This window comes from Urocitellus parryii, chromosome 2 (assembly GCF_045843805.1).
Source record: "Urocitellus parryii isolate mUroPar1 chromosome 2, mUroPar1.hap1, whole genome shotgun sequence".
NCBI lineage: Eukaryota > Metazoa > Chordata > Mammalia > Rodentia > Sciuridae > Urocitellus > Urocitellus parryii.
The window spans coordinates 15467597-15539685 of NC_135532.1; the positions used below are offsets into that span (position 1 = coordinate 15467597).

General features: G+C 36.1%; 2 protein-coding genes across 3 annotated transcripts; one reads left to right on the top strand and one right to left on the bottom strand.

Annotated features, from left to right (window-relative positions):
• Positions 1-4999: 4999 nt before the first annotated feature.
• On the bottom strand, positions 5000-33146 carry Gpr180 (G protein-coupled receptor 180). Of its 2 annotated transcripts, XM_026399555.2 has the most exons (9): positions 32925-33146; positions 30460-30618; positions 23948-24148; positions 16157-16337; positions 15965-16014; positions 12807-12964; positions 10199-10390; positions 8119-8196; positions 5000-7059 (listed from the first exon to the last, which is right to left on the bottom strand). In XM_026399555.2, exons 1-9 carry the CDS (start codon positions 33067-33069, stop codon positions 6901-6903), a joined length of 1323 nt encoding a protein of 440 aa, XP_026255340.1. In that variant the 5' UTR covers positions 33070-33146; the 3' UTR covers positions 5000-6900. The 2 variants fall into 2 exon arrangements, with proteins under 2 accessions (XP_026255340.1, XP_026255348.1); XM_026399563.2 differs by lacking the exon at positions 10199-10390.
• Positions 33147-37380: 4234 nt separating this feature from the next.
• Tgds (TDP-glucose 4,6-dehydratase) lies at positions 37381-58397 on the top strand. Its single transcript, XM_026399682.2, has 12 exons — positions 37381-37466; positions 39567-39633; positions 40882-40950; positions 42160-42250; positions 47552-47694; positions 49592-49690; positions 50744-50803; positions 52226-52269; positions 52990-53155; positions 53764-53822; positions 54418-54515; positions 56077-58397. Exons 1-12 carry the CDS (start codon positions 37381-37383, stop codon positions 56145-56147), a joined length of 1053 nt encoding a protein of 350 aa, XP_026255467.1. The 3' UTR covers positions 56148-58397.
• Positions 58398-72089: the final 13692 nt, after the last annotated feature.

The window sequence follows — 72089 nt, forward strand, 5'->3', positions numbered from 1 at the left end:
AGTGGTAAAGTGCTTTCCTACCATGAGTGAGGTCCTGGGTCCAATTCTCAGCACCACATAAAAACAAATAAAAAATAATAATAATGCCAAGAACTATAATGAAATATTATTATTTGTCATACTGGCATCTAATATTGCACAAGGATACTTGCAATGGTTTCTATCTAACACCAACTATCTGAAGTTAAAGCAAATATCAGTTTAATCCTCCATAGGACTGTCCTCACTTCAGAAACTGGGCATTCTAGGGCCATCCTCACTTCTGACCAATTGGCCACATGTTTGAAATTCCCATAACCCCCTCAAGTTCGAATATTCACTAGAATAAAAGGCAGTGTTATAATGCAAGAGTATCTATGGCCCTTAAGTGACCACGGATGTCCTCTCATTAGTTCTTGTGATCATACCAGGACGTTTTTAGACCATCATATGTGGTAACAGATGTGAGTTTTTTAGAAGGCATAGGAAAAAGGGGAAAAGGAGCTGGCACTAAGAGAGGGGTGGTATACCTGCCCTCCAGTTGTATTAGGGGTCCCCGGGAAGTTTCCAGAGAGTCCCAGCCAAGTCCACCTCTTGAATTTTGGCTGAGAGCAAACTTGCATCAGACTTCCAAGTCCCCACTACACCTAGTCTTTCCAGATGGAGAAGAAATTTTACTATTATAATGATATGCTAAAGATCTGAAGGCAACTCTGGGTCACTTCGGCCCACATTGATGTGTTCCTATAGATTAGAATTTGTTCCTATAGATTTTATCCTTACAGGGCTTTGCTGCTACTTCCCAGAGTTCTGGAATCTAGTCTTTCCAAGGGTCACAAAAGTCCCCCACTTCAGGGTAATTTGTGTTCTTATTACATGACAGGAACTTTTGGGCCTGCATTTCTCTTGCAGAAAACAGGTTGTTTGCTAAGGAATGAATGTAAAATATCCTATTGACTTAAATCAGGCTGCAGGTAAATTGCTTTTAAAAAGAAAGTATGTGGGGGTCCGCACAGGAGGCCCAGTTTATGGAATTATCCCCTTGACCCCATGTTCCCATTGCTTACCTCTGTTACCTATCAACAGAACTCAGGAAAAGGCTATATGTGCAATTATAGTTTATCATAGCAAAAGAATACAAATCAAAATAACTGAAAGAAGATGTGCATAGGGTGAGGTCTGGAGGATCCAAACACAAAGTTTTTGTGTCTTCAGAGGCATGTTACCTTCCTAGAACATTGATGTATGACTACGCAAGTATTGCCAACCAACCTGAGAAACTCACCTGAGTTGAACTGTTGTCTATATTGGGATTCCATTATGTGCTGAGAGCCATAGCCGAGTCGGAATGACGCAAGGCATTTTTGCCAGAACCCAGTGGTTGAGAGGTGACCAGCAAGCCATTGAGATGATAATGGTTATGTTAAGCTGTGTATTCAATTGTATATTAGACCCCTGCTGTCCGCCTCAGCCTGCTACTTTGGAGTTCTCACAGGATTCCCGGACAGTTCCCATTGGTTGGGGAAGTGCCGGAGGAGGGATTTCTGGAGGAGGGATTTCCGGTTGGTGTGGGTGTGTCCTGGGAGAAGGCTGCCTGTGTGGCATCCTGTTTTGAACCTACAAGGCTGTGTGGCGGCTCCGTTATTTTGTGCCCAGCCAGACTGCGGCAATTATGTAGGCAGGATTCATTGAATCACTGACCATAAGGTTCAATTCAATCTCCAGTCTCTCCCTGCTTCCTAGAGGTTGGGTTGTAATCATGTGACTCAATGCCCCAAACCTCTAATCAGATGGTTAGTATTTCTGGTGTGGGTAACCCTCATCCTGTGTCATCTTACTAGTAAAAACTGTCAGGACCCACCGTGAATCACAAAGACATTCAATAACTCAGAAAATTCCAAGAAATTAGACCTGGGAACTAGATTGGAGGAAGGCTAGGAAAATTCTTGATTACATAGTCTTAAATTCAGCCTTATTGATAATAGAAGACTAAAAACACCAAAGTCCAGTAAGAGAGAACTGATACAAATGTATAATATATACAATTTAATGGAGTTCTGTGTAAATGGTCTAAGAGTCTATTGGGATACACAGGGCTGTTTTCACTCAAACTAAATGACCCCAGGTTGCTGTGATGGTATTGTCATTTTTAGTTTTCTGTCTTCTTCCAGCGACCTCCAACTTCTGTCAACATTCTTTCCTCTAGATGACTCAAAAACTTTCTTTTAAATTAGTGCTTCTAGTTGTGATGGGCAAAAAAAACAGCCATAATGGTCCATGGAGTATTACAGAAAAATGGAAACTCCCTCGTGACAACCTGTGTCATCCTCTTATAACTGGAGAGTTTTACAGTTGAGTCTTTATTAACTACTTGACTATTCCAGACTTACACACTTCCAAGTTCCATGATTTAATGGAGAACAGGTAGAATATTACTAAAGTCACTATGGACATTCTTATTATTTAACTAATGCCACATTATAAGTACATCTAGAACTTCAGGATTGTTTTCATTCATTCATTCAAATGAGTACCTGGTGTGTACCAGGGGATGTTCTAGGTGTTAGGCATACAGAGATGGACAAAACAATGGGCAAACTCCCTTAGAATTTATATTCTAATTGGAAAGAGACAACAAAGAAAAAAAAAAGGATAATATGAGAATAATTAGGATGGGAGAGCAGCATTAGATAGGATGGTGTTTTCAGGATCTGATTAGGAGAACCGTTAGAATGTAACACATACCTTTAATATTTAAAACAAAGCAATTACATGGATTTTAGGAAAGCTGTTTCTCTTTTTCTGGCACTTGGGTATGAAAGATGATATAAAATGGAAGAATCCAGGAACTTTCTAGGAAGAATAAAACCCATGGGGACTAAACGGAACTTATAAGAATGGACTGGAACTCACACCAATCTCACTTCCTTCAGTTGTCCAAAGTTAAGCACGGTGTTGTTTTGCAAAAACTAATACTGTCTGTCACAGAGTAATATACACACTTGGCCCAGGAATCACAGGCTTAAGGGGATGATCCAGCAGGAAGCTGTGTTCCTTGCTATTGTCCCATAGGCCAAGAAGATGAGTCAACAATGTGGGGTAAGCTGCAACAGTCTCTAGTGCCTTGCTTGGACCTTCTAATTACAGAGAGTCTGGACCTGACTGCTGCTTTACTTCCACCTTCTAAATCTCCTCTATCAATTGTTTTTTGTGGGCTGTATTGTCTTAGAGTTACATAGGGACAAAAACTCTGGGGAACTTAATTGGCACCATCAAATCTACCACAGATGGTTGAGGTGTCTGAAAAGGCATTTGTACAGAGAATTTGAAGGATGAGGATTTGGTCATGCAACCACGATTTGGAAGAGAATATTCTAGGCAGAAGAAATGGCTAGTGCCAATTTAGGGACATAAGCGGGGTACTTTTAGATGAAGAACAATGAGGTTGAGGTATGGTGGAAGGGAGAGTGATACAAATTAATAAAATCACATATAGAGGTAGGGATTAACTAGACCCTATGGGGACTTGCAGAAAACATGGTAATACATGGGGACTTCTTTTTTCTAAGTACAATGAGAGGCAAATCGAGTTATCAGGGCTGTAGTAGTTGGATCTGATTTAAATATTTTTTCAATGTTTTATTTTGAAATAATTTCAAATTTAAAAAAAGTCGTAAGATTAGCACAAAGAATTCCTGGATGCCCGTTGTATGGCTGATTTGTCTTTAAGAGGGTATTTTGGCTGCACAGTGGAGAATGCCCACAGTGGCAGGGCCGTCTTCCCACACCTCCAGGCCTCACTGCATTCCTGCAGCCCAGTGTGCACAAAGCTTTTGGAGCTAGCAGAAGGCTGCCCAGGTGTGGAGGCAGGAATGTTACTCACAAGCCACTACAAAAGTTCAAGCTATAGGGCTTCCACACTGGTGTCCAGACCTCATAGGAAAATCAATCCTTTCTTGTCTCAATTCAGAAATCCATGCTGGAAGACAAAATGGTACTAACCCTTCCGATCTGACCTCTAACCAACTGGATGTTTCTAATGAGCATGACAATTCTCAAAACAAAAACAAAATCCTCAATGATTTGACACCACAGAAGCTATGTAAAAGAGTGGGTTTTACAAGTAATTTCAGGTTTCTAAAAAATTTCCAGAGAATGTGCAGTCTCCCAAGGGAGAGAAGGGGTTCATGTTCATGCTGATATACAGATTCTAGTCTTATTGGAGGTGACCTTAGACTTGTATCACTTCTACCTTCATGAGAATTGGCTTAACTTTACTTGAGATTATGAAAAATTTCCCTCAAGCTCTTCTGCCTGGATTAATTCTCCCTGCTAGCAATACAGTCTGGCTGAAAGCCAGGTTCAAATTCTGAAGTACTGAGTTCTTTTCATTTCAGATTTCAGCATAATTCTGGATTTAATGTTCAAACCAAGAGTAAAATTAATATGGATAACCATTCATTCTCACTAAAACCATACACACTGAATACATGCTCATTAAATCGTGAGGGTAGAGTAGAAAAACTCAATGGGTGGATGACCTTAGAGGAAACAGTCTCCTACTCAGTTCATTGGGAGCTTGGGTATTGCAATAGGGCTTAGTGATAATGAGGGTTAAGTGCCTGATGCAGGCATTCTTACTATTATGCATGTCAATAAGGAAAGAATTTTTTCTTCCCAAAGAAAAAAAATTTTGCTTCCCAAAAGGGGCAGGAGTGGCAGAACATTTATCCCAAGAAAAATTGTAAAAGTGGATAAAAAAGAATTATCTGACAGAGGAAGAGAAGTTTTTATATTTCATTAGAGATTGCACTATATGCTTATCTTCCTGTAATCTGTAGTGAAGAATCTCCATGTAAACATTCAGAAAGAAAAAGAGATGCTGTGTCATGACTTACAAACTATAAATTTTGTCCCTGATTACTAACCAAGGACAGTTTTATATATTTATTAAAAACTGTTTTCCTTCTTTTAACAATGGTTTTTGAATAACAAAATAAATTATCTGCAATTTCAGCTACACTTAAAAAAAATAAACAAAAACTTTTGAAGTTAAATAAATGCAAGTATAGTAATACATTTCACATATGTTGATTATAGTTACTGTGTTCTTTATATAAAATAATACAAATAATTATTCCTTTCCCATTGTTGCAATTTCACAAATTGTATGAAAAAATTTCTCTCACTCTTTTAGATTAATTAACTGTGACTCAGTTGAACATAGCAGACATTAACTGGTTGTTATTAGTGATATGATAAAAGAAAAAGTTATGACCACTCAGCAGATCCTGTAAACCTAAAACATTCTTCAGACTTTCTAGTCTTAACCTGCAGCACTCATTTATTAAATGATAGACACAGAACTATTAGGGAGATGATTTAATAGGTGGGTTGAGCTTTGTTACTGTGCCATTTTGCTAGTCACACACAAAAATATTTTGCTTTTAGAATAAAGTAGAATACTATTCATTTCCAGTGAGACTATGTGCCAGGGAAAAACACAGACAAAGCCATAGATATTCTTAAGTTGAGCTACATCATTTTAACTAATTTATAAGTTTAATTATCAGATCATTGCACCATTTCTTGTTTAAAAATGTAATAAGCAGATAAAAATATTTTTAAATAACCAGAAATAAAAATAAAAAGGCCTGAACAACTTGACAAACAGCAACAGAATTATTTCCAGTCAGTTACTATGAATGGGAATATTCACTTTATACAGCAGGCAGTGACAACCATCTAGCAATTCTTTAATCAGGCACTTGATGGAGTATTTTTAAACTAGTGTACTCAACAGAAGGGCATCTTTCTTTCACACACACACACACACACACACACACACACACACACACACCAAAACACAAATATGGCTTTATTACAAAGGATTCAAGATGGCAACTACTTAGAATCCAGTGCCAACACGGATTATAACAAACCCAGTGAGTATTTTGTTTTTCAATTATTCATAGAAAATTTAATCCTGATTAAGTATCCTTGGGCAGGAATTCATGGGTAGTTGATGACTGAAACCAACATTTATGTGAAATGCTTCTGTTAATTTAATCTGGGTATATGGCTTAATTATGATTGAGGATTCAATGTAAGAGAAATGAATTATATCAGGATTAAAATTTTAGTACCATATCACATAGTACCTTTTCCTTTTTTCTTTTCAGACACATAAACCTTTTTGTCCCTTTACCTAAGTGCTCAAATTTTAAAATCCTTTGTCCTTAAAACCCATGTAAAGTGTCTAGGTTTTATTTTTCATAAATTTGTCAAAAATCCTTTGCTAATCAAGCTAAACCTGAACTAGAGCCAAAAATGAAAAAAATTGGCAAATAAACCCACCCACAAGTAAACAAAATCTTATTTAGGTAGCTGAATATATTTTATATTCATTTCCTGAAGTAATCTCATTTTCAAATTCTTTAAACTCTAACATGAAATACATTTTCTTTAAAGCATTAAAACAAAGCAGTTTTTTCAATCAATGTATTACACTGATTTCATAACTGGACTAGTTTAGATATGTATATGCAAGTAATCATTTAACTGATTACTTTTTAAAATACTATCAAACCTGAGTTACCTATTGATATGAGGCATTATAAGTGGTGAATATCTTACCAAACTATCATATAGTTCTTTTTCACATTTATTCCATATGGAAATTGCTTCAATCACCTTATAACAACACTCTTTCTTGAAAGTTTATTGTTTAAGTTTCTTTCAAAACATTTGACTTATTACCTTTTTGATTTTGGTACTGCTTAAATGCAGTTATATAAATAACATGCTTTGGTTTCAAAGTTCAATTTTTCATACCAAATGTATGAAAAAAGAGTCACTGTATTTGGATCCTTATTGCACTCCTTTAACCAATTCACTTTTTCTTTCAACAAAAATCAAGTATCAGAAATGAGGGCGACTTTTGTGTCCAGATGATATGGTCAGTGGTAGTGTTACTGAGGAAAGAGAAGAGACTTCCCAGTATAGACTGTGGGATAGGAAAAGTCTGTAGAGAATAACCATGGAAACAGACTGGCAAAGGATAACACCTATTGTAATAACCTGAAAAGAAAGGAAAGAATGCTTTTACTGCAAGCAGAAACAGAAAATATATTCTATTTATCATGAACACGTATATGCTTTTTATATATAGTACTCTATCCTTCATTTTTACCACATGTACATTTTATCAAAGAAATCTTCAACAGGAAAATATGACTTGTGTTATGAACTGTAATTGTTCAAGGGAAAAATCCCTCCAACAGTTTACAGATGCTAAGTAAGACACAAAAGAATAACTTGCTAAAACATTCTCTCCTAAGGGTGTGCACATAAGAGTATAGACAAGAGTAGTAACTCACAGGAAAAACCAGGTTCCTGGCTAATAGGAATTAAATATGCCACTACCAAATGCCAGAGTGCTCTAAAGCCCTTTCAGAGATTTTCAAGTCACTTCCCTATTTCTATATACTACCTTCCTACTTATTTACCCTAGTGAATACCTCAGGCTCAATAAACATTTGTGCATTCAAGCACATAGTGCACTGCTTTGTAAGGGGCTCCTGGCAGAACTCCACCATCAAGTGATGGAGCAGTTCGCCCAGGAGGGGAGGAATCAACACAATCAAGACTCGGCATACTTGAGCATGGCACTCCAGACTGTAGTCTGTTACAGAAACTAGACTGATTTTTATGAATCTATCATGATTTTTACCATTATGGAGCAAAAAATTTTATCTTTTTTTTAACAAAGATGTATCATAAATTCTATACTATGTGGCTGGGTATGTAGTTCAAAGTAAAACACTTGCCCAGCATACACAAGGCCCTGGGTTCGATGCCTAGCACTGGGGGTGGGAGGAGATATATATATTACATATTTAATATATAAAACATTATTCTGAAGAAGGCTGAATTAAGAACAAAAGATATTTCCATCATTTTGCTTATAAACTAAATTTCTAAAAATAATTTTATATTTTAAACAATCACAAGTTCAATATTTTGTCAGTTGTAAAAAACTCAAGAAACTTCTGAATCAACAGGCCTCTCCTACCTCAATATTTTTCAAAAAAAGACTACATTTTCATTTAAAACGACTAGTTTGATTATATTACTTACCTTATCTCTTTGGTAGTCACTGAAAAGGATAGAAATGCACGTAAGAACAGGATGGCATAAAAACCACAGGATACAACCCTGAAACAAATGAATAATAAGTCAATAAGTACAGCTTTGTCTTTATTTACAGAATGTACCAGATAAAAACATTGTTACTAGCACTGAATTCCTGATTGGCCTCAACTGGCCTTTAGGATAAAGCTTGCAATAAAATGTAGAAAAAATTTACTGTTGCTGTCATATTAATACTGTTTCTAACCAAATGTGTTTTTAAAGAGTATTTATAACCTTCTATTTGTAAATCTGTTATATATACAAATTTTGATAATACTTATAAATACATTAATATAAGCAACAATAAGTGAGAAAAAGCAAGGTACAAATGTAGAATATTTCTGTAAAAAAACATAAAAATGCACATTCGTATGTGAATGTAGATACACAAAGAAACTTTGTAAAAATACACACCAAAAACTAATTAATAGTGGTTACCTATTTGGAGGTAATATGGAGGAGGGGGATCTGGGCAGGTAAGAATGGAAAACTGTTTATATTATACTTTCCAAATATCTTTTTCTGGTTTTCCTTGAACTATTTCAGCATATTCGCTTTTCCAAAAATTAAATTTGAAACAAGTAAGTTAATATATAGCTGTTGTGGGGTACACTGAAGATTCAAGGATTAAAAAGATGTAGAAAAAGTTTTTGGTACGCTTTTACATGAATGAAAATGGAGGAAACTATATGTAGAAATAAATAAAATTCTCTGGGAGGAAAATTAGGAACTCCTATCAGTGATGATATGAGGAGATGGTGGTAACTGCATAGAAGGAAGCAAGGTAAGAAGTACTTTTTGCTACTCTTTGAATACTTTTAGATTTTTGACCCTATTCAAAAAGTTATATTAAAAACTAAAAATAATTTTTATTTAAGTTCAAATAAAAACATTTAATACTGTTTTGAACAAAAAAAGGGCCCAACATCTCAAATATATATGAACTTATCAAACAATATCCACTCCTTCCCCCGTGAAAAATCCAAAAGCAAAATGGCAATTTCTTGCCCTTTTGGTACTCTGCAGTGGCCCTAGAACCCAGTCTGAAGCTGGGTTCTAGGGCCACTGCAGCAGCTTTGCAAAGTTCAACACCAGAAATAGGGAGCAATTTGGCTCTTCTGCCATTCATGCCTCAGAATGCTGGTGGATCAGGCTGGATCTACTGCACACAGGAATAAAGGGACACAGATTTTTGCAACCCGTCAGAAAAACAGAACCTCTATGGAAGGAAGGTTTCTGTGATTTACTGCTCCAACACTTCTCTTGACAATCTTTCCTTTGACTAACTAGGTATAGGGAGAATAAAACACACAAATAAACAAACAAAAAATATATATTTTTAAAGATCTCTCAGGCCTAAGAGTGATATACAAAGGGGGACTAAAGGGCTGGGGATATAGCTCAGTTGGTAGAGTGATTGCCTAGCATGCATAAAGCCCCTAAGTCAATACTCAGCACAACAAAAAACAAATAAACAACCAAAAAAATACAACAATAAAGAAAGGGGGAATAAAATGGACATGATTTTATATGGGTGAAATAGCTGAAACACAATAGGTACTCAGCCACCTGGCTTCATCTGCTTATGCTACAGGATAGCTCCTCAAGTGTTATAAAACACTGCATAACTCTGAGACAAACAGTTCAGCTAATTAATAAACTGTTGAAAAATTGCAAACCGTATTCTAATTAGAATGATAAATTAGAATATCATTAAAAAATTAAAAAATATTCTGTTACCACAGAGAAAATGCAAAATCCCTATTGATATAAGAAACTATAATACAGGCAAAATTGACAAAGATTACATGGAAAATACTACTCCATAGGTTCTCTAAAATTGGGAAGATAATGCCCACAGCATTATGGTTGTGAAGATTAAATGAGTAATGCAAATAAAGGGCTTACAGTAGGTTCCTAACACATAATAAGTAAACAGAAGTTAGCATGTGGATTTTATTAACTTCCCACAGAAATCAGAACAACATTCATAATCAGAATAATCACTTTTTACCCCAGCTCATACTTTGGCAAATGTGATGTAGAACTCTCTTTTGAGTGTGCTTCTCTCCACTGTGATGATCTGATAGAGTCCACATCCTAAAGACAATGCTAGGCAAATTCTTAAAATGATTAGGAGAATCCCTGCTAAGTTGTGGTGCGAATGGTAGCTGTGATGACTAGTATCTTCAAACTGTTCCCAAAGTAGTAAAATACTCTGCAAAAAATTTTTAAAAATTTAAACATTACATTTAGAGAAGAAAAAAAATGATACCTCCCTAAAATATTTTTTTTCAACTTTTGCAAACTTTCCCTTTAACATTATATAAACATTCCTAAGGGATGTAAAGATGTAATAGATTATAAAGCCTGTTAAATAATAAAGTACAGGCATAGTTTTTTCCTTGCTCTGATAACAACTAAGTCAGAGAAAATGAATTTTTATCAAGTGAGACCCAGTTTTAAAAACAAAACAAAACAAAAAAACAAACTAGTGCTATCCTGATTCAGATATGACATCTCTAAGGATAGAAATATATTGAAAAGGCTAAGTGAATAAATGTAAACTTTCTTCTAAATCCATCCTCTTCTTACTTCAGTATTGTCAATAAAAATCAAACTGTTCTGCATTACAGTCTATTATCTCAAGGTAACTTTCAAATGTCTCAAGATCTTTTGTAATCCAGAATTAACAAGTCAGAGTTGTTGATTTCAGACTTCACTTTTTCATGGTAACCTCATAGCTAAAAGAAAACACATCTTTCATGCTCACTGTAAGTGCCCAGGGCACTGTTACACACCCTTATGTTGTCTGTTGACCTTTTCTCCCATATTGTTATTTCAACAGTGAAAAGCGCAGCAAGTTCTCATTATGCTGTTCTGTTCACTGCCATTCAGTAGAAATCAGTGTCCATCTTTCCTCCATCCTTACCAAACATCAACTGCTTAAATTACTGTAATATTTTTAGCATCAAACATACCTTTGGGCTTCATTTATTTGTCAACTCAGCCCACAGAACCGAGTCTTCAGTTACTTCCAAAGAGTTTAGATAAATCTCACTATGAAATTCAATTCTTAGATTTTATGGGTTTACCAGCAACCTCTTCCTTTCCTCATTCTCACAGTTCTACCCTAATTTTATTACTGCTAGTACTCTTAGTAAGTGACTTTGTCATCCTGCACATGTAAAATTTTCTTTAGGAGCTTAAATTTTGTTATTACTGAAAGTGTTATTCCTTCCATAAAATTATGCCTATCTGATTTCTTAACCACATTTCTAAACTTACATTTTACACCACAAGTATTATTATAGAATTACTATTTTTCATGTTTCACATTTTTACAATTTGAACTCCCTATTTTCATACACATATGCCAATATGTGATCTGTATGATATATGTATTTATGTAGTCTTTGGTTGCCTGTCTCATCAACCTTGTCTGGCTGCTGAGGATCAGGGCTTTGTCTAATGCATTCTTCCTAAATGCCCATTTAAACCCTAGGGTAGGGTCAAAATCTTAATTTTCAGTTTGTATTTGTCTATGATAATGAATTAAAATTATAACAAAATGATTAATGAAAATTGAGTTTTTAAAAGAGCTATGAATTTAGAAATGAGAATTTAAAAAGAAATTAATAATATTCTCCATATATCCTGGATCAAAAACATTAAGTTGGGTCTTACTTTATTTTAATCACTTCTAATTGAATTCACAGGCCCTTTCCTGGCACTCTCTACTTTCAAAATATCACCCACTAGGAAATAATCTTTCTCAAATCAATCATGTAAATTCAATACTCCTACGTCACTCAGCACCTACTATACTTTACTAATACTATGGGAAAAGATGAATACAGCACTGGCTCCACCATTGATTAGTGAATTTTCAATTTATCCAATGCATTAAAACCTACATCATAATGCCCTTTACAGAGCCCACATGCATATTTCATTATTATCTGTAGTTAATGCTGGCCACAGACTCAGTATAAATTTTTGTTCACACCTTTCTTTCTTCCTAATTTTTATAAATCCATTGCACATAGGCATAGAGATATCTTAGAATACAGTCAATGCTACTAATATAGAGGAAAAGGAAAAAATTAAAGGACCTATGTTTTGCTATTACTGAAAATCCTCAAAACTTATGTCCTCTATATAAGACCAGATTTGTTTTTGTATTTGTTTCCAAAAAAAAAAAATAGACCCCATTCTATCTTATTCCATGTTGTGCCTTTTAATTAATCTCCTATAGTTACTCAAATATTTTTATGTATAAAGTAACCAACTGTAAAGATCCTTGTCAATGGAATAAAATCTCAAATTCATTGAATCACTCATTAAATGGTCAGTACTTACCATGTAATAAAGAAATATGAAAGAAAGCTATTATTAAGTAGGAAACATTACACTTAGAAAAGCTGGTAGGATGCTCAAATCCAGGTAAGTTACAATTAAATTCCACAAACTATATATATTAGCACCTGGAAGGTTAACAGATTATTTGATCTTTAAATCCATACTTCAAAATGATACAAATTCCTCATGGGTCCCAAATTTCAATTCTGAAATACATTGGCATTTCCAAATATTGTTAAGCATAAAACTGGGTCTCAGCACTCAGCACTCACCTGTGTTACGACAATGAACACGGCAATGCCAGTGGATGCAGGAGTAGAATCCCACTGGAGAGGTCTGCTTTGAGACTTCTTCATTCTGACTATAGTCCAACCCATGCATAGACTCAGAAGTAGGTATAACATGTGAATTTGAGAAGCAATGTCAAAAACTAAAGGGAAATAAAAATTGAAGTTAACCAAGTTTTCATAATACACAGAATTTGGTACTTTTTGCATTGAGATAAAATTACCTTTTGTTTTATTTTGTAAGCCACAAAGGTACAGGCATTTTTTAAAGAGACGCTAAGGAAATTCAATAAGAGATATTCATGTATGATAATTCTAAAGGATTACAAAAATTTCCGAAAAATGTGTAATGTTTATAAAAACAGTTAAAACAGTGGTAATACTACTTTAAAATGTATACATATATATATATATACACACACATACCCATATATATATGTATACATATATATATACGCACATACATATACATGTATATATATACACACACACACATACCCATATCATATCTCTATTAAGTTTAACCTTAAAGACATACATGTTTTCCATTTTTCTAAGCTTTCATAACCATAGATAATCCTGATCAAAAGAATCAAATTTTAAATATAATTTGTGCAGTGTACAAAAATAATTAATACCTTTAATTCTGGGTTGTTAATTTTTTTTGATGACTAAACTATATTGTAAATAGCATTTTCTAAAATTATTAATAAGAAACACTATGACAATAAAGTACATAGCCACTGTGACATCCAATTATGTCAGTATTAGTTTCAAAGTGCTGAAGACAAATGGAAAGCTTGGTGAATTAGTGCAATGTGCCACCAGGTGGCTATCACTTGAACTGCAGGGGAAGCCTGCTACTTTTAAAAAACAGTAACAAAATCACCTGTATCCAGTTCAGCAGTATAGGGAAACAAAATCTATAAATACTTCAAGTTCAACCCATATTTATATAAACTAGTAGTGATTGATTTTTTTAAGGGCTACAATTTTTCATAGTGGTGTGTTCTGATGTGCATTTTGGAATAAATTTATGACAATTTAACAAAGTGCCACACAGAAACTCTGATATTCATAAATTTTACCTCTTTTATGTAAGGATATTATAAAAACAGAGAAAACTAGCTCTAGTATATATAAAGGCTCATGTTTAAAAACTGCAAGCTAAAAATCTATTTCTAATACACCTTTTCAAATATATTTTTACAGATTTTCCCCTTTCATCTAAATTAAAACTGGCTATTCTACATTTATACTAATGTATCTGTGGTAGTGAATTCTGATAATTGCCACTACATTTGAATAATATAAAATGTTATGGCAAATCACATCAAGAACACTTTCTTTTCATCATAGATTTTTGAATCACTGTGATATCAATTAATTTTATTAAACATTTCACAAATACACATTCATTTAATTACATAAAGAAGCTAAAGGAATATTCCTACATAAGCTGCTAAGTAGCTTATGTAGAAATTGATTCACTCATTCAGTGTACTTACCGTGCAATAGAAAATATGAAAGAAAGCTATTATTAAGCAGGAAATAATACATAAGCTGCTAAGTAGCAAAAACAAATACCTGGAAAACCCCCCTAATATTCTGGCTCATTTCTTTATGTACTAAGTAATACACAGATGGATATGAGACTATAACTGGATAGGTAGAGGACAGCTCATTTGTTGCTGGAAAGTAATTAATTTCATATAAAATACACAGATCACACAAAAACTCCATTCTGTCTTGAATTTTAATTACTTTAACTAACTAAACCTTTTGCTGTAGGAAGCATCAAAAATCAGCAACATCAATTTATTGCCATTCTAAACACAAACACACACACACACACACACACACACACAAATTTTTGTTTCTCAGCCTTCCATAAAAATGCAAGACTAACACTGTACTATATATAGCAGACACTCACAAATATTCATCAGTCCTTCATTTTAGTAATAGCTTTGCCACTAATTGGCTCTGTGTGCTTTGCCCCTTTGAATGTCAATTTCTTCATCTAAAATGCATAAGCTGAATTATTTCTAAGGTTCTGTCCAGCTTAACAATCTACAATTCCATTAAATATTTGAAAGACTTCCAAAAGGGAGAAGCAGAGCTCTAGACAATGTTCAGAAAGGATAAGCCCCTCCTGCTTGTGTACAGGAGGTGCACTGAACATATCCCCTTCACAAGGAGAATGAAAGGGTTTTCAAGTTTCAAAATCTTGAAACAGGTGGCAAGGTCTGGATGAGTGGGTCCAAAGATGATTAGTGGTAATACCCTAAAAGAGCAATGAGACTAGAAGAGAAATGTGGAAATATAAAGAAAAGTAAATCCTAGTAGTAAATCCAAAGATAAAATGAGTTTTCATATTAAAAATCTGTTTTGTAGAGCAAATCTTAAATAGTTTTCCAATATTAAGAGTGGCATAAAACTTAATGTCCCTTTGCAGTTCTCTAAAATGTCATGATTACAGGACCTTTTAATATTTTTTTCTATCATGCTTAATTGAAAAATTACTTCATAAAAGTTTCTCTTATAAATAAAAGAACAAAGATGTGCGATCAGCTCAATTATAGATGTACATATGGCCTAGTGTCAGAAACAGAAAAAAAGTTGGTACAACAGAAAATGGAATTACAATAGGGAAAAAATATTCAGCATTGGGGTCAGACCTCTATTGCTCAATAGCTGACTGACATATGAAAACATGCTTCATGACACTGAGTCCAGATTCTTTATCTGCAAAATAGGGATAAGCATATCTACTTTTTGGTGAGGATAAAATCAGAGACTATATATGTAAATATGCTCTCAAAATAATGAAGAGTTACACATATTATTAAGAAGAAACTAGGGAGGATAAATGAGAACTAAATCTGTAACCTTGTTTTCAGTCAATATGAGTTCTAACCAACCTTGGGCATAAAAACTGTACTATGTTAAAAAATTACATATATTTATGTGGTTTTTGCAATGCTGGGGATTAAACCCAAGGCCTCACACCTGATAGGCATGTGCTCTTCCACTGAGCTTTTTTCCCCAATACAAAATAATTTTTAAAAAGGGAAAATGAACAAGTAGATAGCAAGTTTATCTTAAAAAAAAAATTAAACAGTGCTCAGAACAATACTCACATTCTGCCAAACTTCCCATAAAAGGTACCCCTATTCCATCCTTGGAATACCTAAGGAATTGAAAAGGAACATATTAGTGTAAATTACAAATGTGAAAAAAAGTGTTCATAATCAAAGCAAGCATAATTGTGGTGCACTAATTAGGATTAATTAGACGTAATGATGAACACAGTTTTAGTGGTTTTGAGTTACCTGGAGAAATGAATGTAATTAGCTAAAGCTGAACCAGCTTGTAACAGCAATGCAGTTGTCAGAACCTTTAAAATCATGTGCATGGGTCCTCCTTTCTTAATAGCCTGCCACAATGATTGAGCATAAATGCAAGCAATCACAAAGTACACTAGGACTAGGAGGAAAAAGAACTCATGTAACCCTGCGAAGAGAAGAAAGGGAGTTTGCTTCAGTAAAACAAAGCCAGTGCAGTGTTGGGCTGCTTTCAAGTCTTCCTGTCAATATATATCTAGACTTTTAAAACTGAAGTCACAGCACTTATTTTTGTGAGAAAATAAAGAGGGAAATTATTTAAAAACCAATTTTTTACTTTAGGCCAAAGTTTTAACTATAAAACAGTAGATTAAACCAACTACTTAAAGTCAATCTATTAAAAAAAATACAGTTAAGGAAGCCCAAAGATTCACCATAAAATTACACTTTAGTTTGAAAACAGCAAATGAAAACAAAGATTTCAATATTCAGTTAGATATACTTTTTACACTAAAAGTGGATTCTTTTGTGAGAAGTTTAGAAATAGATCTATTTAGTCATTAATAGTTTGCTATACCTGGATGATACTCCTCCAAGTGTCGTCCCTGGGCCAGCAGCATCACCAGAGAACTTGTTGAAAATGAAATACCTTAGGCCCCACTTCAGATCTACTGAATCAGAATCCCTGAAGGTGGAACTCATTAATTTGTGTTTTAGTAAGTCTTAGGGTGATTCTGATACCACTAACATGTTCTGGAGTGCTCCATTACTTTAAATTTCCATTTGGATAAAACTTTAAAACACCTGTTATAGCCAAAGTCACTTTCTGAGGTAAACTTTGTGTAGCTCTTGCTAAAGAGGAAATCCTATGGAGATCAAATGACTGCTCTACGATTAACTGGAATTGTGATACTAAATAACTGGCCACCAATTCAAGTTGCCAACAACATAACTTTGTTCTCAAAGGCAAGATAGGTCAGTCATATTTTTTGGGAATTCAAACAACAAAATATGAAAAGGGAAGTAGTCCATAAAAGACTTGATGCTAGGACAGGCCAGAAGAGTCAAACTAGGCTACAATGAAATAAAATTTTGAGTGAGCAGAAATTATGAGCAAAGACCGCTGACTGGCAAAGATGAGAACAAAGTGCAGATGCTATATTTAAAAGGATGCCAGTCATTATAGCGACCTCTAGTTCCAAAAAGCAGCTCTTCTCCATAGTCTTCACGTAACTTCATGATCAACACCACCTTTTCTGGGTTACTTGGAATCTTTTTCTGAGTGTTCCTCTTCCAGAAATTTTAGAATTGTTGTTTTTTTTTTTAATAATAAGCCAGAAGATGTACTGAGGTTTATTGCTTATATTTACAGGCATTCCTCAGTAACCAAAGAGGACTGGTTCCAGGATACCACTGGGATACCAAAATATATGGAGTCCTTCATATAAAATGGTATTTTATTTGAATAAAAGCTAGGCACATGCTCCTATATACTCCAAATCATCTCTAGATTACTTATTATACCAATACAATGTAAATCCATGTTAACTAGATGTTATGCTGTATTGTTTAGTGAATACTGACAAGAAAAAAGTCTGCATATGTTCAGTACAATTTTTTCCACAATATATTTGATCTGGTACCCATGAAAATAGAACCTGTGGATATAAAGGGCCAATAGTACTTGGTTACACTCAAGACAGTCCCTAATATAGAGCTTTTAAATTCTAACTAATATTAGAATGTCATGATAGCAGCTGAGATTAGAGCCATCTCCACAGAATCTGTGGATGAAGAATGTAAATTACACTCATTCCCCTTCCAATTGTGAACACTGGGCCTGCTCCAATTTCCCTCGAGGAAAACTCCAGTTAATGAGCAGAAAAGGAACCTTTACATTATGTGGAAAATAATTTTGGAAAAGATATAGAAGACACAAATAAAAGGGAAAAAGTCAAATGGTTCAATCTCAATCACTTTAGGGGCATGGTTAGGAGGAAAAAAAAAAAAAGGCAGCAAGAAGTTTTTCTCCACTGGGTGTCTCCCCTGCTCTACCTATATAAATATAAAGACAGTCACTTTCTAGAGCAGGTGAAAAAGTATGTTTAGACTTCAGGAAGAGAAGATCAAATAACAGAAGGGGCATACTTCCTTTTAAAATTCCTTACATAGAAAAGCACTGCAGCTTTAGAAATAATGGGACCATAATCCTCAGATTACTGTAGGACTGGAACAATACAAAACACAAATGCTAACCATATTATAACAGCTGTGGGTCAGTAAAATTCCTTATACTGTTCTGTGTATTAGATCTTAGTTTTTACCTTTCCTTCTTTGTATTAAGGAATAAAGCATTCTATTTAAAGTTTTATTTATAATACTTTATAGAATATCTATTACAGGATAAAGTTGCAGGCTCCATTAGGGTACAAATCTACCATGAAAAGAAAATCCTCAGACTAAGAAATCAGAATAATGTGGGAGGAGGGTACTTTTAAAAATAAGACACCTATCACCAGCAAAAAAAAAAAAAAAAAAAAAAAAAAAACCACAAAAAAAGCCTGAGGATTATTCAATGTTAAATGTATCTCTCATAAAGGACCAATTTTATAGCCAACAAAGCAAACTGTTTCACTGAAATAATATATTAAATGAACCAAACTAAGATACTTTGTTCACTAAATTTTAGATAAATGATTCTTTCCTTGAGGCCATCCGTGAGCTACTTTAAAGATAAAAGGGTATGTTGTGTCTACACTGTTTTTAAAATTTTTAATGTTTTTAATGAGTATGTTATAGTTCTATATAATATATATAGAATCACACACACATGGGATATAATTTGCTTCATTTCAGTCCCCATCACTTCCTCTTTTCTCTTCCTCCTTCCTGCTGTTCCCCTTCCTCTACCTACTGGGCTTCCCTCCATTTTATTGTTTTTAAAATTGATACTTTACAGAAGCTAGAGCAAAATAAGGGGAAAAAAACCCAAAAACAACAACAAAGGTGCGGGGGGGGGGGGGTCCCACAAAAAAGGAAGGGAGATCAGTGGAGTGGAGGAAGGAGATAAAGGAGGTGAAGGAGGGCAGGAAGAGAGGAACTCTGGAATGAAACAGACCAAAATATGCTATGTACATACATAAATGTCCACAGTGTATATCTACAAAGCACTGTTTTTTTTAAAAAACAAATCACTCCCCCAAAAGTCGGATTTTTTTCCTCTTCAGTTACCAATTATACTTTTTTTATGCCACCAAGCTTCACAAGACCAAAACAATCTGTGTTTGTTCACACTGAAATTAAAATCTAAAAACAGATGAATACAAAGTGTTACTTGTCCTACTTAAAACAACATTCACTAAGGAAGAAACACATTCTTAAATGAACATGTAACTGTGGTGACACAGGTTATAAGGAAATGTATAGGTTGTAAGGCAAGTTCAAATGAAGAACTGGCAAAATCAAGTAGGAAGAAAACTTAGAGAAGAGCTTCTATAACTTCAGCCCCACCTAAATGATGGGAGAGCAGAGGTTAAGAAAAGCAGAAAGAATCCTTGAGCCATGGGGCATCACTTGCAGCAGATCTGCCTGCCTGTCCACCATCCTTCCTGTCTTGGTCCCAATATGTACCCTCCCTCCTATGCCCCAACAGCAATCAGAAATTCCAATACCCTTGCCAGCAGGAGGTAAACCTAGCCCCTTCAACAGATTTTTTTACCTTTATCATCTTTCTGGTATGGAAACTAACATTTCTCTTATAATGCAAAGATATTTGACCTAGTTCTAGCCAATGAAATGTGATGGGAGCTTCTGGGAAAGATTCCCTTGCTATTAAGAAGAGATACCAAAATTTGCCAATACCTAGATGGGATGTCCAGAACAACTATAGCTAAACCTATGGGGAGCCAACCTAAAGACAAAGGTGACAGAGGATACCAGGGCAGAGAGACACTAAATAATCCACTCTGGAAAAGCCTTAGATCCTTTTCTTGTTTAAGATAATTAAGTATACCACTTGCCTTAGGGTTTTCTATTACTTTAAGCTTAAAACATTTACTAATAAAACATGTTACCAGTGCAACATTAAGATCTAACCCATTATCTTTTGGAACAGAGAGGAAAAAAAGGGAAAACAGAAAAGCATGAACATGTATGCTAAAATTAAATACAGTGAGATGGCAGATGTGAGAGCCTGTGATATTCCAATGAAAACCAGTCTATCTGCCTTAGGTAATAACGCTCTTGGCATCCTAGGTGCTTCTTTTCGTCTCTAACAAGAGCACGAATACAGTTAACAAGGATTTTAATATTTTTACAAAGCAGTTTCATTTGATTCTACCTTAAAGCATTATGCTCCTATTTACACTGTCCAGTGGCATCAAACTTGCCTCAGTTCATTTTGTAAAATTAGACTATACAGAATAGAGGATTGACCAAAGTCTGTTAGATATAAAAACACTAATTGTTTTGAAAGAAAACAAATTATAAAATTTAACCAGATTAACATGTAACATTAATTGCAGCAATTATCAGCAGGTTATTCTAATTCAAACCTCCCAGACATACGGAAATAGTCAATTCTTAATAAATAAAGCCATAGCAAATCAATTCTCCTTACTTGGAGCAGATAACGAGATAAGTGACCAAGTTTCTGAAATGAACTAATTGGAGATTATTCCCTGAAAACAAATACCTGAGAATAAAAGAATCCCTCTTAAGCCTTTACTTTAAAAAAACTAACACATCACCAAAACAATGTGGAGTAGAGACTTTTAGGTCAGTGGTCCTGACAACAAACAGAATCAACTTCAGAGCTCTGAACCAATCTGGATTTTTAAAAATAGCTTCTCTAGCTATAAACACAGTAATAGGCTGCAAACCATCAATTTGGACTAGAATGACAAAAAATTGCAGGCATTTTAATCAATACAATGATATGATCTTTAGGAATTAAACTAGTCAAAAATTAAGGTTGAGTACTTTTGGGTACTTTTGGCACTTTTTAATAATCAATCCCTGAAGGTTAGTCCTGCACAGAATCATGCTTAATGAAAATACACATTACAGTGAGGTTTTGCTCCTTGTTTAAACATTGTCAGCTACATAACCAATGTAACTACACATTTTAGAATAAGAAAGAACTTTAAGATATCAGAGTGAGCATCAAACCAACATCAGTGACAACATTAAGAAAAGTTAGAATGAGTCAGAACTAAGAAGCAAAGCAGAATGTAAATCCTAAAAAGCTAGCCATAACTCCAGATGTTAAGGAAAACACTAGAGGATATGGGCAAGGTTCAGGACAAGGCAGGTGGGTGTGGGTGGCATTCATTGGCCCAAGCACACAGCACAGGGCAGAAGAGATGTAATTGCATAAAGGTGTGGGTTCAAAGTTCAGATGTGAAATTGGAATGAGGGAAGAGAGCAGAAATGGAAGCCTGGAAAAGGAGGCAAGAAAAAAGCATATCTGGAGTCTCAAGTCCCAGAGAGCCACACAATAAATAAGACAACCTCTTGAGCCAAAGGTCTACTGCCTAGAAGGCAGGAGGGGAAAGGACAGCGCATCTGGACTCCACTAGAGGCAGTGGGGCTGGCATATAAAGGATTACTTCCTAGTAAGCCCTTTCCTGGCCCTAAAAATTGGTGTTAAATGAAATAATGAAATCATACAGTAAAGTGATCTATCTTTCCCATATCTTTTTAAAACAGCTTTACTAAGGAGGCATAACTGATGTATATCATAAAACGCACTCAAGGTTAGTATACGATAATTTTTGGTATAGTTATACAGTTGTGCAACAACCACAATTCAGTTTTTTTCTTTTGGTAGTACTGGGGATTGAACTCAGGGCCTTGAATATGCTAGGCAAGTGTTCCCCACTGAGCTATAGTCCCAGCCCACAATTCAGTTCTAAAACATTTCCACTTCTTCCAAAAGCCCTTGGTTCCTGTTTGCAGTAATTCTCATACCTACTCTCAACTCCAAGCAACTATCAACTTTTTAAAAGTGTCTTTATTAGTGGATTATAGCTATACATAATAGTGAGGTTCATTTTGACATAACACATGCATGGAATATAATTTATTCCATTTCAGTGTCCATCTCCTCCTCTACTCCGTTGTTCTCCCCCATCTCTATTATTGCTCTTATAAATTGGTACTTCATAGATATACATAAAGGTGGAATTTACCATGGTACATTCACACATGCACACAGCATAATTTGGTCAACATCATTCTGCTATTCCTTTCCCTTCCCTTCCCTCCCCTGTCCCTTTCAAACCACACCCCCACCCCACTGATCTCCCTTCCATTTTCATGGTGCTGTTGAAATGGATCTTAAAAGTAATTTAGTCCAGGGCTGGGGATGTGGCTCAAGCGGTAACATACATGCGCGGGGTGCTGGGTTCGATCCTCAGCATCACATAAAATAAAATAAAGATGTTGTGTCCACCGAAAACTGAAAAATAAATATTAAAAAATTCCCTCTCTAAAAAAAAAAGTAATTTAGTCCAAATCAGTCAACCAATGCTATCAGATTTGGATTTCACCAATGCCTTTTCAAAATATGGAAAATAAATGTCAACATCTTTTATAAAGATAAAACAAATGACAAGACTAGCTTTCAATAATGATCCACACTGTTCTAAGGTTATCATTAGTAAAATCTGACCTTTAAGTTCATCTGCATTCAAAAACAACCTGAGTGGCTTAGACTCTCATTTCCCTCACAGAAAGAACTTTTAAAACTATCTATTTTAAAACATTAGCATCCCACTGACTCTATAAACTTTTTCAAACCAATGGATATTATAATATACTCATTCTTTATACATTCATTTGTGACCTATTACCAATGCTCTTTGACTTGCTTTTCTAGCTGTGGCAAACTTACACTTTGAACTAAACATTGGTTAAGTCTAACACGGCCTCATTTTTGTCCCACCCTCTACCCATCCTCTTTATGGCCGATGAGATGCAATGGAATTAAATTCTTCTCTAAGTAGACTGACTTTTTCAAATGGGCAAATAACTCATGAAGTCATCACTTTTCTTTGACAGATGGCCTACATAAATCCTTTTATAACTCTGACATGTTACTCCAACAAGTCTATTCTACTTCATACTGGGTTTATCGAAATCACAAGAATCCCTTAATTTTTGTTGAAGCTAGGAATCTCACTTCAATAGGGCCGGGCACAGTCACCTAAAATTTGGTAAAAATGTGTCTTTATGGAAGTAAATTTGACTCCAGAAAGCATTATAGATTCTGATCATTCCTATGTACCAATAAAGGCAGTCCCTATATCTGTTCAAACAACCTAGCGAAAGGATAGCCTTGGAAAATAATTCAGTTTCTAAGCTAAAATGCTGAAATATCAATTTAAATTGCTTTATTAACATTTTTGTTTATAAATATAATTCTAAGATGTCATAAAACAATAAAAAGAGGTAGACCACACACAGCAGACTAAACACTATACATCTCTACCATTCAGAATAAGAAACCTATTATTTTTGTGATTTTTAAAAATTCATTCTCTGCATTTTCAAATACACTTGAAGTCATGCAATATAAAATTCAGTGTTCTGCCTTTTAAACTTAATATTATAGCTATCAAAATGTTATCAAAAGATTCATTCAGCCATATCCCAAATGCTAAACACATAGATGACTTTAAATTTTTAATATTCTAAAAACACAACATGAAGGTGTTTTTTATGTCTTTTTTTTTTTTTTTTTTTGTATTTAGGATATATTTAAATAGGTATTCTTACCAGATTCTCTAGCACTAAAATGGTCAAATGGATTTCCTTCAGCGTCTGGGTTTAGTAACACCATTTCAAAGGGGATATCTTCTACCTGAGAATTCTCCTTGTCATCTCTGCATGTATACTTGTCTGCATAAAACACGTGCCATGTTTGTGGAGATGGAATCTGGGACACTGTCAGATTATGTTCAGTCTGGTTCATTGTCACTTTAAAGAGAAAGAAAACAACACCTTTCAAAGCAAAACTCTTTTTTAATTATTTATATGTGACAATGGAATGCATTACAATTCTTATTACACATATACAGCACAATTTTTCATATCTCTGGATGTATATAAATTATATTCACTCCATTTTGTGTCTTCATACATGTACTTTGGATAATAATGATCATCACATTCCATCATCATTAATAACCCCATGCCCCTTCCTGTCCTCTCCAACCCCTCTGTCCTGTCTAGAGATCCTCTATTCCTCCCATGCTCCCTTTCCATATCCCACTATGAAAAGCCTCCTTATATCAAAGGAAACATTTGGCATTTGGTTTTTTGGGATTGGCTAACTTTACTTAGTATCATCTTCTCTAACTCCATCCATTTACCTGCAAATGCCATGATTTTATTCTCTTTTATTGCTGAGTAATATTCCAGTGTGTGTGTGTGTGTGTGTGTGTGTGTGTGTGTGTATGCCACATTTTTTTTATCCATTCATCTACTGAAGGACATCTAGGTTGGTTCCATAGTTTAGCTATTGTGAATTGTGCTGCTATAAACATTGATGTGGCTGTGTCCCTGTAGCATGCTGTTTTTAAGACCTTTGGGTATGGAGTGAGGAGAGGGATAGCTGCGTCAAATGGTGGTTCCATTCCCAATTTTCCAAGAAATTGGTGAGGATGTGGGGAAAAGGTACACTCATACGCTGCTGGTAGGACTGCAAATTGGTGTAGCCAAATCAAAACTTTTAAATATGCTCACTGTTTTAGTTGTATAATCAATCTAGGGATTAGAATCCTTTTTTTTTGCCTCAAAAACTCAGGCCTGGGTGTAGTACTGGAATAAAGTATGTAAAGTATAAAGCAGATTAAAATGATGCATTTTATACCAAGAAATCACTATTAAAATACTGAAATACCACAAATGAAAATGGTTTCACTGAAACTTTGAATTTACTGTGATAAGAAAAAAAGATACACAATTTTATCATTTTAACCACTTTTAAGAGAACAGTCCACGTCACTAAGCACATTCACAATGCTGTGCAGTAACTGCTGTGACATTTGACATTTTTAAGTTACTTGAGTTAAATTTTAAATGGAGCATTCAACTAATTAAGAAAATCATTATTATATCTAAAAATTATGACTGACAAATAGTTTTTCAAAAAATTTTTCCAAAACATTTTTCTGACTGGTCATTCTTAAAAGCAGTACTGGGCTAAAGGTACAGCTCCATGAGATAGTGCTTGCTTGGGCCCTGGGACTGATTCCTAGCACCCATATCAAAACAAAACAAACAAACAAAAACATCAAAAGGCACTTAAAAGTAAAAAAAAAAAAAAAAAAAAGAAAAAAAGAAATACAGAAGATGTGGAGCCAACCTAGATGCCCTTCTGTAGATGAATGGATAAAAAAAAGTGTGGCATATATACACAATGGAATATTACTCAGCAATAAAAGAGAATAAAATCATGGCATTTACAGGTAAATGGATGGCATTGGAGATATAATGCTAAGTGAAGTTAGACAATTCCAAAAAAACAAATGCCGAATGTTTTCTCTGATATAAGGAAGCTGATTCATAGTGGGGTAGGGAGGGGGAATATGGGAAAAATAGACAATCTCTAGATAGGGCAGAGGGGTTGGAGAGGAATGGAGGGGGAAGGGGGTTAGCAAGGATGGTGGAATGTAATAGACATCATCATCCAAAGTACATATATGAAGATATGAATTGGTGTCAACATACTTTGTATACAACCAGAGATATGAAATATTGTGCTGTATATGTGTAATAAGAATTGTAATGCATTCTGCTGTCATTTATTTTTAAAAAAAAAATCAATAAAAAAAGGAATACAGAAGATGAAAGTTACACTGGTTCAGGTCCATATAAGGTAATATGACATAGTGGGGGAAAACTCATGAAAGTTGGCATCAAACGGATCTGTATATATACAATAACACTCACTTTCTTCATTTGTAAAATGAAGATAATACCTATAGCAAAGAACTGATGCAAGGACTAACTTATATGAGTCACCCGGCATGGTATTTGTCAAAGTAGTTGCTCAACAAATTAATTTTCCTTCTCCTTTCTTTAATACAAGGTTTTATACTAATCACAGTTCTCAAATCAGGGTAATCCTGCTTCCCTTTAGGGCATTTTGGAAATGTGTGGGGACAATTTTGTTGTCATAGTAGCTGTGAAAAACTTGGAGGGAAGCTGTGCTAAATCTCATGTAAGCTAGGTAAAGTCACATAGCAAAAAACTGTTCCTCCCTAAAATGCCACAGTACCCTCTTTTGAGAAGTACAAAATAATGTCTATGATCTTTTCCAGATCTAAGACCGTGATTCTGCCCTAAGAGGCATTAAATAATGCTACTTGAAGCTGTGGGGAAGCTGTGGGAAAATGGTGTCTCAGACTCCAGACACCATTCCAAACAGTGGAGTTAGCAGAGCAAGCCTTGGCTTTGTGTAATTCAGCAAATAAATTACATTTTATAAATTTGCTTCTTCAACAGTATAATGGAAGATACCTGCCCTATCTAGCTCAGAATTCTTCAGAGGACAAATGAGACACATGAAAAATCCTATATTAAGATATATGATTTTATACAAAGTAGAGTATTCTTAACACATAAAATTACATTGTTGGTCACACTTTACTTTGAACTTTTCTGTACACTGGAAATTTTTCCTAATAGAAAATTGAGGAAATGTTATGTATAGGATGGCTTGATAAATGAGATACAGATGTACCTAGTCAAGATTCAAATTTTAAGGACCTTGAATTTACAACTGGAAATTCTACCTATTATGAATTAAAATGAACAAGAGGATTTGATTCACAACAACACAGCATTGCTTTTTTGGCTATTGTAGATTAGCAGACTTTATATTACTTCTTTTTTTAAATTATACAGTCGCTAAAAAAATGCAGCTAAGATTTTAGTTTCTGTTAAATTTTTGAAGACCTTTAGTAAAAATATAGTCAATCAATAGTTCAGGAATGAGACTGTTTAAATGTGAGGCTTGCAATTATATAATCTGGACCTCATTATATAAAGGTTCTGCTGTGTCTCTATCACTTGCACTTTTTCTCTTAGATAAGACAATACAAAAACTCATTATTATATTTTCATCAATATACTTTTTGGTGTTTCATTTTAAATTACATGGATCTACAGAGACAAAAATGTGCTTCATAAAGTGATACTGGCCTTTAGTTTTTGTCTGTCTCTTTTCAGCAAGCCTGGTAAGTGAGCCTCTTGACAAAACTGTATGTTTATTGTTTGTGAGACAAAAGACTAAAGCACAGCATGCATATTCTATGCTGGTATAATTAGTACCTCAAATATTAACAAAAACTGAATTGCAGTGAATGGTGCTGAATGGCTAATTGCCTAGTCATATTATAAAAGAAAATGAATATTATTAACCAAAATACACAGAATAAAATACTAATATATTTAAATGATTTTAATACACCAAATACGCACAAAAAATAAAATATCAAAATGTTTTACATACAATATATGTAGCTCTTATAATCTAACAGCAAATTATCCTGAATCTCACTAGATTTCTTTTAGATAGAAAGGAAAACTCACCATTTTCTGTGCTTGTAGGTGTTCAGTTTGCTTGCTTTAAAACCAAAATAGTTCTTGTCATTAAAAAAAAAAAAAAAAAATCTGGCCTGGAGACACAACTCAGTGTAGGGCACTTGCCTTGTATGCACAAGGCCCTGGATTTGATCCCTACCACCATTCACACATACGCACAAAAGAAAAAAAAAGAAAGAAAGAAAGAAATCTGATGTGCTATGAAATTCAAGAACAAAGAAGACTGAAAAAATAATTTCTCAAACATTAATCTGAGTGAATCAAGCAACATTCAGTACCTAGAGATTTTTCAAATCTACTAGTCTCTTCACAATGAGTAGCAGCAGAAAGGTTTTACATAGGAGTTGGACATCATTAATGAGTTCATTCCAAATAGGTGAAAGGCTATTAATTCCTAAAAGTCTTATTGATAGGAAATCCACTTCCTAAAAGATTATTTTTAAGTATGTGGTACTATTACAGTGTCATAAATTTAAGAATATGCTTTGGTTTCAATGTACCCAAGCACCTATATAATAATATACTACAAATATGACAAGTAGTATATAAAAGTTCAAGACAGATTTTCTTAATATTTGGATTTTGTTACTGGGAAAAGAATTAATAAAATCTATAAATCTGTTATCTATTTATATCAATATATATTAAGTACTTAATTTATTTCAGGCACAAATATTAACAAAAACAATTTTCATTGTTCTAAAATTCCTGTTTCCCGATATCTTCCGTTCCATAATTACAAAGAATACTTTTGTACTTCACAGAATAGAGAAAAAGAAAATAGGAAAAGACACAGCAGCAAAAGGCTTCCTTAAGTTATACTCCTACATATAACTGTATCCTGGAGTAACCTTTAGAGTTGCAGCATCTTAGGATGGTCAGGACCCTAGAAACAGTCCAACTTATTTGTAGAACACATAAGTGAGGCTCAAAACAAGCCCTTTTATAAGTTACTAGCAGGGATTCCCAGTGTCGTGGATTTCCTATTGCATTATACTTTCTCCCTGTGTATAGAAGGTCTGGGAATGCAGGAATATGAATCACGAAAATGATGTTTTTTAAGAGTATATCATACATGGCATAATACTGACCATGTGATAACAAGAAAATAAATTGGTATTCTTATAGCCCAAAGCTTTAAACTGCCTAACAAAGTTTGTTTTGTTTTTAAGGAAAAAAATTGTAGAAAAACGTCTTTAATAGCTAGTTTATATTTTTAGGTTAAAAAAAAAACTTAAAACAGATATAAAAAGCTTTTAAATAATTAAATTTAACCATATTTTAAACTAACCAATTTAAAATTATGTATAGACAGACAATAAATAAATACCATAAACAACATTAAAAGAGAAACCAGAGACTGGGGAAAAAAATCTATTCAGATTTGTGTCCAAAATACATGAAGAATTCTTACTAATCAATAATAAAAAGCAAAATAATTCCAAATGGACAAGGTAATAAATAAACTATTAGCATAAGGGAAACCCAAATGGTTAATAACATAATTCAACTAAACTCCAAGATAATATGTTCCTCAACTTTAAATACAGGGTATTACATGGTTCATAACTGGCTCCTTGTCCTCTTCCTGGAAGCCTGATAAATTTTTACTAGAGAGAGAAAGAAGTCTTTGCGGTGCCCAAAACAAAAAGTGGTTCAAATCTGCTATTTAGAAAGAGCACTCTGGTTACAGAAGGGGGACCATCATGGCTACAGAGTGGCCAGGTGGGAGGCAATTTCAACAGTACAGGCAAAGGACTACGGCACTGCCGCAATGGATGGCAGTCTGGGGACCTTTACTTTTATCCCTATCCTGACTGGCTGCCTTATGAGGGAACCAGATGGCTAATAGGAATGGATGTTTAGAAAGGGGAGTGTTTTACTTGCCTAGACAAAAAGAAGAATCTACCACATCCCTACATATGGATGAGTCTCTGAATAATAGGTGGATAAAGAGGGAAGAAGGTAATTCCTACTTTTTCTCAGGGATGATTCACATTTCTCATCTCCTACAGTCGGTTAACTTCCAAGGGGAGGCACATGTGCTTCATTTCTAAATTATAAAAGCTTTCACTTGCTCTGGATGGCTATCACCACAACCACGACACAATCTTGAGGAAAATGGATGAGAGCAAGGATTCAAGCCACTAGATAAGGATAAGGGAAATCAAGCCTCACTAGAGGCAAACCCTGGGTTTTACAATGACTTGGTGCTGGTACCTCCCAAAGTTAAGTATTTTGTCACCATTTGACTAAGTCAATGACATGAAATGGCATTACTTGGGCTAAGTTTTATAATTAACTAACATACATGTTAGTGTGTTATCTCAGTGCTGGCAGAAATATGCATTCAAAAAATACTATCATTGGTTCCATGCTGACACTGGGTAAAAATATATCTGTCATATTAACATAAATTATATGAATAGTAAAGAGTCTGAATGAAAGGACTCCTTTATAAATTATCTGGATTTTTAAAAAAAATTTGAATGATAAAGGCAGGGAGAGGCATTACATATTTTAAACAAGGAAAAGGTTATTTTCCTTAAAATTCAGCTTAAAATGTACCAAAGTGTTATCACAGTGTGATATAGGCAAACATGAAATATCTTATATACTTCAAACATAAGGAAAAAAAACACAATATCTAATGGTCAAAGAAAAAAGGATATACTCACTTGTCAACTGAGCTCTGGATAATTTTTCACTACAGCTATAACCATGACTGCTTTCCTGCAGTTTTAGCCATTCCTGGGCTTGGAACAGGTAGAGTTTAGCTTCTTTTCCAATAGCTACTGCTATGTTGTTGATTCTGACACACAGAAGAGCATGGTCACCTTAATATTAAAACAAAAATGATCAACTCATTTGGGCTTATATGAAACTGAGATAATAGGACAATTGAATACTTTCACTTAAAAAAAACACAATTTTTTATATTTAAAAACATATTTCAAAAACAATTTTTAACATTTTTTTGCCTCACTTTACAATCACTATACATCTTTTATATTGTTCATAATCAATAGAAATTTCCTGCCAAAATTTCTTTTGTTTTTTAACATGGGTTTAATATTTCAATTTATTCTTAATGTAAAAAAATAAGCCTAGGAAATAGCAAGAAAGATTAAAGAAATGTGTTTTGAAGTATATATTTTACATCTAAGACAAAATTTTACATATCAGACTTTTACAAAAAAAAAACTTTCATAACAATATATGTTAAGTCATTAATAATCGAATGAGCCTGGTTGCACACAATAACAACAGTGAAGACCTGGAACAGAAATGGCAAAAAGTAGTTGATTCTAAGAATGGGGACACTAGGTGACGAGAGGTACAGCAGGAGACTATTTTTCACCTTAAAATCTTCTTTAAAAAATTGTGATTAGAATTATCATTTTGACAATATATCATTTTGATTATAATATATATTTGTGTGTAGTATACATAATGAATGTCTAAGTCTCTTGCATAAATTGGTTACCTTATAAATTGTCAAATCATAAAACTGACTATAAAGCCCTGCTAACACCTTAAATTGCATTCTGAGTTATAGGCTGTTTTTTCAATATATTTTTATTATCATTTTACTGAAGTGTAATTCAATGAAAAATTGGTAATAACAAAATATATTTGAGAATATAATTACATATTTTTATATGTGTATATGTATACACACACACACACACATTTAGAAGGAGAAAATGTATTTGGAACACCCTATATCCAATCTGTCTTAAGAAATTTAGACTGTTTTAAGTATGTTTCTCTCCCATGTTTACCAGGTAAAAACCAGGTTGTTCTAAGTCTGCAAGTCTGCTGGTACAGCATCCATGCACTCTAGATTTTTCAGCACTGTTCAGTTGTGCCATTTATTATAGTGATATTACTATCACTATTAATACTCAAAGTATTGTTACAGTGAGTTAAAAAATGAAAATCTGACAAAATAATAATAAAACTATTTAATTAAAAACTATTTAATTAAACTGTTTCTCCTTTATTCACCAAAGGTATATATTCATATTGGATTTTTTCCTTTCTCAGCTAGGTTCAAAAACTATAGATTTTTTAAAATCAGGTTTCCCTGCCTTTATATCACCAATTCTTTAATCTCTCAAGACTTTAAATTCCTTTCCCACACCAAAACCACTTTTCATTTCTATTATCTTCTTCCTAAGAATCCTTTTTAGGCCAATATTCTGATCTCCATAGTTGTATCTTTTAATGCAACTAAAAGTTATTTAGACCAAAGATCATAAGTTCACCAAGGACAGATTATTTGAAATAACAATACTAGAGAAATAAAGAGTTTCAAGAAAATATCTGAAATTTTGAGGGTACAAGTAAATGCAACAAAAATTAGAGTCAACTCATTATAGGGATGATTACTGATTTTTGAGGGAGACCAGACTGTACAAATCAAAGGCAACTCTGATTTCAGATGGGCCAAAGAGAATATCAATAATGAAATTTCCGGGACACTATACACTATGAAGTTTCCATTGAATTAACTCTAGGCCTTAAGATCCATAGTAAATCACCCAAGTAACCAAACTGTTCTGGCAGTAATGGTAATTAGATTACAACCCCTCTGCTCCAAGAGGCTTTACCACACTGGTCTTTAAAAATCAAAGAATAAAGGAAAAAAAAAAAAAAAAGAAAGAAATCTAAGTTCCTGGGCTTACATTCACCCTTAATAAGGCCCAAATGAATGTAATCAGGCCCAGTCGGGAATGGACAAAAGATGCTTTTTTAGGGGAAGGATCTCAAAAAGATATAGCGATCAGATCAGTCATTTGTGTATTCTTTTGCAAGGGGAGGGCTAGGAAATGGACACGGGCTTTCAGGTGCAGAACACAACCTCTATTCGCCGGAGGCTGCAGACAAGCTTGGGACAGCAACTGCGGGGCTGCCAATGCCTGCCGAGATCCCGGCTAGTTGCGGAGGGGGCAGGGCCACGGCGACGGTGAAGTGCAGGTGAGGCTGGCGAAGTCGCCCGGCTGGCCCAACGTGGCAGGGAGGGGCTAGGTACCGCCCGCCCTCGGCCTACCCCCAGAGGCGGGGAGGAGCGGTCTGCGAGCCCTGCTGGAGCGATGGCCCGCGCGCCTCCATCCCACTCCCCGCCCCCGGGACCTACCGTGGAACTCGAAGTGGCCGATGCTCTGGCCCTGAGTGTCTCGGGCCGCGGCGCTGCTGAAGCTGCCCCGCAGGGTTTTACCCTGGCTGCCCTGCGGCCACCAGCAGCACGTCAGGGCCACTGCCAGCAGCCGCAAACCCCCCATCCTCGCCTCCCGTTCGGCACCCGCACCCGGGCACCCGGGGCCCTAACCGCCTGCGGCCGTCAGCCCCACGTCGGCAGCCGGAGGATGGGTGGGGCCAGGGCAGCGAGCCCGCCCCTCTGGAGACCAACAGCCAATGAGGTGAGGTTTTCGCCACGAGCCAAGCATATTCACCAATCAGAGGCAGAAGTGGGCAGGGCGTGCAGATCCGTGCGTCCCATCACTCCCCAGGCTTTTGGCTAGTTCCCGCCTTTTTTTAATGGAGAATTTGGAGGATGTTGCTTCGGGTTACTGAAAGCTTTTGCCCTCGGTGCCCCAGCGCATGTTGTCAATGCGCATGCGCGCGCTGCGCAGGTCGAAGGCACCTTGGAGCGGCTCATGGGATTAGGAAATTGCTAATAAAACACGACAAGAGCATTCCCGTCAAAAAAAGAAAACTCCCTTATATTTGGAACCATGTTCTTTTTCTCTTCCATGCCTATATAATTTACTGAGCATGTCCACTTTAATGTTTCAAAGACACTTACATGTCTAAAGTATAAAACATGAGTCTGGCACCCAACTGATTTTTCATCCCTAGGTTTCCTCTTTAATTATATCATCACTTAGCATGCCAGAGGGCTGAGAAATGGAGCTCTCTTTACTCCCTCATATCCCATGAATTCAATTGCAAATCTCTTCTGGTGATAGTAGGAAGCAGCAGCCTATGGCAGCGGACCTTCCTCCACTCTTCTCTAACAGGCTACAGTCCACCTCTTCCTTAGAACCACAGAAAACTAGGAAACAATATGATTGAATCACTTTCTTCAAAGGCTCTCAGCTGCCTTTAGTACACAATACAAACTCTTTAGAATATGGCTCTCTAGTCAACTCAAATTTTAGTCTTTCTACTGATCTCCATCTTTATCATTGTCAGTCTACAAACACCTCAATTTCTCCCCTCTAGACCTTTGTCATTTGCAAATCCCTTTGACTGGAATAATTCTGCTTATCCTACCACTCAACCCTATGTCTCACCTACTATATATATCCCCCTCACCTCCCAACCCTGTCAGTTTAAGAAGCCTCTGTGTTAGTTGTCCCTAGGTCTGAAATCCCTCACTTCCTTATCAGGGAACTTACTACAGTATATGGTGTATGACTTGACTTATCTGAATCCCTCACTACATTGTTAGGTCCAGTGGGTCAGAGACTATTCCTGTCTTAGTGAAAGTAGGAACTCAAATATTGTTTCATGAATAAGTGCATATAAATTATTCTCATTCCAAAACACACTTTAAAAACGTATAAATAAGTTCTCACAACACATCTCACAATTTAGAAAAGAAACTATGGTAATACCTACTATGGTATACATAGCATTTTCAGTATCTCTGGCTGACCAGGAATAAACTGGAGGTATTAATATTTGGGTATTTTAAAAACTGCACTAGTTTTTTTTTTATTATAAAAGAAATTCATGCAGCTTAGAAAAATTCACGGTAAAATTAAAGTAAAACTTAAAGTTTCTATTTCCTCCTTTCCCCTCCCATATCCAATACCCAAAGATTACCCTTGTTAGTAGTTTAGGGTGGATCCTTTTAGACCAGTTGTTATAAATAATATGGTGTTAAATTAAATTAAATTAGACCTGAAGCTACCTTCAATCTTTGAGTTAATACATGGAGACTTGCAACTTAATTTAGTATATAAATGAACAGCAACTTAAGCAGAAGTATAGTCTTCTAACAAGTAACTGAGTCTCAGTCAATTATTGCAGGGGGGATTCAGCCAAACGCAGGCTGCCAACTGATCAGAAGACAACCATATCTGGCTGATGTGTTGTCATATCAAGTCCTGATAAGGCAAAATTGGAGATGTAACCAATTAAGCTGTTTCTGAATATCACTTCCTTCTCCTTTGCGAACTTCGTCTTTAAATATTTCCTGCCCATGTTGCTGGGTAGAGCTAAACTCTCTGAACCTTTCTTTCTTCTGAGTCTGCCCAACTCATGAATCATTCTCTGTTCAAATATACGCTGCTAAATTTGTCTGAATTGTCTTTTAATAGTGTAACTTGTAAGTCAAAGACAGGGATACAATTGGTGCCAAAGGAGAAGCCGAACCTGGGCCTTGAATGCTGGGGGACTTTTCTCTCTCTCTCTCTCTCTCTCAATCTCTCTCTCTCTCTCTTTTAATATAGTTATAGCCGGACACAACACCTTTATTTTATTTATCCTCATGTGGTGATGAGGATCAAACCCAGGGCCCTGAATGTGTTAGGCAAGTGCTCCACAGCTGAGCCACAATCCCAACCCTGGGGGACTTCTCTTTTTGTCTCTTATTTTCTTCCCTTCTTGATCAGCTTTGTTTTTTCTCTCCCTCTGAAGGCAGGTTTTCTGGTTCCTCAGTTCATTTGAAAGAATATGGCCACTAATAAGTCCCAAATTTGTAGGTCCTCAGAATTCATGAACAACCAGACTATTGTAGAACCTTAGTGCAATTTGACATCCCAGGAAGAGGCTTCAATTGGCCTAAGATGAGTCAGATCCCCATCCTTTGGCAGTGGATCAACTCGTGGAAATCATAAAGGGCAAGGTATTTAGGTCAGAAAAAACTATAAGTATTCACTTCAATATATTTTGGTCAATATTTTCAATTATATCATATATTCCATGATATCTTTTTAAAGTCTGTGTAGCAGTCCACTGTATTTAAAAAGTTAGGCAATCTTACAGATTGTGTCCGTTTTTCCTTATTAAACAATACAGCAATGAACAATTATCTATATTATACATCATGAAATTTGGGGGGCACAGACTATGTACACTTAAGATTTTCATTTATATTACCACTTTGCCCTCAAAACAAAAAGTTTGTAGCAAATAACACTTCCATAGACAGTGAATGCTCTTTTGTTGCTGTTGTTGTTTTTGCTAAAAAACCATGTAGGGGGAAAAAAAGACATTTCCTATTTGACAATATTTACTAATTGTTTATTTTATGTCAGGCCTGGTCTTAGAGATTTGGAATTATCACAGTAAACAAAAAGGCCCTACCCTCATGGAGAAGAAGCAATGAACAATTCATGGAAGTATGTGTTGATGACTGGTATAGCAGCACAATTCACAATAGCTAAACTGTGGAACCAACTTAGATGTCCTTCAGTAGATGAATGGATAAAGAAAATGTGGTATATATACACAATGGAATATTATTCCGAAATAAAAGAGAATAAAATCATGGCACTTGCAGGTAAATGGATGGCATTGGAGAAGATAATGATAAGTGAAATTAACCAATCCCAAAAAACCAAATGCCAAATGATTTCTCTGATTTAAGGATGCTGATCCATAGTATGCTGGTGGGAGGGGGCGGGCGGAGTGGGAGGATTAAATGAACTCTAAATAGGGCAAAAGGGAAAAGGGGAGGGGAGGGAAGGGAAGAGAGTGTGTATAGGGGTAGGAAAGACCGTGGAATGCATGGTCATCATTACCCTAAGTACACATAAGACGACCCGAAGGATGTGACTCTACTTTGTGTACAACCAGAGATATGAAAAATTGTGCTCTATACATGTAATATAAGTTGTAATGCATTCTGGTGTCATATATAACAAATCAAAATTTTAAAAATAAATAAAATAAAACAGAGTAAGATGGTTCTATAGGGCTAGGATAGAGCTTGCTATTTTAATTGGGGTGGTCAGGAAAAGGACTCTAATAGGATGACATTCGAGCTAAGAAATAAAGAAATAAAAACTAGGCACAGATTGGAGGAAAGTGCATTCAGGCTGGGGTGGAGTAAGCAAGAGGGGGAGAATATTAGGATAATACCTAAGAATAAGGCCTAGGGAACATCTTTACCATGACTGCAAGTCGTCTCCTATCTATCTTATTAATAATAACGATAAAAAATAAATTTGCAGTTGCAACCTCCTATTTCCACATTGCAAAAAGAGAACTCTGGAGTTCTCAGCTTAACTGGTGCGTAATCTCTGAAGATGGGTGAAGTGCAAGAGCTAAAAGAAGGCACTTCTTCAACACTCTGAACTTCCTTGTTTTAAGTAAAGCATAACTCGGGCTAGCAACAGTTGCATGGAAGACGGTTACACACACTGCTCTGCCCCAACTCCCTCAATTACTCGCAGTAGGTCTGGCTTTGATCCAGAGGACCTGCGCCTGCGCGGTAGCCCTACGCGGCCTCTCCGGAAGCTGCGCCGACTTCTCTGTAACGTGTCAGTGGAACTAGGTGTGTCGCAAAAAGTCGCGGTGATACTTTCCTCTGGTCTTCAGACCCCGGCGCTTTACGGTGCTAGGCTCTGCCGCGCTGGGAGATGTCGGCGGAGGGCAGGGCGGAACCCCGGGGTGCTCCCGGCAGCTTTGCGAAGCGGGTCCTGGTGACCGGGGGTGCTGGTTTCATGTAGGTAACAGCGCCGTCAGTTTCTCCCCGGAAACCCCAACCTTTTCCTGCGACTCTGCTTGCCGTTGGCAATTTGAGCCCAGCTTTGGGTGGGTCTCCTATGGGGGAGGTCCTAATGCACCCCCGGGAGCATCCTACCCTTTCCTCTTTCCCTGGCCTGTGAGGACGTGGGTCTTTTGAAACTGTGACTTCTACCAAACGCCTGCCTCCCGAAGCAAGAGTACTGTAGTAATGTCCCCGCTTCTGCCTTGTCTGAGATGGACCTCCTGTCACTGCCTCAAGTGTGCACAAGTTAGTTAAGCAGTCGCCCACGGCTTCCCATGCGCACCCCCAGCCTGACCCCAACTTCCATCACCACGAAGCACAGGCCTTTACGTACAGGCGCCTCCAAAATGATTGGGGATTATGATAGGACTTATTTATTGTGCAAACTTCTAAAAGTCCTTGGTTGCTGCTGACCTGCACTAGATGTTTGATCAGGTCCTTTCTCCTAATTCCAAAGTGTGTCCTCAATGTGACCACTTCTTACACTCCCCGCCTTCCACCCTAGTCCTCATTACCCGCTCCCCCCCCCCCACCTTTTGCCTAGACTACTCTTGATTGCTTTTACTGCTTCGGCTCTTGTTCCCTTAGAGTGTTCCTCACGCAGAGGTCAGTGTTTCACTAAGTCAGATCATGTTAGTGCATAGAATTTTACTCCAATGGTTCCTGCCCACTTTAAAGTAAAAACTTATTACCATATCTACAAGCTTATTTGGCCAAGCCTTACTTTTCCAACCTGATCTCTTGCTTTTCTATTCCTGGCATGCTTACCCTCTTACGATTCTTGGAGCACACCAGGCTGGTGCCCCCTTTTGTCTTGAGGCGTTTGCACTTGCTTCTCCTTCATTTCAGCTGCCTGTATCACTCAATTTTGGTTTTACTTGGATATCACTTCCTCAAAGAGTTCTTGACTGACCACACTATCTAAAATAACCCGTTTCCCAACTAACATACTTATCCTGCCTGATATTTTATTGCATATTTGTGTTTCCTTGATTATTGCCTGCATCCCCATTCTAGAATGTAAGCTCCATGAGGACAGAGACTACTGTTCACTAAGCACTTGGCAGAATATCTGACCCATTTTCTGAAGGTCTTCAGTGATTGTTGAATGGATGAATGCAAGAATAACGAACAGGAAACTCCTACCCTCAAGAAACTCAGTGTCTAGTGGAAGAAGAGGAAATATGGGGATTGATTCTTATTTATTGCCTATTAGCATATTAATCATCCCTTCTAATCTGATGGTCACTTGGTAGAGAGTACCAGGCATGCAAATTTCACTTATGAAAAGAGTATGAACATGTGAGAGTGCTGGTCCAGGAATGGTATGACCTAGAAAATGCTGTGAAAGAACTACCAGTGCACATCTTGATTTTATAATTTGGTCAATGCTTGCCGCTGTTCCGGAGGCCCCAGCATTTTAAGTGTTATAAAATTGGATAGATCTTCCACTGAAATATGCCTCAGGTTCTACTGCAGGGCCCTCTGAAGCCCAGAGGCAAACAGAGGTTGGTTTCAATTGTTATTAGCCTGGGAAACCTACATTTTTTTCAGGGACCCCCTTGAGAATTGTGGCTTATAACACCAAACTCTTGTACCAAGACACAGGAATTGCAGAAGTTACTGAAAACAGACAAATGACTGCTCATATTGATTTAATTTTTATGTAATCACATCTACAGTTCCTGAACAGGCACATTATAATTTCAGTGTAGTCACTCTGAGTAGCACCATTATGTTTTTCATCCAGCATTAACTTTCACACTCTAAAAGATGCATGGACAGTATAATTTGTTGAACTGATTTTTTTTCTTTATATCCAGAAACACTAAATTCTCTATTCTACATAGCATAAAGGGAACATAAGAGTTAGTTTATAGATGTTGTTGGTGAAAAGTGTACATGTGTGTATATTGATGTTGTTTCTGTTTTCTTGAAAACATTTAAAGTTATCTTTGATTATTTTCATAATAGTCAACAGCATAAGAAAATATTCAAGAGTCTAAAGGGGTTGAAATTTTCCACTCACAAGATGTTTTTTTTTTTTCCTTACAGAGCATCACATGTGATTGTCTCTTTAGTAGAAGATTATCCAAATTATATGATCATAAATCTAGACAAGGTGAGTTTCATAAAAATAAGCTTCATGCACTCAAATTACAGTTCAATTTAACTACATTTTTTTTAAAGTACCAGAATCCTGTTAGTTTTTTATTTAGTCTTTAGCTACTTGGGGGTCTGCATGGTCATGTGCTCATGCTGCGTTAAATCTTATGCAGAATCTTTGGAAACTTTTACTTATTATACTAAGCCATAAAGTTCTTGGGATCAAACCCAAGAACCCCATGCATGCTAGGCAAGTGCTCTATCACTGAGCCACATTCTCAGCCCTTATGTGCAGTATTTTTACCAGAAGAAAACTTTCACTCTTTCTAAATTCAGTATTTAGTAAAATGTGACTACCAGTTTTTTCTTGGTGTTGACATGCTTTATTTGATTTAATTATTTAACTATTTAGTTTTATAATTATCATCACCTAGAAAATTGTACATGTTTATTTTATAAAATAAAATTTAGTTAAATTAATTTGGTTTTGTTGAGAATTCTGCAGTAATAATTGGAGTTTCCTTAAAGAATCTGAAAGCCCTAGTTGGAAATCATAGATTATTTTTAATCTGAGCAAATACAAATGGCACAGATACAAATGGTTACCTTAATTTCCTAAAACACAATAGTTAAGAAGTACAGATAAAGAATAACCCTTAACTCTTAGGATTTTTTTTTTACTGCATTACTAGTGAACAAGAATTCTTTTTTCCCTCATCTGTACACTGACTTACCAACAGTTAACTCAGGAACTCAGGACCAGGTATAATGAACATGTATGTATAAAACAGGCATCATTTTTGATGACTAGTAACTTTTCTGTCAGGAGTAGTAAACTTTTTTAAACACCAGTGGCCACAGGCAAATTTGGGTAGGAACATATTTTAAAGTACACATTTATAAAAAGGCTTTTTTTTTGGAGTCCAGTATTTTGAAAAAGTATCACAATTACTTGTTTTTGTTTGTTTGTTTTTTGTTTAGTTTTTACTTGTAAGATGTCAGAAGCTGGGATGGGGATTAGTTGTAAAGTGCTTTCCTAGCATGCATCATGCATAAGGCCTAGGATTTGGTTCTCTAGCACCTCAATCAATGTATGTCAGAAGCATAGAATGTGTAAAAGCATAGAGGAAACACACTTGAAGAGAGTATGTTCTTGTATTACAATCATTAACATCTATAGTTTTAAAAATAAATTGGTATTTTATAGGAAGAGCTAATATTATCACTTTTTGTGTTGCCCCTGGCCATCCTCTCTTTTTTTAAGCTGGATTACTGTGCAAGCTTAAAGAATCTTGAAACCATTTCTAACAAACAAAACTACAAATTCATAAAGGTATGGAAGTCTTCTTATAATTATTGAACTGTGCCTCTTTAGTCATATAGAGATTATAATAGCTTCCTACTTACAAGCTTCTGTATAAAGGGCTTGGCAGGCACACTTACTAAAGGCCTTTTAAAAGACCAAATAGTTAATTTCCAGAAGTACCACATGCTCTAGAGAATTCTACTTTTAGATATACCACATAAAAAATTGCATGTAATTTTTGATACCTTAGAAAATCTATGAGTAGCTGGATGAATTTGTGTGGTTTTTAATTTTAAGTCCTCACTAGTCTGTTTAATAGTGCCTACCTGGGATTCAGAGTGGTTGGTGTGAAGTGTGGTGTCCTCCTGAAAGGCTAGCCAGACCATGAAGCACACGAGATAGTCTCTCCCCATGAGGGCACATGGCCTCTGGAAGGCTGATTCTTAACTCACCACTCTTCAACAAGTCCCAAGTATAAACCAGAGCAGATCCTTTATTTGCAAAGGGAAATGTTACTTTCCAATGAAACTATGTTGTGATTTTATGTTCTTTTCTTTTAAAAATGATTTTACAGGGGCTGAGGTTGTGGCTCAGGGTAGAGCGCTCACCTAACATGGGCGAGGCCCTGGGTTCGATCCTCAGTACCACATAAAATAAATAAATAAAGATTTTGTGTCCAACTATGACTAAAAAATAAATATTTTTTTAAAAAAGTGATTTTACAAACTCTCTTTTAACCACAAAATCACAAAAATATATTGAGCAATTAGTTCATAATTCTGTTCTGTGTAAAAGTATTTTCTTCAGTTACTAAAGGTTTTTTGAGAATGTGTTTTTTCAGAAGAATTAAACCATAACTTTACTATTATTTTCCAATGTTCATTCCAGTTGTTATACTTGCTTTAGATATATTTCAGTAATGGTTCTTTCAAAATTTTTAATACTATTTTCCTTTTTAATATACTAATCTTAGATTGTCAAGAATATAATGAAAAAATGTAGAAGTAGTTGGGTGGTCAATAAAATATTGTTTTATACTTATTTGCAAAAAATGCTTTGAATCGAATATCTGGAGAAATATATCATTACTGTACTTGTCTGACCATGTGGTTGAATGTTCAAGATATTCTCTATTGAACTGGGAAGTGGGAGATGGGGTGTGTTATAGCAAAAATGGTTTTGATGATGACAGTGCTCAGAGAAACCTAGTGTTTTCATGTTTGCTTTCTCATATAGGGTGACATTTGTGATTCTCACTTTGTGAAACTGCTTTTTGAAACAGAGAAAATAGATATAGTACTACATTTTGCTGCACAAACACATGTAGGTAAGCATTGTCTTATGCTCTAGTTGTGACTGGCATTTCGTTTTCCTCTTGTGGCTAACTAGACTAAATCCAGAGTCCAGAAGTAGAACTAAATAAATGGTTATCTAATACACATCTTTGAAAGAGGATATACATGTTACACCAGAAAAACAAGACTTTTGCTATGTCATTGATATATTTGGCACTTTTTAGATCACTTTTATTAGTGTGGGTTGAAATATAACCCTGAATAGATCTTAAAACTTTGAGTCGAACCAAATTCAAACTGGTGATTACTTGTGAAAGGTAGGAATGAGGAAATGGGTCTTCAGCTGTAATTTTTATGTTGTTTTTCTTAAATTGGGTGGTGGATACACAGATGAATATTATGTTGTTATCTGTACTGTTTTATGCATTTGAGATATTTTCTAATAATTTTCTGATATTGTTACAGTGAATACAACATATATTCAAAAGAATTTAGAAGTGAAATAAATAATGGTAATGTGAACACCCATGTAGCCATCATCCAAACAAAAATCAGAGTGTTGTCAGATCCTCTTTGGAAGTGCACTGCTATTGCCTGCTGTCTGATTTATTTCCTTTGCTTTTCTCTGTAGTTTTTCTATTTATATTCTTTTCCCTAAGCATTATAAGTTTTGGCTTTTTAAATTTTATTTAAAAAACATATAAGGTGGTATGTAGATTTTTTTGTCTTTCTTTTTAAAAATCCATTTAGATTCATCTATCCATTTGGGTATAGGTACAGTTTGTTCGTTTTCAGTACTGTATAACATTCTAATTTAAGAATTGGCACAGTTTACTTAGATATTTCACTCCTGGCGGAAATTTGGGTTGTTTATGCTTTAGGGCAATTTTGAACAATACTACTGTGAGCATTCTTACGCATATGTCATGGTACACATACGTACACATTCTGATACATAATTAGGATCATAAGATTTGTCTGTTTCAACATAAAAATATCAATATGTTTTCCAGAGTATATTAATTTCTACTCCTCCAGTAATATGTAACTTCCTGTTGCTCTAGATCTCACCAAAATTTAGTTTTGTCAGATTTTTCCATTATTTCCAACCTCAGCAATGTGTGATTTGTCTTTTATCATATTTTAAATTTGTATTTTCCCTAATTGCTAATAAATTTGAGTATTTTTAATGTTTTTTGGTAATTAGGATTTCTTCTGTGAAATGCTGTTGAAATCTTTTGTCCAGTTTTTAATTTTGTGGTTTATCTTTTTCCTCATCGAAAAAGATGTTTCCAGAATTAGTAATCATTTTGGGTGGTTGAACCATTTATCTTTTTTTTTTAATATTTTTTTTTTAGTTGTAGATGGACACAATATCTTTATTTATTTATTTTTATGTTTTGCTGAGGATCGAACGCAGTGCCTCACATGGGAGGCAGGTGCTCTACCACTGAGCTACACCCCCGCCCCTGAACCATTTATTTAGGAAGTCATTTTCTTAAATGATGTATACATTTTGAAGTCCATTTCATTTGACATTGATGTGACTGTATCACTTTCTTGTGTATCTTTTTTTATTAGTGCATTATAGTTATACATCACATGTCTTTTTCCATTCTCTTTTTTTTCAACCCTTCTGGCTTTATGGCTTATCTGTTTCTTAAAAACAATGTGTATTTGGATCATGGTTTTTATTTTAATTACTTTGAACATCCTTGATATTCATTCTCTTGCTTGCTTTTTAAAGGACTTAACTAAGAAATTGTTCTCTTTTTCTCCCTCTACTACTTTGGAAGATATATATTCTTTGTATTCTTTAAGTGGTTACCTTAGGAATTACACATGTATAATTAGCTTATTTAAGTGTAAAGTCCATAAAATCTTTGCCCTCCTCCCAGGTATGCATTTTAACACCATTTATTTATTCCCAACTGTATTTATCTAGAATTTTAAGTCTATCTTATTTTTCAATCCCATTACATATTTATTCCTACTATTTTGTGTAGTCAGTATTACTATTTTGTTTTATCAATATTCATTTTTAGAGGCTTGTAGATAATATTCAAATTATGTCATTTATTTTTCACTTATATATGGAATGTCTTCATACAAGTAGGTTTTCCACATAAATTATTAGGATGATTTAAGTGATACTGAAAAGCCAGGTTAACTGCTTGATACCTTTTGTTTATGTGGTAAGCTTTATTTGACTTGGTTTTCTTTTTTTTTTATATACTTTAATTTTTTTTTTCAAGAGTGAGAGAGAATGAGAGAGAGGGAGAGATAGAGAGAATTCTTTTTTTAATATTTATTTTTTAGCATTTGGCAGACACAACATCTTTGTCTGTATGTGGTGCTGAGGATCGAACCCAGGCCGCACGCATGGCAGGCGGGCGCGCTACCGTTTGAGCCATATCCCCAGCCCTATTTGACTTGGTTTTCTACCACTCTCTTACTTTCTTTTTTCTTTTCTTTTCTTTTTTTTTTTTGTATAATTATGAATTCATAGAGTTGAACACTTTTGATTCTTTGTTTGTTTGTTTGAATCAATTTCAGTTTATATTCAAATTGACCCACTACTAGCCACAGAGAGCCAGAGTTGCTTCCTGGGTCCTTAGTAGTCTTTGTTGCCATCTTATTCTCTGGTGTAGCAGGATGTTCTAGGTTTATCTTCAAGGGTTCTTCCAAGGATCTGGAAGCAACCCTTCTTCTAAGGACTGAGGTTCCTTTTAGTGTGAATAGTAGTTACAGGCCTCAGTCTGGGTATGTTCACTGTTACCAATTGGACATTGTTTCTAGGCTTTTTCAGTTAACTTCAGAGCTAAGAAATATTTATTTATTTGCCTATTTAAGATAAAATACATCATGAGTTCACAATACATGAGTGTCTAACTCAAAGTTGTTATTAACCCCATGGGTCTTATATTTTCTTTCCCTTATCCTGAATACCTTGGTTCTCAATAGCACCATAATAATTTCTCATTTTCTTTTCTATTTCCCATTTCTTGGTACTGGGGATTGAACCTAGGGATGCTTTATCCCTGAGCTACATCCCAGGCCATTTTTATTTTATATTTTGAAGCAGGATCTCTAATGTTGCTGAAGCTGGTCTTCAATTTGCAGTCCTCCTGCCTCAGCCTCCAGAGTCTCTGGGAGTGCAGCTGTCTTAACACTGCATTCATTTGTCATTTTTTTAAAATCCCATAACACAACAAAATAAGAATAACAATAGCAACATTATCTGAAATGACAAGGGTTTTTTTGTTTTGTTCTTAGTAGTTTCCCACTAGGTCTACAGTCAAATTATTTTGTTTTATAGGTACTCAAAGCATGGTTATATAACTAAGTAAATTCATTGTTTGATTCATATTTTCCATCTTGCTTTTGAGTTTTAGAATTACTTTCTTTTTAATTGTTTTTCAGTTATGAAAAATATAAAATAGTTCCAAAGTCAAATCTACCATATAAGGAATATTTATAAGTCTGTCTTTGGCCCCTGCTCTTCTTCTGTGTTCTACTCTCCCCTGTAGAACACTTTATATACATTTTAGTTTATTCTTTCTTTTAAAAGAATAGATATCCTGTGCCCCTCTTAGAGAAGTGATAATCTCGAACATACAGCTCTCTCCCTCTTGCCTTTTTTATTTGACAGTATATCTAGGACATCAGTCTATATGTACAGTGGTTAAGTTTACTTCCCACTGTTTTAAATGATGCTGGAGTAGATGGTTTTGTACTTTCTTTTTGTATATTTTTAACTGATGTTGGGAAGATATGCCTAGAAGTTGAATTGCTGGGGGCATTAATCTTCTAGAATTGCCAGAACAAAGTACCACAGACTGAGGGCTTAGAGAACAAATTTATTTGCATTCTGGGGCCTGGTAGTCCAAGGTCAAGGTGTTGCCAGGCTTAATTTCCTCTGAGGCCACCTGCTGGGCTTACAGCTCCTTTGCATTTACTCTGTGCTCACAGGACCTTTCCTCTGTGTGCATTCCTGGCATCTCTTTTTAGGTGCAGATTCCTCTACACTAGGTAGATTGGACTGGGGTTCACCTTCAAGGCCTCATTTTAACTTAATCACATCTTTAAGGGCCCTAACTCCAAATATGCTCACATTCTGAAATACTGGCCAGGTATAGGGAGGTCAGGTGTCACTATACATTTTATGTAACAGTTCAGTTTATATCTTTGGGTTGGGGGATAAATGCATATTAATTTGGTTAGAAAATGCCAAATTTCCTTCCTTAGGGTTATAAGCATTTTGCATACTCATTCCCAGTGTGCAGAATTAAGTCCCCCACAAGCCACAAAGCCTCAGCAACAAAACATTTTGTTAAATTTTTTATTTTTTGTCATTGTGATAAATTATAAGTGGCATTCTCTGAGTTTGAAACTTGGGTTTTCCTTATAAATGAGGTCGAGCATCATAAGCTTAAGGACTATTTATATTTTTATATCTAAACTGTTTTGTATCCATTTTACTGTAGGATTGTTCTTATTTAGTTCTACAAGGTATTTATAGGTTGAATATATTAATGTTTTGTCTCTAATAAGTTCAAATGTTTTTCCCAGTTTGTCTTTTTAATTTTGTTTCTAGTCTAGTTTTTTTTTTTTTTTTTGGAGGGGGCAGGGGTTGACAATGAAAGATTTTTTTATAAGGTAAAATTTATTAATCTCTTCCTTTTTTGTATGTGAATTGTGAGTCATAGTTAGGGAAGTTACCCTATTCCCTGGTAAAGCAGATGATTTATTCAACATTTATTGATTTATTCAACATTTATTATTTTATTCAGCATTTATTATTTTTATCAGTAACAAGTTGCTCTGAAATGCATAGCCCTCAAATTGTAGAAACTGGAAGTTTCAAAAATTTTTAAAATTTGAATACTTGAATTTTTAAATTTAGATGCATCATTTTGTGTTTCCTTCTTTTTAGGATAAAATGTTTTTTGAAAATTTAACAGATTGTTTTCTAGCTTCTAAAATATTTATACATACTATATAATATAGGCTTACAGAAATAAATATCAATGCATATATATGTTATTTCCAAAACTATTTAATTATGATGAGTAAAGAGAAGGGAATAGTACTCTCTTAAAACTAGAATTGAGGGACTGGGGATGTAGCTCAGTGGTAGAGGGCTTGCCTAGCACGTGTGAAACACTGGGTTCCATCCTCAGCATTATATAAAAATAAATAAGTAAAATAAAGGTTTGTGTTCATCTACAACTAAAATAAAAAAATTTAAAAAACAAACAAACTGGAATTGATTGTTTGGTATTTGTTTTGTCCTTGGGTGAAATTGTTCTAGTTTTTTTCTGTTCTTTTAGATTTGTCATTTGTCCGGGCCTTTGAGTTTACCTACGTTAATGTTTATGGCACTCATGTTTTGGTAAGTGCTGCTCATGAAGCCAGAGTGGAGAAGTTTATTTACGTCAGCACAGATGAAGTATATGGAGGCAGTCTCGATAAGGTAAATAATTTACCTTTTCTAAGTTTACCTTAGAAAATCTACAACACCTGTTTACTTATCATGTACCATGATGCAGATCCGTCTTATTAAACCTGTCCTGCCCTCTTCTCATCCTCACTCTCCAGAATTTTATGCCATGGTCTCTTCTGTTCAAATCAAATACCATCCTAAATGGAGAACAGCCTAGTCTCCTATAGATTTATTCATAATTTGCCTGACAGTTTACAAGACAGCAGCAAATATAACATTTTTTGTCTCAACCTCACAAACATGTAAGTTTACCAAGATGGCTTCAGAGTGGACAGACGGAAGCAGGAGTATGATAGGCTGCAGCAGGTTCCTATGTACCATTCTCTGCCAATCGGCAAACACATTGGAATATCCAGGGGCAAGTGTGAAATCATTGTAGAAAGTGGAATCTATTTTTTATCATTTCTAAATATTATACTTTTTTGCACCAAAAGATGACTCCATTCTTCACAATTTATATATTTTTTCTTTTCTCTTGTTTTTTTGGGAGATAAATATCTATGCTACTAGATACCGTGGCACTGAAATTAGGAAGGTACTAAAGGGAAATCTCAAAAGAATATGTACAAGTAACAATTATTGGATATTAACTGTTAAGGGTTATTAACTCTTTTAAAGGTCATTCTCTGTACAATTGACACTTGAGGATGGTTGTGTGATCTTGTGCCATATTTAAAGAAAATACAGGTAACATGAAATTATGTGGAAAAAATGTAGTTCCTCATATTTCTATAGTTTTAATCTCCAAATAACTACTGTGGCTGACCTATAGACCTCTAAAGACCCACCTAACCTTACCCAGTAAAAACTGTAGTTTTCCTTTATGGTAAGCCTATTTTTATGTTAGTTGAATTTTTTACTAGTACTTGTCATTTTAAAAAAGGTCTCTCAGATGCTTCTAATCTTTAGACCTGTGAGGGGTCATCAGACTGCTACTGGTTTCTACTCTGGCAGAGCTTTGAACTTGCATTGTGATAGAAGGATTCAGCATTATCTGGATAGGGGGTAAGGAATGTCCAAATCTCTTCCAGTTCCAAATGTTGTCATTTCATTCAAGAGACTTAAATTATTTGTTGATTATACATTATAATGGAGGAGACAAAAACATCATTCCCATAAGTCACTTATCTAGTGCCATTATTTAATTTAGATATATTGCATAGGATGTGCCCACAATCCTTTTTACCACCAAATAATTCTCTGATTTTGCTTGGGTGACCCTTACGCTGGTGAACTGCAGAATGTCCCAACAGTTACTATCAGTTCAGCTACACCAAGATTTCTAGAGGCAGTGACTTCTCCACCAAGCAGACCTCTAGTGAGAAAAAGGAGACCCTGACCACTTGTGGATCCCTAGTCCTCTAAGAAGTAGCCACTTTCAACTCTCTGCAGTTTTTATCAAACTTCTTCCTTCTAATTCCCTTTCCACTCTCTATCAGATCTGGCACAGTAGCCAGAATGATTCTTAAAATAGAAATCAGGTCATGGCATTATTCTGTTCAAAATCTGTCAGTGTTTTCACAGTGACCTTCCAGGGTTCAGGGTACTATTCTGCCCTCCGTCCAGCTCTCTGAGCTCATCTCCCATCTCTTCCTGAACAGCAGCTTTCCTGCAGGTCCTTTGGACATTCTTCTGTCTTAAAGCTTTTGTACTTGTTCTTCTCTCTGCCTGCCTTACAAGGTTTTTGTGATCACTAAAGAAGTTACTGTGGGTGCATGTAAAGATTCAGATACACAGTGTTCAAGAAACAGTGGGGTTTTTTAAAATGCTATAGTAAACAATTCAAGTTCAAGTTTGTAATATGTTTTCTTCTTAGAAAATATATGTAGTACTTATTTTTTATCATAATATATTTTTTTAACATTAGGAATTTGATGAATCATCACCCAAACAACCTACAAATCCTTACGCATCATCCAAAGCAGCTGCTGAGTGTTTTGTACAGTCTTACTGGGAACGATACAAGGTAAGAACTGATTGCTGAAACTCTTGTACCATTTTATTTTGGACTTAAGTGTTAAAATTCCAACTCAACTCTAGCAGCATTTTAGTGATCGGGTAGAAGACAGCTTGAAAAAATGTAGTACTAAGGAATGTAAGATAATTGATTTGTGTGTGTGTGTGTGTGTGGTGCTGGGGATTGAAACCAGGACCTTGTGCATGCTAGGCAAGCACTCAACCGACTGAGCTATATCCCCAGCCCAAGATTAATTGATTTTTATATTGTGTGGCCAAGATATGACTTAACTTTTCTTGTTCAGTTCATTATTAAAGGAATAGTTTAAATACATATTTTTTCCTATTTCAGTAATAGGTAGAGTGTTACAGGTATAGTGAAGGCCCTGTTGGAAGCCCATGAGTAGAGGAAGACAGAGAGAGGGAGGACAGATTCCCTTCCCTGCCACATACTTCTCTGCTTGGTTCAGCACTCTTGGTTTCTCATGAATGGGAGATAGACCTTCCCCTGGTGCTCTGACAGTGTTGCTGTAGGAGCCTTAGCCAGTAGGATCATCATCTTGAGGCCCGTATCTTTGACTTCACACTGATCTTTGAGTTGTTAGGGACTAGATCAGAAAGGCATTCAAGATCCTCTTGCTTTTTATGTTTTAGTAGCATTGGTCCTCTTCCCTTTTGTGGTAGCTCTAAAGGGTTGATACAGTGGAGAGAGCCAACTTGGTTACCATCTAGCTAAGCTTAGAGTCCTAGAGTTGGTTCTTGAAATGGTCAGATGGAAGAGTCCTCAGTATTCTGCTGGCAGAATTACAAACCCGCCTCTATCTATGCCCATTCTCCCCTGTCCCAGTGAGGAGAATTGTCTTCATCCCCCTTTTGGACCCTTTGCTCTTATTGGAACCTCATCCTCTCCTGCCTTTCTAAGAACCGTACCTTAGAAACAGTCTCTTCGTTCTGTCTTCATGACATGTGGAATTATTTAAGCAAAGGTGCTTCTTTTTAAAAATTCTGTGTAGCTTTCTAATAATCACTATTATAATTGCCTTAATGTTGAATATTCTTTAAGTTTCCAGTTGTCATCACAAGGAGCAGTAATGTTTATGGACCACATCAATATCCAGAAAAGGTAATTTTATTCCGAATTCATGGTGGTTGTTTTAGTGATTGTAATTTTTCTTTGTTTAAAATATCTTCTCATCATTTCTTTGTCCAAAAAATTTATGCTGTAATTATACATAATTATTCTGCACAGGCCATAGAATTACGCAAATCTTCTCAGACTTGAGTTTGAAGACTTGAATTTAAGTACCAACTTGATGCTCTCCAGCTGCCATGACCTAAGGCTCTTTGAGCATTGTCTTTAAATTGAGGGATAATGAAAATGCTTAGGATTTTGAAGGATTCAGGTGATATATATGAAAATACCCTGTACTTCCTAGGACTCTGAAGTACTACAGAATTTTCCCACTGCAGCCACCATGCTGCAGTTAAGGCTCTCAGTTTGCAATCACCCCATTATGTCAGGATGTATGGAAAGTTGAAAGCTAATTATTGATGCAGGAAGCTTGTAGGTAAATTTGTATTATATCATTGGGTTAACTGTGCCCCAGCTCTTTTTTTTTTTTCTTTCCAGAACTGAGTATTGAACCCAGGCCCCTTTACCATCTGTGCTATATCCCTAGACCATTTTATTTTTAATTTTGAGACAGGGTCTCACTAACTGTCCCAGGCTGGCCTTGAACATGCCATCCTGCCTCAGCCTTCTGGGCAGTGCTGTGATCACAAGTGGTGAGCACCACTGTGCCCAGCTCCCAACTCTTTTTGATTGTGATGTGCCTGAATGTCTTCCAGAAAGTAATAAGTAGTGAATAAAGAAATGTGCTAGATGGCTGGGAATCCCTGTGCAGTTGGTTCTGTGTCAGTAAGCCTGCTTTTAGGTAACTGTTGCCTGCTATGCCTAAATTTGGAGTCTGGGTTTTCTCACTTCCAAGCTGGTTGTTTTGATCTGTTTGCCCAAAGAAAAGGGCCATTTCATGGTGTGCTGGTGTTCGTATTCATATTGCTTAATTTTTGGAGTATCCTTATAAGTTTAATATAAATTTAGTAATTTCTTGCTTGCCACGTTTAACATAAGTTTTTTTTTTTTTTAATTCAAGGGTACTGTAATTTTTTATAAATCCCACAAGCACTTATTGAGTGAGTGGTTACATGTAAAGTGATAAATAAGATTCAATTCCTGCTCTTTAGAAATCAACACAGAAGTGAGCTTTGTGATGACAGAAAACCGTCCATGAAGACTTTCTCTGAGTTCCTCCACTGTTGAAATAATTTTATCTTCAGAGAACTGCTTTTTGTGAAATAGCAAGCTATCTCGGAGTTCTCTCACTTATTGAGTATTTAGGTTTTTTTCATGAGTTCCTGGTAAAAAGAATTCAATTTTTTCCATATGTATAGTTTTCTAATAATGATTTTTAATATATCATGAGTTCAGATTCATGTTAATGAGTAAATATTTGATGTTTAAAATGAATCTTAAATATTCTTTTAGGTTATTCCAAAATTTATATCTCTACTGCAACACAACAGAAAATGGTATGTTGTTTACCTTTGTACCTGTATGCTTTTCTGATATGTTGATAGTATTTGGTAACAGTCTCTCTTGAAAATCAGTCTTAGAGTTGGAGGCCATGAGTTGAATGTCCCACCAAATTTAAGAGTTCCTTCTTCATTTAGTGTGGTAGTTTTTTGAATAATTATAAGCTATAATTCATTTCCATTATTTACTAAAATAATTTGTTTTTAAATGGCTTATTATAGATCTTTGAGCCATAGCATTAAGACTTGGTATCTGTCTTTACATAATTTTACTTTTTCAAAGGATTAATTTATATAGAACTGTAGACATTTCTTTAAAATGAACTTGTGGTATAAAATTGACAAATATTTATCATGGGCCCATGTTTGCTGATTTTTTATTGAATAACCTCAGATGCTTTGGACATCATTGAAGAACTAAGGTTAAAATTTAAAAGAGCTGGGCTTGGATTGTGGCTCAGTTGGCAGAGTGCTTGCCTGGCATATGTGAGGCACTGGGTTCGATCCCCGGCACTACCTAAAAATAAAATAAAGGCATTGTGTCCATCTACTAGAAAAATATTTTTAAAGAGCTATTCATATTTTTGTGTTTTCAGTAAAAGGTTTCCAGGCTCTCTGTGGGAATTGTCTTCTCTTTACTTGTACCCAGTGTTTTATCCTGTTTAGGAGCGCTTACATTTTTACATTTGATGATTCTGCTTCATTTAATCTGTTCAGCTGCATTCATGGATCAGGGCTTCAAACAAGAAATTTCCTTTATGCTACTGATGTAGTAGAAGCATTTCTTACTGTCCTCAAAAAGGGAAAACCAGGTGAAATTTACAACATTGGAACCAATTTTGAAATGTCAGTTGTCCAGCTCGCCAAAGAACTAATACAACTGGTACGTATCTTTTGTAAAAAGGTGGTGTTTACACAACTGTAACTAATCACTAATTTAGTTTACAGTTGATTTAATTTTAAAGTGAGTAAATGGAAAATGAAATTCATAATTATAGGTATCCCATATATGTCTTCACTTGAAGCTCTAGCATTCATTTAGTAACATTTTTTGAAAAAAAGATAATTCATTAAATGTACCTGCCCTAATTGTAAGATACCTCAATTTTGTAAATATAGACTGTGTCTTAGAACCAAAGAATACTGATATGTAAAATAACTATGGTTATGAATATACATATATGTGAGGCAATATCAATTATAAATTATAGAGTTTAGTAGAAAGGGGAACCAAGTAATACCAAGTAATAACTAAAGGTCAGGAAAGTTTGTTTTCTCCCATGGTTTATACAATGTGTATTATTTTTGAACTTCAGGTAAAGTTTAGGTTATGAAGTATAGGAAGCATATGTAAAGTATAAAAAGTATTTTTGCTGTCTCCCCTACTTTGGGCAATTGTTTTTCTTGTCTTTTTAATCAGCTATTAAATACCATTGTTATTCTCTAGTCTCATTTTATAACTTGACTCAATAGCCTTCTGCATTTTGACAGATCAAAGAGACCAATTCAGAGTCTGAAATGGAAAATTGGGTTGATTATGTTAATGATAGGTGAGTAACAAGTTAAAACATTGGGAAAAGGTTGTGAAATCTTAGGTATTATAAATTATATGGGCTTAACTGAGAACTAGTTTATCTGTTTTGAATTTTCTGGTAAAATATTTTTTTCCTAATTTTAAGTGTTACACAGATTAGGCACAGCACTGTTACTAGCTATGTGACTTAAAGAAGTTATCCAAGTCTGAGGTGTCCTTCATTGTGAAATAGGGATAATATTATCTTACTTATAATGGTATTTTAAGGTTTAATTATGTATATAAAATACTTGGATTAGAGCCTGGCACATAAATGTATGCATTTATTTTTTCATTCATCACACGTTTCATAAGTTCCTTCTGTGTGCTAGGCACTGGAATTAAATTGTGACTGAAATAAATCACAAAAAGTCTAAACCACAGAGAGGGTTAAGTGTTGGGGATTATGGTTTTTTTAATAACAAATTTTCTACAATAAGCATATCATTAGAGGGAATTATTCTAAACTTTAATTATGGTAAAGATGCATGAAAACATATTATCTCTCTTAATATTTAAATTTGTAAATATTTAGCTACAGTGTTATTTTAAATCTCTTTTGTTTTTCTAAGACCTACCAATGATATGAGGTATCCAATGAAGTCAGAAAAAATTCATGGATTAGGATGGAAACCTAAAGTGCCTTGGAATGAAGGAATAAAGAAAACAAGTATGTCATAACTGGATATTTGGGGGGCAATTCAGAAAAATTAAAAGGAAAAGTGATGCATTTTTAGAACACCATACAAATTCAGCAGAATATCGTGATAGATCGTATGCACTCTTCAAATTGTAGCATTTAATATACTTCTCTAACAACACTACTGTTCCCTGAGCATTTTGAATTTCATAATTAACTTATAAGTCTTTCTTTCTCTTATCATTAATCAAATACCTATTTAATTGATTCTGAAATACACATTTTTTCTTTCTTCATATCTGTGATAGGTATTTGTTTTATAATTGCTGATGTTTTATGATTATTATTGCAGCTTTCTTTCTCTTAGTAATATTTGAAACAAACAAATACAAAACAAATTCAGATATGCAGAAAAATCTATTAAAATAAATAGAAAATCTGTATGTGTTAAAAGTCTATTTAGAAATATACTCATGAGAAAAGATCTATCCAAATGTAGAAAAAAGTCTTTATTAAGAACATGATCCTGGGCTGGGGTTGTGGCTCAGTGGTAGAGTGCCCGCCTTGCATGTGTGAAGCCCTGGGTTCAATCCTCAGCACCACATAAAAATAAATTAAATAAAGGTATCATGTCCATCTACAACTAAAAAAATTTTTAAAAAAAGAATGTGATCCTATGTTCATACATAAATACATGACCAGTGTAACTCCACTTCATATATAACCACAAGAATGGGAAGTTATACTCCATATATGTATGATATGTTAAAATACATTGTACTGTTATGGACTAAAAAGAACAAATAAATTTTTTAAAAATAGCAAATAGCAAGGCATGGTGGTACACACCTATAACTCCAGTTCCCATAGGCTGAGGTAAGAGGATAGCAGGTTCAAGGCCAGCCTGGACAACTAAGCAAGACCCTGTCTCAACATAAAATATAAAGGATTGGGAATGTAAGTCAGTGATAGAGAGTGTCCGTGGTCAATCCCTAGTAAAAACAACAAGAACAACAACAACAACAAAAATTGAAATGTAACAAACTTGAATTGAATATTAAAAAGCAAAAATCAAAGAAAACTTTAAACTATTAGATTTCTTTTAACTTTAAAAAATGCTTCTTGTGATAGTATGGCATGAAATAATTTCATATATTAATAGAAGGAAGCTCACTGATCTCACTCTGCCTCTGATGCAGTATTACCATATTTATATGAACAAAGAGTACACTTTTTTATAAAATAACTTGTAAAACCAGTACAAATGACCTGTCCCCCTCACCTCAAATTCCTTAAAATTAAAATGTCTTAAACAATTGTTGTCAGCAGGTTCAGTATTGTAGGGCTTTTTAAAGAAAAAAAAAAAAGAAAAGAAAATGAAGGATTGATTTTAAATTCTCATATTTTCAGCCAATAAAATGTCTTCTAACTTCATTAAGTTCAAAATCAGCTTATGTCAGTGTACATACAGCCTTTGTCTGTTGCTCAGCTGATGAGCAAAACTTCTTACATAGCAGGAACTCAGTTGTTTGTTGATTAATTGATGTTTAGTTTTTCATTTTTCATTTTTGTCTTTTGTTTTTCCTACCAGTTGAGTGGTACAGAGAGAATTTTCACAACTGGAAGAATGCAGAAAAGGCACTAGAACCCTTTCCTGTGTAGCCAGCATTCATATACTTGGCATTGTTTTTCAGAGAAGAAGAAAATTGTCCTACCTCAACAAATGGTATGAAATCAAGTGACCAAATGAAGTGCTCTCTTTTCATTTGGAATTAGATTCATCACTTTTTGTATTAAATTCAAATACAAAGTGCCTCAGTCTTTGGAAGATTGTCAATTGGCATAGGATTTAAATGTCAGAATTCTTTCAGAAAACATCTTCTGGAAATTAGGAAGTAGTAGGCATAGACAGATATATCTAGGGGTGGGCCAGGAAAGAATCTCCTGAACAGCGCTGGGTGGATTGCAGCCTTGGCTGGCTTGGAACTCAGTTGGCTTCCCAGCCTTTACCAGTGCATAGAAGTCTTTTAAGTTTTTATTTATAGGAGAAGTAGGATGAGTATTATGCTGTAATTCAGCTTTTTTTTCAAGGTATGATATTGTGCTTTAAAAATGGAACAAGATGAATGCATATCTAGCACTTTTTAACTTTGGATAATTTTGTAAAATGCTTTTTTAAAACAGAATTTAAAGTTTTTATATTTTCAAAATCAGTTGTTGACCCCTATATAACCTGTATCAGAGGACTTTTATCACATGTTTACTGTTTATAATTATTTTATTTATAAAATTACCAGTATTTTAATATATTTAATGTAGAATGAGACATTTTAAGTAATGTATATTTTTATTTTGCTCTAGAGGAAATTTTAAAAGTACTTGATTATGTATTATTTAATCACTCTGTCCTAAAGACTGTAAGTTGATTTGAAAAGTAACTGACTGGACACTGGGCTGAGAAAGTGAGAGAAAGCTGGTTTACCCCTCTGATTATCAAGAATACAGATTTCAAAGCTTGTCGCCTTGGGTCACTGGAGATACGGGCTGGAGCAGTTTCCCTCTATGTAGATTGTATTGTTGCTAGAACCTCAGAGACTATGGGGCACCACTTTCTTCTTTGTGGAAGAGGATGTCAGAAACCGCAATTTGACTTTTACTTTGGAGGGCATGTCCTGGCACACCCTGATCATCAGACTCCTAAAAACTTTATTGAAATAGCAAGCCTCCGAATCATCATCAGGGTGAAAGAGAATTATCAATGCCACCAGTGTGCTCTCCTCTTCCTCTTAATCTTGCCTGGTCAGCCTGATGCCATCAATGTGATAGATCCATGTCACACTCTACAGGATGTTCAGAAAATTCAAGTCTCCCAGGAAAACAGAACTAGTTCATGCAGCCCTTAGGTGAAGCTGAGTGCAGCTGTCTCCTTATCTTTTGTGATCAAGATGGAAATGTACACATTCACAAAATCGTTGGTGGAATACCATGAATCCTCACTAAGAAGATGCCCTGTGGGCACCACAGCCACCCGGGGATTTGCTGCTTGTTTCAGCCGGCAGTTGTCTGCAGTTGCTCTCCAGGCTACCCACTTTCATTGGGGACCAGATAAATGAGTTAAATAGAGATGTGGTGGGGACCCACCTCTGCATCCTTGAGAGCCTCAAGGGTGACCTCATCCTCATCATCTCCAAGATATAATTTTGTTATTGATTTACTATCTTGGCCAGCGGAGTGGCCAGTTGGGGCAAGGCTGTCAAGGTCAGGGCACTGATTGTGAAAACTTAGGACCCTGACTTGTGCACGGAAATATCTGGGTGGATATCTTTAAAGATTTGACTCTGAAGTTTTTAACTATTAAGTCCTGAGTTTGGTCTTGGACTTCGTCTTTCCTCTACCTCAGGTGATAAGGTACTCATTTAATTGTCACTTGTTTGTTAATTACATTCAGTTTTTCCTTTCCTTCCCTTCCTTTCCCTTCTGTAGGTACTAGTACAGCATATTAAAGACAAATCAGTGCCATTATCCTTGTATGACTTGTTCACCTGAGCTTTTCAAAATCCCAAATTATTGTACAGGCATGGCAGGACATCCTCCCTAGTCACCATACATGGGAGTTTAGTGATGAGATGACTGCTTTGCATAAGGGACTGTTCGTGCCCCACAACCTGGATGGTACTCATGACCAGCAAGGCAGGAAGTGTTTCAGTTCCAAATCTGTCTTACCAGCTGCCCTGCTGGATCACTCTCAGAACCAACTATGTCATTTGGATCCTCTGGAAAGCAGGGACTGAGACAGAGGGGCACAAGAAGTTTAGGGGGGAATGTTTAATGGGCAGGAGAAATTGTGAGGTACAGTACAGACCTAACAGCTGTAAAGAGAAGGGAGAGGAAGAGGGCTGGTAGAGAAAGCCTTAAGCTGTGGTGCGGATCTGACAGGATGTCAGCTAACCCAACAGGGGGCTCCAGAGTAAGATCACTTATAGGAGAATCTCCCCACTGGGCAGAAAGGGCCAGGCTCCTGGATGTGCTCATTCATGGCCCAGTGAGCTCAGCAACTGCCAAGGGGAATCCAGAAGGCATTGCAAGGTGAGGCTGTTAGCCAACTTCGTTCTTGGCAGTGGAGTGACAAGCTCTCTCCAAGGGAATCCTGCATAATTGCCACCTGTCTGTTTACAGTAGCGAAGGGGGTCTTGGGATTTAATTGCTCTCAGTACAGATTTTCAACTAAACCACTGCCTTTAGTCCAATCCCTTACTCTCCTGAGCTTCTCTGGCATTCTGTTAGGTTACTAGCCTAATCTAGAGGTTCCCAGAAGGTTTTCTGGAGATGAAATTCAAAGTGGATCTTAACGGATGGAAGGAAGTTAGTAGAGGAAGCTGAGGGTGAGTCGAGGCAGAGGGATTGGCAGAGTGAAAGTGTTAAGTAGTGAATAATACTGTTGAGGGGATGGTGGATCCTCACTGTTACTCTAGCAGTCATTCTCAGAATGTGTCCCCAGGTCATTAGGAAATGCAAATTGAAAATATAGCACTTCACACCCATAAGGACAGCGAACTGCATTCTTGGCAGTAAGGACATAAGAAATTAGAACCCCGATGTACTGCTGGTGGGAAGGTCAAGTGATGTAGCCACCATGGAAAATCATGCTGTAGTTCCCAAAAAGTTAAGCTGAATTACCACATCCTCTTGCAATTTCACTTGGCATGGTTGAAGGAAGTATGTCATTGTGGGGACCGTGGGGGACTATATCTTATCTCTGACTCCTTTCTTCCCCTGTTTGCTTCCTGAGTGCCATGAGCTGAGCAGCCCCCCTACACCCTTCGGCCATGATGGTCTATATCCAAAAGAATTGAAAACAGAGACCCAAATACACATGTGCACGGGGGTTATAACATTGTCACTCACAATTAGTTACAATGTGGAAACCACACAAGTGTCCAAGGATAGATAGAATGGATAAATAAAATGTAGTATATAGAGACAAAGGGAATATTATTCAACCTGGAATTTCTACACATGCAAAAACATGGAGGAACTATGAGCAACTTATGAACATTATTCATAAGCCAGACCCAAAGAGCAATACAGTATGATTCCTCTCCTATGAGCTACCTAGAGTAAGCAAATGCATAGAGACAGAGAATATGATACGAGTTTACTAGGGCTCAGAGGGAGAAATGGGGGATTGCTTAATGTGTACAGAGGTTTTGCTAGGGAAAATGAAAAAAAAAAGTTCTAAAAGTGGAAAATGGTGATGTTTGTACAATTTTGTGAAGGCATTTAATGCCACTGAATTATACACTTAAAAGTGGTTAAAATGGTAAATTTTACATCATATACATTTTACCACAGTAATAATTGTAAAGAATGTGTTCCCAAACCAAAATCACCTGCATCTCCAGGGAACCAATTAGGAAGGCAAATTCTTGGGCCACACCTTAGACAATCAGAACCTCTGGAGGTAGGGCTTGGTAACCGAGATGCATGATGTTTGAGAGCCTCTGCTCTGTGATGTAAGATGGGGAGAAAAGGCTGGTAAGATGCTTGGACTTTATCTTGCCAGTGAGGAGCCGATTCTGGATTTTAAGGAAGAAACTGACATTGTCAGATTTGTGGATTTATCTTTTTTCTAATTAGCCTGTGCTTCTTGCAGAAATCTTGGAAAATTAAACAAAAATCTGAAAGCCATTGTAATGGTTTGGACCTGTAACGTCCCCCAGATTTCATGGGTTGAAGACATGGTCTCCAGTGCAGTAATTAATGTCCAGAGGTGGGACTTTTAGGCGTGGGTCCTAAGGGCTCTAACCTTTTGAAAGGATTACTAGATGGTAACTGTAGGCAAGTGGGCATAGTTGCAGGAAGTATGTCTTTGGGGGGAGTCTGAGGGACTACATCTTGTCTCTGACTCCTTCCTTCCCCTCTCTTTGCTTCCTGAGTGCCTGAGCTGAGCAGCCCCCCTCTGCTACACACTTCGGCCATGGTGTCCAGCCTCACCTCAGGCAGGCCCAAAGCAATGGAGCCAGCTGACCGTGGACTGAGCCTCTAAAATCATGACCTAGAATAGGTCTTTCCTACTCTGAAGTTGTTTTGTCAGGTATTTTGGTCAGTGATGAAAAGCCGACTGCTAACTAACACAGTCATCCTTAATCTACCCCTGGAAGGTAACCTCTGTGATTATTTTGGTGTACTCCATTTCATTTTTCAGTGCATTTGTGCACATTTTAAAAAACCCCATATGGATCATTGTAGACATACTGGTTTGGAACCTGCCTTTTTTTCCCTTAGCAATACATCATGAACATTTTTACATGTTATAAGAACTTTTGCCATTTTTATTGACTGCAGAATTATATTTTGATAGCTTATTCTGGGAACAGTATGGAAGATGAATTTAAGGAAGAAAAGATTGAACTCCTGCAGGGATCCAACTTATGAAGCCATTGCAGTAAATCAAGCTAGCCATGATAAGGCCTAAAGCGCAGCACTACAAATGGGGATAGAGCTGGGGACAGATGTGAGAACTTTTAGATTAAAAAACTTAGTGATTGATGGTACATGGAGGTGATGTTTCTTGACTTGGGTGGTATTTTAAGATTTTGAATGTTGAATTGGAAAGAGTGAAGAATGGTAAGTTTAGAAGATGCTGAGCTTTGGAAAATGTTTAGTCTGAGGGGTCTGTGGGACATCCAAGTGTCAAATATAGGAATCAAGCTCAATCTGGGCAAGGGTTGAGATATATATATATATATTTGGGAGTTAAATGGTTTATCAACACCCAAGGGTGGAACCTTTAAGAGACAAGACCTAGTGGGAGGCCGTTAGGTAATGAGGGGTACACCCTCATGGTAATCTGGTTGGTTTCCACAATAGTGAGTTGTTATAAAAAGAGTAAGCCTCTGAAAGTGCTCCCTGAATCCTCTCTCTGGCTTTTTGTCTCACCATATGATCTGCACACATGCCTGCCATTGTGATGACATCTGCCACAAGGCCCTTAACAGAGGCCCAAACACACAGTTATCTTCTCTTTGACTTTTAACCCCTATAACTGTGAGCTAAATAAATCTCTGCTTTATAAGATGTCTGGCCTCAGGTATTTTGTTATAGCAACAGAAAACAGATTAAAATATTTGGCCTCACATGCAGATGTTGAGGTTCTACCATCTGTATTAACCTTACTTTATGAGTATGATTTGTGTGCTTATAATTTGTATGCCCTGTTAGACTTGGGAGTGTAATCATCTCTGCATCCCTAGGCCTGGATGCGCAGCATCTCAATTCATGTGTAGGTTTGTAAAGTCTTTGTTGTTATCTGTCTAGGTTTCTCTCTGCCTCTTTCTTTATCCTTGCTCCTAATAAGCTCATCTCCCCAAATAACCCTACCACAGGCAGAGGCCTTTGCTTTTCTACACACCACTGTGTACACAAAGCTCAGTTTCTTCCTTAAACCTTTCATTTCATGAAGGAGATCAACCAGTTTAGCAAGTCTTATGCTTGCTTCTGATTTCATTTAGGTCTATTTGTTTTTTATTATTTAGAAAGACTGTTCTCCCTTTGGGGCTTCTTTGTATAAACTTCTTTGAGTGATTCTTATTTGATCCTTTCTTACCTTTTTGTATTTCTAATACTGCTGTGTTCATAGCTAAACTTGCTATGTTCTAACTGACAGTTTTAAAAAGGGGTTTTCTCAATGACAGAAGATTTCTCTTTGACCAACGTAACCTTTCTTTCCTAAATTCGGAAAGCAGGAAGCCCCCTTTCATCTTCTTGACTTAAGTCAATTTAGAGGAGCCCAAGAAGCAATTTTTTTTTTCAGTTGTCGATAGACCTTTTTTTATTTGTTTATATGTGGTGCTGAGAATCAAACCCAGTGCTTCACACATGCCAGGCAAGTGCGCTACTGCTGAGCAGCAGCCACAGCCGTGCGAGAAGCAATTTTAATTCTTGGTTTCTTTCCTTTGACTCTAAAATACTGGAAAGCCTTCCAAATCAATGTTTCGTAACAGTTCTGCACGTTGCTTAGTCCCTCATCTATTGATTTGGAATGAAAACATTGCTCTCTTAATGAAGATGGTTGTGAGAAATATAAATATATGGGTGTAAGGGGAGGGAAAGCCCATTTCCAGATTAAACTGCTGAATAAAAATAATAGAGGTATTAAATAAATATTATATAAGCCCTTGAGAAACATGTATTTCTAGAAAAAATATAAACTTGAATCATCGACTCTGTAGTTTCATCCACATTTTTAAAAAATAAAATTAGGTGAAAATACAAAGCAATTTTTCTTTACCCAGAAAAAAATACCCTCCAAAGCAAAATGTTTATTTGAGCTATCTGGTTATTACATATCAAATGAAAATTCCAAGCAAAATGTACATTTCCCTTAAGTTAATATACTATTCTGCAGATTTTCCTATTGTCCTTGTAACATTCTAAATAAGTATACTACCTCTGACTAACTGCAAATATTTCAGTTATCATAAAAAAGAATAGTGTACTGCACAGCTAAAATTAAATCAGTTTAAAATTCTCAGGAGTTGGGATTGTGGTTGCTTTAGTTAATGGACTAATCAAACCATAGTTTTAGATGATGTTACTGCAATATTCTAATTACTGCAATCTGATTTCCCTTAGTAATTGTGAAGGTCAAAACTGAATGCTTGATTCAAATAGGAAATTAATAGTTAAGAATAAAAGACAAGACATTTTTATACCCAACATATGTCATGATAGATTATTATGTTGACCTTGTAAAGTTAAATATTTCACTATAAATTACATTGGAGTTGACTACAAAGTATGGAAACTCTGTTTCCAAATCCTTGAGACAGTATGTCATTAAATTGTGTTATTTTTCAAGAAAGATGATTCATTTTGTATTAAAAGCTATGTATACATTTTTATTTTATGCTTTTGTAAGATTTTCAAAGTAAAAACAGAAGCAAGAAATTTTTTGTCATTCTGATCTGATGATTTAAAAAATATGGCTTGTTATGTACATACCAAATCTTAGCAATAAATTTATAAAGAGGCTACCAAGACTGACTATTTTAGGAAAGAACTCTTACAAAATCCCTGGTTACCTTCCTGTGCCTAAAATCCTATTAATAGGAAACAGTGTTCGTCAGTCTTTAATGAAAAATAGTATTAAAATTCAGAAATTTCCAGAGACTATGATTGTAGCTTAGTGGTAGAGTCCTTGACTAGCTCATGTGAGGCACTGGATTCACATCTCAGCACCACATTAAAAATAAATAAACTGAAGGTATGTGTCCTTCTATAACTAAGAACATTTTTTAAAAAATTCCTGGATGTTATGTTATTGTTTCTAGAGGATTTTGCTGAAGTGTTTGAGTTGAACTATCACATCTATCACTTTCAAATCACTCTCTCCTATATAGAGATAAAAGTCAATATAGCAAAATGTCAACGTTGTTGTATCTAGCTGGAAACTATATCTCCCAATTTTTCTATATTGCTAGGATCTGTAAGATATGACTAATATTTTAATATTTGTCTTTTTTCAAAAAACATATTTTTGGTAGTGCTGGGGACTGAACTCAGGACCTTGCATGTACTAGGCAAGTGCTCTATCACTGAGTTACATGCCCAGCCCTTTGAAAAGAATTTTTAAAATTTTTGATCTTGCTAATTTGCCCAGGCTAGACTCAAACTTGAAGTCTTGCCTCAGCCTTCCCAGTAGCTGGCATTATGGGTATGAACTTCCACACTTGGCTCTTTTCTCAAATTTTATTATGACAAATTTAAAACATACAGAAAAATTGGGAGATATAGTTTCCACCTAGACGCAACAACATTGACATTTTGCTGTATTGACTTTTATCTCTATATATGAGAGAGTGATTTGAAAGTAAGTGATAGATGTGACAGTTGAACTCAAAACACTTCAGCAAAATCCTCTAGAAACAATAAATAAATAATGACCATGTCATTTTCATTCTTAAGAAATTAAATCATTTCCTGCTATTCAATACACAGGTTCAAATCTCCCCATATTCCCCCCAAAGTCTCTCATTTGGTTTTTTTCCCCCTACACATTATCCAATAATGATCCACACCTTACAGTAGGTGATGTCTTTTAGACAATTAAATATAAAAACTATCTTTCCATTTTTTTGATGTTTTAGTTTTTTTCCATGACATTGACTTTTTTTTTTTTTTTTTTTAAGTTTTGGCTGTGCTGGGGATGGGACCTAGGGCTTCACACATGCTGGGCAAGCACTCTACCACCAAGCCACACTCCCAACCCAACCTTGATGTTTTGTAGACAAATAGGCCAGGGATCTTAGAGAATGTCATATTCTGGGTATATCTGGTCATTTCATCATGGTTTCATCAATCTCATTTCTCCATTTTCTAAATTTCTTGCCAGTTGGAAGTCGGGTCTACCTGGAGGCTCAAGTGGCTTCAGGTCAAACATTTTCAACCAGAACCCTTCATAGGTGGCACTGGGCGTGTTATGAGAACACCTCCAGAGGCCCACAGAGTCAGTGTGAAGGACTTCTACTCATACTGACATATAAACCATTCTTAGCAGGTCCCTTTTTAGGGCCAGACTTTCATTTGAAAGCAGTTAGGCCTCAACATTCCCAAAGTTGGCATAGAAGTCATTTAGGGGCTCAGGGACTTTGCCAGTTTAGTGTAAGTAGCAAGACTTGAGGACAGAGTAAGGTCATGACAACTGCCTCAAGACCTCACCCGGATGGCAGCTGAGGGGCATGGGTTCCAGGACCTCTGAGGATCTGAGGCTACTTAGGTCTCTGATGTAAAATGTTACACTGAATACAGCTGATATACATTGTATACTTTAAATCATCTCTAGATTATTTGTAATACAATGTAAATGCTGTGTAAATAGTTATCATACTGTAACATTTATGGACAAATGACAAGAAAATGTACATGTTCAGCATAGACAGGCTTTTAAAAAAATTTTCAATCTGTGGTTGGTTGAATTCAAGGAAATGAAACCCGACTATTCCTGAAATGTCTATTGATCAGAGATTTAAGCAAACCTGTATTCTGACAAGGCTGGTCTCAGATAGGGAAAGGCATGGTGCATTATAGCAGCTTTGACCTGGGACCTGAGACCTAGTTCTAGCCCTACCTCTGTCACCAAAAACTGTGTTACTGGGAATCATTCATTTCTCTGGGCTTTCATGGATTCCCAGTTAGGGTAGAAGTCCTGTCTCAGCTGATCTAAGCTCCCTTATGTTTTATAAATATTACTCTAGCACCAATACTTGATTGTGTGTGTGTGTGTGTGTGTGTGTATTTATTTTAGTGACGTAAAGAATAGCACTTTGATTTTGCTTGTTGTATTCCTTATGGAACAAACAAGAAAGTATCCATTATTTTCAGACGGAAGCATTGCTCTTTATCCAACTATCTAGACACTTACTGCCATCAGGGAGGGCAGAATGTGTTGTCAGAAGAGGGGCTCTTGTCTGTGGCATGACCTGCCTGCCAGGAAAGGATCAGACCTTGCGTCGTCCATGGGAAAAACAGAATGATGGGGCTGGGCTGCAGGTTTATTCCCTTTGGAAATGTATGCAACTTTTTGTGATTGGGAAAAAATGTAAGCTAACTTTTTCAATTATTAATGTTTGTACCGGGCTGGAATGTGAAGGGGGGAATCTGAGGTTAGGGCCCTGCTTTCTAACCCCCTAATCTGGGAAAGCTCTGGGCCAGTGTCCTGACCTCTCCAACTTCAGAAGGAAAGTGGATCTGTGAGGCTCCCGCCTCACCCTGCAGTCCTGCAAAAGTCCTGACCACAGGAAGCAGAAAAGCTTCGCCCTTCCTTGCTCTCACCCATCCCACCCACCCACTCACATCCCCTTGATAAACCCTGGCTATGTGTGCAAGGGTAGGGAAGAGCTGGCTTGTCTCTGTTCTTTTTTTTTTATAACAAATTCTACATTCTGAGTGCAGGCATAAGTTTAAGCATTGGCTAATGGGAGGAGATGGAGTTGGGGAATAAGGATACAGAAAGATAAACCTGGAGAAGAAAATGAAAGTAGTGGAAAGTGTTGTTGCGAGAATTTTCCTCCTACTAATTTAGGGTCCAGTGGTGGAGGTTGCAAATTAACTCACAATACATGGATTAATGGAGAAAATTGTAATTCACATGCATGTAGGATCATTCAAATGTAGAGAACGGCTGAACAGCTAAGGACAAAAGTTTGTGCACGAACTTAATAAGGAGACAGGAAGAAAAACAAACAGCTTTTAGGTGAATAAATGAGAAGTACTACCATTTGGTTGATGCAATTTCTTACCCAGCTGCTCTTAGTCTCCTTTCTTGCTGGAAGTTCCCCAGAGAGGAGACTTAGGGCAGCTTTACTTCTTGGGAGGCTATTAAGGGAAGCTCAGAAAAGGTTTCTTTCTGCATTCATTGTATTTCAAACGTGGTTAGTTTTAAGTAATTTTTGGACCATTTTAGGGTTGTGAGACCCTACAAGTCAAGAATGTGAGGCACCTGTAAGGTCAAAAGGGAAACAGAGTTTCCTTTTCTGAGCTTCCAGCCAATGTGTTAGGGAACCGACAGATGTAAATAGTGTGAACACGTGGTTAATAGAGTAATTCCATAAAATGGGCCCACTGTGCTGATGCCCATAAGCTTTTTTTTTTTTTTTAAATTCCCAAGAAGCGAACAGGATTATGTCACGTTTTTCAGCAAAATACCAGTTAACTGCAGGAGAAATTGCAGGCTTGAGATAATATCAACAGAAGGAACCCAGGAGACTTTTGTGACCAGATTCTGAAACTCAGAGAGATAAGAATAATTTCTCCTAACAACAGAATCTGTAAAGAATGTATGGTTAAGAATCCAATTAGAACCAGTTAGCATGGGCCAAGGTGACCAAGAGTTGCCATGGCAGTGGGTATTTGAAAGTCCCATGTCATCTTGCTGTCAGTCAAAAGTCAAGAGGTGGACCTGGGTGGGACCCTCTGCAAACTTCCCCAGGATGCCCAATAAAACTGAAGTGCAGGGGAGGCACATTGTCCCTCTCTTTTCTGAGACGACCCACTCTTTCCCTTGAGCATGACCCCTTCCCCTTTTCCTATTCCTTCAATAAACGTCCACCTCTACCTCTGAGCGACATGTCTGAAATTTTTCTGACATGGTTGCAAGAATTGGGGTATGACAGGGGGACATTGCGTTGCCTCAGGTTCTCTGAAGGCCCCAGGTCTGTAACAATTGAATACCATCTTGCCCCACCTTCACTGGGGCAAAAGAAAATACTGATTTATTTGTAGTTTCTACCATTTAAAAAAAATCAAGGGATTTAGGAAACTTCTACATTAAGTTTATTTCATTTGATTTCATTGGGTGAATAATCAGGCCTTATCCTTAGTCACTGGATGAGGGTGGGCAGATGGGGGGATGAGGACAGTTGGAGGAATACAGTTGGGAGCCTGGCCCACTGCATCAAAAGGGAGAGACAAGCAATTAAACTAAGCAGTGTTTAAAGAGCACTGAGTCTCTGAAATTTAAGTTCTGGAATCCAAGTTTTCTGGCCTTTAGGGCATTGAGCAAAATCTACATGGTTAGTTAGGCGTTTGGTAGATGGACGTGGGAGGATTGGATTAGAACATAAAAAAAGCTTGGTAAGTTGTTCTTGAGTATAATTTACTTAATTGTTTCTGGCCTGGTAAGTATACCCAGAGGCTTTATATTGATGCATGTGATTCAACAAAAACAAAAAACAATAAGATCTTCATCGACTTGTGGTTTAATAGCTTTAAATAAATTAACTTCTTTTGGATCAATTCAGCACACTGATGATATTTGCAATCTATTAACTTTTTTATAATACTTTTCCCCTAAGACACAACTTTAATATGTAACTTTGGAGAAATCATTTTACATCCATCAAGCAAAGGTATTGTTTTCTACATGCAGAGAACTTCAAAATGCATAGTCATGCACATAAAAAAAAAAGCATCTATAAAAAAGGCTGGGCCCCAGCCCCAGATTCCAATTTGAGAGTTAGACTCTCATGCCAATTATCAATTGAAATAGAGTCTGTTTTATTTAAAAAAAAAAAAAAGAAGAAAGGAATTTGATGAAAGGTGAAGAGTATGTTTTATGGGTGAGCAGTCAGTTGTGTATCAAATTGTGTAACTACTATAGATTGGATTGTGTCCCCTACATGCCCAATGCATATATCTCAACCCTCAATGTGATTATTTTTGGAAGATAGGGCTTTAGGAGGTAATTAAGGTTAAAGAGGTGGTAAAAGTGGGGTACTGATCCAGTAGGAATGCATGTTCTCACACATGCATGGAAGGAGAGAAGGCACTGTTGGCAAGTCAGGAAGAGAGCCCACACCAGAAACCCAATCATCCGGCTCCTTCATCTTGGAATTCCTAACTTCTGAACTGTGAAAATATTAACTTCTGATTGTCAATTTTAGTCTATGATATTTTGTTATGGCAGCTCAAGCAGACTAATACAGTAAATTGCAGCAAGTTACTCAGTGTTTCTGGACCTCCATATCCTAATATGTAAAACTTGTGGATCAGGCTAAATAAGCCTAAGTTTTCTTCATGCTCTAACTGAAATAGTTTTGGCTTCAGAAGACAGTCAAAAATATTTGTATTTTTTTTTTAAACTTGAGTTTCAAATTCTCAGAAAAGTTACAAGATGGCAAAGATAAAGAAGTTCAATACAGATTTTACCCAGATTCATCAACTTTTAATATTTTCCCTATTTGTTGTTTCATATTTTCTTTCTCTGTGTATGTATTTACATATATTATGCACACATTTATTTATTTTCTGAACCATTTAAGAGTTGATTATCCTTGAATACTTTAGTATTTCCTAAAAAAAGACAGTTTTTTGCCCATGGCTGCCAACTTCATGCAACTTAACAATGATATAACATTTATCTGATCTACAACCCATGCTCCAGTTTCAAGAATTGTCCCAATAATATCCTTTAAGACATCTCCCTCTGGAGTAAAACCAGTACAGGTTGAGACACTGCAATGGGCTGTCATGTCTCTTTAGCCAGCTTTCAGAGGGGGCAGGTCCTCAGCTTTGCTTTCACGATCTTAATACTTTTTGGTGAATACAGGCTAAAATGACCTTTATTTGGGTTTTGTTTGATGTTACCTCCTGATTAAATTCAGCTTTTGTACCCCTGGCTGGATACTCTTAAGTGTATGTCCTTTTTAGGGCATCACATTAGGAAGTGCATGCTATTTGTCCCTTTGTTGGTGATGTTAATTTTGATGACCAAATTAAGGCATTGTGGAGTTTCTCTACTGTACAGCTGCTATTTCCTCCCTTGAAGGTTTTTTTTTTTTTTTCAACCCCAGTCCTTTTTTTTTTGGCGAGGTGGATATTGGAGTTTGAATTCAGGGGCACTCAAACACTGAGCCACATCCCCAGCCCTATTTTGTATTTTATTTAGAGACAGTGCCTCACTGTTGCTGAGGCTGGCTTTGAACTTGCAATCCTCCTGTCTCAGCCTCCACAGCCACTGGGATTACAGGTATGCACCACTTGCTGTTTTTTTTTTTTGTTTGTTTGTTTGTTTGTTTTTTGAGACAGGGTCCTGCTAAAGTTCTTAGGGTCTGGCCAAATTGCTGAGGCTGGCTTTGAGCTTGCAATCCTCCCGCCTCAGCCTCCAGAGCCACTGGGATACAGGCATGAGCCACCATGACTCCCCCTTGTAGTTATTAAGCAAACTATGGAGAGACACCTTGGAGCCATGAGCTGATGGCCTCATAAAAACTTCCTACCCCAGACTTAACATCCACTGATGATTCTTGGATGAATCAATCTTTACTGGTGTTTGGAAAATGGTGATTTCCAGAGCCACCACTCCCTCCACATTTATCATTTGACCCAACTCAGTCAGGTACAAGCAAAAGCCCTCACTTGGCCCTCACCTCCCTTCCTAGATATTGCACTTGTACTCATGGGTTGATTCTCATTTTACTTAATCCCTTTATTATCCTTGTTTATTGTGATGTTCAGAAAGTCCCAGTTTGGGCCCACAGGAGCCATTTAAACTGACTCTTTGTCCTTTTCATATACCTACATCATATTTTTAACCCTTTTGAGAAATACTGAATAATTAATAGCAGAGACAAATAAAAATAAGTGCTCTGTGTGTCTACATGCTATGGGGTCCCAGGAGCAAAGTTAAGGGCAGATAATAAGTTGACAGCAGTTCAAAAGTTGATCAGATGTTTTACCCATATACAATGTACTCTCTTTACTTTTATTAGATCTACATAGTTAGTTCTCATAATTAGTTTTCATAGTTATCATAGGTAATTAGGTTGGAGCTGGCCAAAATCCTTGGGCTAATTGGGAAGATAGAACTGCAGCTTACAGAAAGTTTTTTTTTTTTTCCTTCAACTTGGCGTCTTCTTCAATATTCTTACCCTTATTTTGAATGCCAACAACTTTATCATCTGACCCTTCTTACTGTGACACATGTGCCCACATTTTTGCTTCACTTAGCGTGTGATACTTGGTCTCCACAGATGCTCTGGTAGGTAGCTCTTCTTGCCTCTGCAACTGAGTAAAGCAAAGTTTTCTCCCCAACTCTAACAATTTTCATTCACGAACTTTCTGTGCTCACAATGTTCTTAGTGTCTTGGTATTTTTCCTAATGCCCCCAGGCCAAAAGAAATACCCAACACTTCCTTTTATTAAGAACTTGGGCTCAAACAGCTTAATAAGTATTTATGTCCCACAGCTATGTAGCCTCTTGAAAAAAAAAATTATACACATAAATTGAAAGAAATGTTGTATTTTCATTCAATTCTTAACCACAATTACTTATCATTGGGATGTGTGTGCACCTTGGGTGCAAAACTTCTCAGGCCAATTTCACAATTTCTCAAGGAAGAAGATTTGCTACCTCAACTTGAATTTCCTAATTCCCATTGGTTTTCATGGGCACTTGCTCTTTATCATGACTGTAGACAGCCTAGCTTTTGCAAAGAGATGGCATCCCTCAAAGAAATGTAGAGTGACCGATTGCTGAAGCTATCAATTGCCTGAAACTTTGCAGTGTCCCCAAGGTGTTGAATATGGCTGTTTTTGTAAGGTATTCTGTAGAATCCCTGTGGATTTACTGCAGTAATCCAGGACACATGGCTAAATAGTTTGAGAACTGCTATAGTTTCAACCTATGGTATCCCCCAAAGACACATGTGTTAAAGGCTTGTTCCCCAAAATGGAGCTATTGGGAAGTGATAGACCTATAAGAGGCAGGGCCTAGAGAGAGGTCTTCTGGTCATTGGCAACCAACCCTTTAAGAGAATAGTGAAACCCACCTCTTCATCATGGTCATGAGGTAAATTCGCTTCCTCTTCATGTGCTCCCACCATAATGCACTGCCACTCCCAAAGCCATGAGTCCACCAACCATGCACTGAAACCTCCAATAATGTCTGCCAAAATAAACCTTTTTTTTTTTAAAGAGAGAGAGATAATTTTTTGATATTTATTTTTTAGTTTTCGGTGGACACAACATCTTTATTTGTATGTGGGCCGAGGATCGAACCCAGCACCGCGCGCATGGCAGGCGAGCATGCTACCGCTTGAGCCACAT

Excerpts from the sequence above, each read along its gene's own strand:
- Tgds (XM_026399682.2), top strand. The coding sequence starts at position 37,381 with ATGTCGGCGGAGGGCAGGGCGGAACCCCGGGGTGCTCCCGGCAGCTTT. Across the intron at positions 47,695-49,591 it reads ATGGAGGCAGTCTCGATAAG|GAATTTGATGAATCATCACC; the intron begins GTAAATAATTTA and ends TTTTAACATTAG. Across the intron at positions 53,823-54,417 it reads GTTGATTATGTTAATGATAG|ACCTACCAATGATATGAGGT; the intron begins GTGAGTAACAAG and ends TGTTTTTCTAAG.
- Gpr180 (XM_026399555.2), bottom strand. The coding sequence starts at position 33,069 with ATGGGGGGTTTGCGGCTGCTGGCAGTGGCCCTGACGTGCTGCTGGTGG. Across the intron at positions 30,619-32,924 it reads CGGCCACTTCGAGTTCCACG|GTGACCATGCTCTTCTGTGT; the intron begins GTAGGTCCCGGG and ends TTTAATATTAAG. Across the intron at positions 24,149-30,459 it reads ATCCAGAGCTCAGTTGACAA|TGACAATGAACCAGACTGAA; the intron begins GTGAGTATATCC and ends TTCTCTTTAAAG.